This window comes from Salmo salar, chromosome 29 (assembly GCF_965601325.2).
Source record: "Salmo salar chromosome 29, fSalSal1, whole genome shotgun sequence".
Taxonomy (NCBI): Eukaryota; Metazoa; Chordata; class Actinopteri; order Salmoniformes; family Salmonidae; genus Salmo; species Salmo salar.
The window spans coordinates 24,396,885-24,468,973 of NC_138319.1; the positions used below are offsets into that span (position 1 = coordinate 24,396,885).

At 41.6% G+C, this 72,089-nt stretch overlaps 3 protein-coding genes across 3 annotated transcripts in view; all 3 read left to right on the forward strand.

Annotated features, from left to right (window-relative positions):
• The first annotated feature begins 25,981 nt into the window (after nucleotides 1-25,981).
• Nucleotides 25,982-33,308, forward strand: LOC145865775 (E3 ubiquitin/ISG15 ligase TRIM25-like). Its single transcript, XM_082970751.1, has 6 exons — nucleotides 25,982-26,633; nucleotides 27,309-27,404; nucleotides 27,624-27,857; nucleotides 27,962-28,121; nucleotides 28,222-28,383; nucleotides 30,315-33,308. Exons 1-6 carry the CDS (start codon nucleotides 26,058-26,060, stop codon nucleotides 30,848-30,850), a joined length of 1,764 nt encoding a protein of 587 aa, XP_082826877.1. The 5' UTR covers nucleotides 25,982-26,057; the 3' UTR covers nucleotides 30,851-33,308.
• Nucleotides 33,309-43,008: 9,700 nt separating this feature from the next.
• LOC106590355 (E3 ubiquitin/ISG15 ligase TRIM25) lies at nucleotides 43,009-46,222 on the forward strand. Its single transcript, XM_014181294.3, has 6 exons — nucleotides 43,009-43,628; nucleotides 44,045-44,140; nucleotides 44,376-44,609; nucleotides 44,731-44,890; nucleotides 45,288-45,449; nucleotides 45,570-46,222. The coding sequence occupies exons 1-6, from the start codon at nucleotides 43,050-43,052 to the stop codon at nucleotides 46,088-46,090; spliced, it is 1,752 nt and encodes a 583-aa protein (XP_014036769.3). The 5' UTR covers nucleotides 43,009-43,049; the 3' UTR covers nucleotides 46,091-46,222.
• A 17,708-nt stretch (nucleotides 46,223-63,930) lies between these two features.
• LOC106590354 (tripartite motif-containing protein 16) overlaps nucleotides 63,931-72,089 on the forward strand; it is a 14,230-nt gene continuing 6,071 nt past the window's right edge. Inside the window, exons 1-6 of the mRNA XM_045710562.2 lie at nucleotides 63,931-64,546; nucleotides 65,170-65,265; nucleotides 65,708-65,941; nucleotides 66,043-66,190; nucleotides 66,331-66,492; nucleotides 66,594-67,100. Coding sequence (XP_045566518.2) covers nucleotides 63,983-64,546; nucleotides 65,170-65,265; nucleotides 65,708-65,941; nucleotides 66,043-66,190; nucleotides 66,331-66,492; nucleotides 66,594-67,100 — 1,711 coding nt within the window. The 5' untranslated portion in view covers nucleotides 63,931-63,982. The remainder of the gene's footprint in view (nucleotides 64,547-65,169; nucleotides 65,266-65,707; nucleotides 65,942-66,042; nucleotides 66,191-66,330; nucleotides 66,493-66,593; nucleotides 67,101-72,089) is intronic.

Consider the following 72,089-nt stretch of genomic DNA (forward strand, 5'->3'; position numbering starts at 1 on the left):
GGTCTTAACCAGCTACAGCTTCCCACCCTACATCACTGCAATAAGACAGGTCTTAACCAGCTACAGCTTCCCACCCTACATCACTGCAATAAGACAGGTCTTAACCAGCTACAGCTTCCCACCCTGCATCAGTGCAATAAGACAGGTCTTAACCAACTACAGCTTCCCACCCTGCATCAGTGCAATAAGACAGGTCTAAACCAGCTACAGCTTCCCACCCTGCATCACTGCAATAAGACAGGTCTAAACCAGCTACAGCTTCCCACCCTACATCACTGCAATAAGACAGGTCTTAACCAGCTACAGCTTCCCACCCTGCATCAGTGCAATAACACAGGTCTTAACCAGCAACAGCTTCCCACCCTGCATCACTGCAATAAGACAGGTCTTAACCAGCTACAGCTTCCCACCCTGCATCAGTGCAATAAGACAGGTCTTAACCAGCAACAGCTTCCCACCCTGCATCACTGCAATAAGACAGGTCTTAACCAGCTACAACTTTCCACCCTACATCACTGCAATAAGACAGGTCTTAGCCAGCTACAGCTTCTCATCCTACATCAGTGCAAGAAGACAGGTCTTAGCCAGCTACATTGTATCATCAACAGGGCTGCTTGTATCAACACATAAAGAAAGAGGTTCTTCTGCAAAAAGCTGGAACCACTGATGGTCAGGATCCATTACAGCACCCTAGTGACTGTTTTCAAGGCGACACAGCACAAACTGCCTGAATACATGTCAGACCTGTTCAGGTGGGAGTCTCCACCCATCCTCCGGGGGGCGCACCAGAGCAGCAGTCAAAGCCTATGACCAAGGGGACCAGCACCTGCTGGCACAACCCTCAGTTAAAAATGTTTCAAGGCAGTCTGCAGTTCTTTGGACCATTGCTCTGGAACAAGCTGGACTTTCCACACGACAGCTAGCTAGCATGTCCGCCTTCAGAAGAGCCATGCACATTGCTGCAATGCGAGCGTGGTTTTGTACGTATGCCAATGTATATGCTGTATATGTTTTCATTGATTATATGGAACCCAAGACTCCCTGGAAAACAGTGGCGAATGTTACTGAGTGGACTATCCCAGATAACTAAATGAAACACCTATTGTTTCTTATATCTGAAGGGTTATTTAAGCAACACGACACAAGACGGTATGGTATATGGCCAATATACCACGGCTAAGGACTGTTCTTATGCACAACACAATGCGACGTGCCTGGATACAGCCCTTAGCCGTGGTATATTGGCCATATATCACAAACCCCAGAGGTGCCATATTGCTATTATAAACTGGTTACCAAAGTAATTAGAGCAGTAAAAATAAATGTTGTGTCAGACCCGTGGTATACGGTCTGATATACCACGGCTGTCAACCAATCAGTATTCAGGGCTCGAACCACCCAGTTTATAATGAGTCATTTTACCATTTAGTGTAATGCCCATTTCTTATGGCAGTGGGGTGGAGAGGTATGTGGAAAAAAGATAAAACAAACACAATTTAAGTTGGGTTAAAGGCCCAGTGCACTCAAAAATGTGAATTTCATGTGTTTTATATATATTTCCACACTATGAGGTTGGAATAATAGTGTGAAATTGTGAAAATTATGACAATGCCCTCTTAGTGTAGCAGGCTGGGTGAAAAGGCCTGAAATGTCAATCAAAACTGGATTGTACAATATTGGCCCATTATTCTTTTATCTTCAAGTTGGTTGTTGATCATTGCTAGACAGCCATTTTCAAGTCTGCCATAGGTTTTCAAGCTGATTTAAGTCCTAACTGTAACTAGGCCACTCAGGAACATTCAATGACGTCTTGGTAAGCAACTCCAGTGCATATTTGGCATTGTGTTTTAGGTTGTTATCCTGCTGAAAGCTGAATTTGTCTCACAGTGTCTGTTGGAAAGCAGACTGAACCAGGTTTTCCTCTAAGATTTTGCCTGTGCTTAGCTCTATTCCGTTTATTTTAATCAACAACAAAAATAACTACCTAGTCCTTGCCAATGACAAGCATACCCATAACATGCTTGAAAATATGAAGAGTAGGTGCCTCTTAACATTTTTTTAAAACGATGACAGGAATAGCTTGGCAAAATCAGGCGGGAATGAGTTACAGATAGAGCCTCTATAGGTAATTCACAATTGAGAATTAGTTGTTCTTGAATATGGGTGACGTAGCTGTTGGTGTTTCCTGTTGAGTAGTTATGGAATTCATATGTGGCTGTAAAATAGTTTTTGAATAAAGAGGGTAATAAGTGATTTAAAGTTCTGTAAACAAATTGAGAAACTTGAAAAAAATATATTTGATAAATATTCAGGAGAAAAGTGGTGCTGAATGGTCTCTAAAACCGCCAGATGATATTATTCTTACAGAGCGTTTTTGCAGGCGATAGAGTGATAGCAGTATGGTATGGTGTGTGCTGGCCCATGTAATGTTACAGTAACTGATGAATGGGAAGATCATTGTGTAATAGAGACTGAGAGCAGTGCTTCTGTTTAGGAGATCTAATTTTGCCAAGTATTTTTGGCGATCTTAGGGGTTATTGTCTTTATGTGTGGTTTCCATGACAATTAAACATCAATCAGAACACCAAGAAAGCAGATTGTACAGGCAGGATAAACAGGTATATAATGAATATGGATCCCTATATAATTTGTATTGCATTTTATTCTCTTTGGACCAAATAATATATATATATTTTTTTATTCAGTGACAATTTGTTAATTTTAAACCACTTTTAGTTCATCATTAAAAACATTAATAAGGTAATTTCAATCCTTGTGAGAGTAAAACACACTTGTTTCATCAGCAAATAATAAATTCTGTGAGAGCACATGGGCAAATCATGTATATAAATCAGAAATAATGGTGGTCCAAGAATTTATCCCTGCGGCACACCACACTTAATCTCCAGAGGGGGGGAATCTATTCCTTTGAATGTCACATATTTCTTTCTATCCTTTAGAAAGCTGGATAACCAAAACAGAGATTATTTAGTCATGCCCATAGTTTAAAGTTTTTGTAATAAGATATTATGATCAACAATATCAAATGCTTTTGAGAGATCCCCAAAAATATCTAATGTATGATATTTACGATCATTTGCCTTGTGTATTTCGTCAATTAAGTAAGTAACAGCCATGGAGGTAGAGTGATATTTTCTGAAGCCATACTGATGTTTGTATAACAGATTTTCCTTGTTAAGATATATGATTAATGGCCTTCCCTGTGGCTCAGTTGGTAGAGCATTGTGTTTGCAATGCCAGCATGGTGTGTACAATGCCAGGGTTGTGAGTTTGATTCCCAGTCCAATAAATCTTTTTTTTTAATTTATGAAATGTATGCATTCACTATCGTAAGTCGCTCTGGATAAGAGCGTCTGCTAAATGTATATGCAAGCTTCTCTACATTTTTTGAGAAGAGATCATCACGAAGTGTTCATCAATTGTACATAAAACTGGCAAATATATGAATTATTGTTGATAATGAACTAAGCAATGTTTCCCTTCCAAATTAATGACATAATTATGTTCTGGGTTTATTTTGTGAACGAGCTTTTATGATTATATTATATGTGAAATTGGTCTGTCATTGTTAAAGTTTGCTGGATCATCAGCTTTATGAATTGGAACAATTTGGGCCATTTTCAGTTCATAGGGCACAATGCCCTTAGAAAACTATAGATTGAAAATGTGGGCATGAGGTGTGATAATGAAATCAACCACTTCTTTTGCCAGTTTAGCATCCAGTCTGTTGTGACCAGAGGCAGTGTTTTTCAGAGATAATAAGATGTCAGGTACCTCATTACAGGACACAGGAGTACATTAAAACTTGCTATATTAGGACAGATTCATAAATTGGAGTGGACTTTCATCAGCCACAGGAATTTTGTCTGCTAAAGTAGACCCAATTTCTGTGAAAAACGGATTACATTTGTGCACTACTTTTGTTGGATCAGAAGTAAGTGATCCATTGACTAGGAATTCATTGGGGAGGGATTTGGGTTCCATTCTTTTATTGATGATTTTATTAATAGTGCCCCATAGTGCTCTCATATTGTTCTTATGCTTTGAAAATTCACTTTAATAGTACACTTTTTTGGTTGTTTTAATAATTTGATTTAGAGTTGTTTCTATATGTTTTGTATCTCACATGGTTGTATGGAATATGGTTTGAAATAATAACTTGTTCTTCAAAGAAAGGGATTTAGTAGTTCTATTGGTCAGCCAGGGTTTTCTTATTTTAGGTTATACTTAAGTCATTTTTCTTTCAGGGAAAGCAAGGTTGTAAGATCTGGATATTTCATTAAAAAAACAGGGTATAGGCGTGCTGAGGATTATCAGCCTCTAAAATCTAATTCCAAGAAACTTGCTGTATTAGACTCTTAACATGACTGATTGTAGACTGGTTGATTATCCTATAACTTTTTTGATTGACGCCATTAACCTGTCTCCTCACTGACGTCGATGACATTAGGAATAAGAGAAGATTATCAAAAATATCCATGCAAAGGATACCAGAAAATAATTTCTTATCAAAAACAGTTGTAAATATGCAAATATAAATTGTAAATATATTATCAGTCAAGGTTGCTGAGTTTTCTGTCATTCTAGTTGGTTTAAAAATTACAGGAAAAAAACAATGTGAATACATGGTATCAAAAAAATACTTTAGTAAAATGATGATGGGCAGAGTTTATGGTTCTAATATTGAAGTCTCCAATAATATAACAGTTATTTCCCTCCCTGGTTACTATAGCATGAGTGTCTGGCAAGCTGAGGTTGAATTATTTTCTTATAGTTAGGAGGTCTGTAAATACACCCAATGATTGTGTTATCACTGGTTTCCACAAACAGATTCTCCAGACAGTAAAAAACTATATTCAATATAATTTCTTTGAGAGTATTCTATGTTCTCATTAATATACAAAGAGACTCCTCCACCAGTTCGCCTTCTTTACACCTGTAGACATTATTATAGTTTTCAATATGGTAAAGCTCTACATTATCTTTATGCAACCATGTCTATGTAGCTACAAAAATAGAACAACTGTAATTGAAGCTAGATAATCCAAAAATAAGGTTATCAAAATTGTTTGGAAAACTACAAGCATTTATATGCAAAAAAGATAAGATATGTCTAAATGTATTTTTCTGGTTGACGGAATACAAACTCTCTTAGCTATGTCGCGATCACAGTAATCTACAATTTGTCAATGATGATCTAATGTAGTGTGGTAATCCTTGTTGTGGCAATCCTTAAAATTATCACTTAAGTACAAATTACATTTGTTTGCTTGTAAGACCTTTGTTCTGCTTGTAGCCGCAAGGTATGGCACCACTGTGAACGTCCAAAAAGGAAAAGTTGTAAATGCAACAAGTACGGATAGTGTATCATATAATAGCACTCACAGCTTTCCAAGAAAATTAAATCTGAGACATTTATGGTCTGTTTCATATATCTTAGAGGCTATTTATACAGACAATGGTTATAAAACCTGTTTAAGCTGTATTTATAATTACATGACAATACTTTTGGTTGACTATACTTCCTGTACACAATTTCTGATACATCACATACCTTACCTTTATTTTCCAGCTTAAGTAAAAGCAAGAAATGCATCAGGAAATGCGATCCAGAGGACTGATCTCGCTATCCAAGGCCGACACGAGTAAGGTCTTTAATCAGGTCAACACTCACAAAGTCACGGGCCGGACGGTATTCAGGGGAGGGGGGGTGAGCATTCTCAGAGCATACGCAGATCAACTGGCAGGCATAATCGCAGTCATTTTCGACCTCTCCTTGTCCCAGTCTGTAATCCCCATGTGTCTTAAAATGACTACAATCATTCCTGTTCTCAAAAACACTAAGGCTTTATGCTACAATGACTAAAGCCCTGTAGCACTCACATCTGTAATCATGAAGTGATTTGAAAGGCTGGTTATGGCACACACCAACTCCATCATCCCAGACACCGTAGACCCACCTCAATTTGCATACTTCCCCAACAAATCCATAGATAACGCAATCTCAATTGCACTCCACACTGCCCTATAGGAATACCTATGTGAGAATGCTGTTCATTGACTACAGCTCAGCGTTCAACACCATTATCCCCTCCAAGTTTGTCCATCCAGGACCTCTATATCAGGCACACAAGGAAGGCTGGTAAAATCATGAAAGACTCCAGCCACCCAAGCCGTAGACTATTCTCACTGCTTCCGCATGGCAAGCGGTACCTGTGCATCAAGTCTGACACCAACAGGTTCCTGAACAGCTTCTATCCCCAAGCCATAAGACTGCTAAATAGCTAACAGAATGGCTACACGGACTATCTGAGTTGACCCTGTATTTCATTTTTATTTTTGCACTGTCTCTATGTACACTCACATGACTCTACACCTCATGCACACTAACTCTCCAACACACAAATAATATACACACACATTTACACAGGCTCTACACACACGCACACGCACGCACATACAATCATAATTTACACTGCTGCTATTCTGTTTATCATACATGCTGATGCTTATACATACAGCCTTATACTTACACTGTACATAAAGTATACATACAGTATACAATATACAAAAGTAGATGGACACCCCTTCAAATTAGTGGATTCGGCTATTTCAGCCACACACCTTTTGCTGACAGGTGTATAAAATTAAGCACACAGCCGTGCAATCTCCATAGACAAACATTGGCAGTAGAATGGCCTTACTGAAGAGCTCAGTGACTTTCAACGTGGCACCGTCATAGGGGGCCACCTTTCCAACAAGTCAGTTCGTCAAATTTCTTCCTTGCTAGATCTGCCTCGGGCAACTGTAAGTGCTATTATTGTGAAGTGGAAACATCTAGGAGCAACAACAGCTCAGCCGAGAAACAGTAGTCCACACAAGCTCACAGAACATGACCGCAGAGTGCTGAAGCGCATAGTGAGTAAAAATAATCTGTCCTCGGTTGAAACTCTCACTACTGAGTTCCTAACTGCCTCTGAAGTAACGTCAGCACACGAGTTGTTCGTCTGGAGTGTCATTAAATGGGTTTCCATGGTTGAGCAGCCGCACACAAACCTAAGATCACCATACGCTATGCCAAGCTTCGGCTGGAGTGGTGTAAAGCTCAGCGAATCTGGGTTTGGCGGATGCCTGGAGAACGCTACCTGCCCCAATGCATAGTGCCAACTGTAAAGTTTGGTGGAGGCGGAATAATGGTCTAGGGCTGTTTTCATGGTTCAGGCTAGGCCCATTAGTTCCAGTGAAGAGAAATCTTAACGCAATAGCATACAATTACATTCTAGATGATTCTGTGCTTCCAACTTTGTGGCAAAAGTTTGGGGAAGGCCCTTTCCTGTTTCAGCATGACAATGCCCCCGTGCACAAAGCGAGGTCCATACAGAAATGATTTGTCGAGATCAGTGTGGAAGAACTTGACTGGCATGCCCAGAGCCATGACCTCAACCCCATCGAACACCTTTGGGATGAATTGGAAAGCCAACTGTGAGCGAGGCCTAATCGCCCAACATCAGTGCCCGACCTCACTAATGCTCTTGTGGCTAAATAGAAGCAAGTCCTCGCAGTAATGTTCCAACATCTAGTCAATCGCTTTCCCAGAAGAGTGGAGGCTGTTATAGCAGCAAAGGGGGGACCAACTCCATTAATTCCCATGATTTTGGAATGAATTGTTCGATGAGCAGGTGTCCACATACTTTTGGTCATGTAGTTTATCTACCTCTATCACTCCAGTAACCCTGCACATTGTAAATGTTGCTTTTTTCCATCATTGTAAGCCTGCCACACACACACACTATACGATACATTTATTAAACATAAGAATGAGTGTGAGTTTTTGTCACAACCCGGCTCGTGGAAAGTGACAAAGAGCTCTTATAGGAGCAGGGCACAAATAATAATAATAATCAATACTTTTGCTCTTTATTTAGCCATCTTACATATAAAACCTTATTTGTTCATCAAAAATGGTGAATAACTCACCACAGGTTAATGAGAAGGGTGTGCTTGAAATGATGCACATAACTCTGCAATGTTGGGTTGAATTGGAGAGAGTCAGTCTTTAAATCATTTTCCACACACAGTCTGTGCCTGTATTTAGTTTTCATGCTAGTGAGGGCCGAGAATCCACTCTCACATACTGTAGGTAAGTTGTTGCAAAGGGAATCAGTGTCTTAACAGCGCAATTTACCAAGGCAAGAAACTCTGAGCGCAGCCCTATCCAGAATTCTGGCAGTGGCTTCTGATTAAATTCAATTTCGATGAGGCTCTCTTGTTCAGATATCGGTAACTGGACTGGAGGCAGGGCATCAAAGGGATCATGAATCCAATTGTTTGTGTCGTCCGTTTCGGGAAAGCACCTGTGTAATTGCGTACCCAGATCACTCAGGTGCTTCGCTATATCACATTATATCACATTGTCCATAAGCTTGAGTTCATTTCCACACAAAAAAACCACACAATTATGAAAAGACCTGTGTCTTGTCCTTGTTAATGCGGACAGAAAAGAGCTCCAACTTCTTAATCATAGCCTCAATTTTGTCCCGCACATTGAATATAGTTGCGGAGAGTCCCTGTAATCCTAGATTCAGATCATTCAGGCGAGAAAAAGCATCACTCAGATTGGCCAGTCGTGTGAGAAACTCGTCATCATGCAAGCGGTCAGACAAGTGAAAATTATGGTCAGTAAAGAAAACTTTAAGCTCGTCTCTCAATAAAAATTGTTTTTGCCAATACTTTTCCCCTTGATAACCAGCGCACTTCTGCATGTTGTAAAATGTTACATGGTCGTTGCCCATATCATTGTCTAATACAGAAAATACACGAGAGTTCAGGGGCCTTGCTTTAACAAAGTTGACAATTTTCACTGTAGTGTCCAAAACGTCTTTCAAGCTGTCAGGAATTCCCTTGGCAGCAAGAGCCTCTCGGTGACAGACATATTGCAGGAGCTGTGCCGGGCACTCCACGTCTGTTGACTCATCCAGCTGTAACGCATTAAATACACTGGCTTGTATGCAAAGCAGTAATTGTTTCAAAACATCTCCTGCCATGTCACTGATGCGTCGTGAAACAGTATTGTTTTATGGCCTTTTCCCCCAGCATTTTCCCAGCCATGTCTGTGACTTCAGGAAGAATTAAGTCCTCCATAAAAGTATGGGACTTGCCTGTCCTAGCCACTCGGTAGTTCACTGTATAAGATGCTTCTAGCCCCTTCTTATTAACGGTATCTGTTGCTTTTATACATGTCTTACTACTCGAAAGTCATCATTATTCTCGCTCCAAAAACTCCCGTGGCTTATTTTTCAAATTGCATGTTTCAGTTCTAAATGTCTGCGCAAGAGTGAAGGTTTACCGCGAGAGAGTAACGGTTAATGCGATTGGATGTAAGTTATTTGACTAGGCTACCTGTATTTGACATTGTGTTGTTATTTCACTGAACACTAGATGGTTTCATTTTATTTTTGGCAGTGAAACGAGGCTACTCAGGCGAGAAAAAACCTCACCCAAATGTATAGCCCCGTTGGAAAATATAAATGTACTGTTTGAAAATGTGAAAAAATATATTTGGCATGCCCCCAACAGCATTGCATGTACCCCTGGGGGTACGCGTACCCCAGTTTGGGAATACCTGCTGTAGAGGACCCTTGTGTAAACTGAAATTACATTTAATTAAAAAATATATATAATTTATATTTATTTGCATCAAAGAAAATAAGTGATAGACAACAATACAGATAAAAAATTAATTCTAAAAAAGTGTGCAGGTGTGGTTAGAAGCACAAGGGCTTAAACAAAAACAACATACAATACATAAGTACAAAAATAAAAAAGTTTGTTGAAACTGAGTAATTATAAATGAATTAATCATGAATAACTGTATTTGTTTTGTTTAAATGTGTGTGTGTGCATGTGAGTGTGTGAGAGTTAGGCTATATGGAGAACATCACTGAGTAGTTTAGTTCATCAGGCTGACCCGCAGTCTTCACTTGGAGTTATTGAGGGATGATGATGTATTGGCAATGTGAAGATAAGAATTCCAGAGTATGGTACCTCTGTATCTGATAGAGAATTGACTATGTGAGGTGCGGCAGTGGGGAGGGTGAAGGTTATTGCAGTGGATTTCAGAATTAACCTGTAAGAATCCATTGAAGGGTTTAGGTAAACTGTCTGGGAGATAGTAATTGTAGATGAAAATGCATAATTGGAGTAAATTTATTTCGTATGATGTGTAATTTGTGTAGGTAGGAGGCATATGTACTGGCCCAGACAATATTACAGTAAATGAGATATGGGTTAATTAAGCTATAGTATAGAGTTAGGAAGCAAGCCTGATGAACCAAACCATTAATCTTTCTGATGATACCAACAGATTTAATCACCTTGCTGGAGACAAGTTGAATACTGAATGATCTTTCCAGGATAACTTTTCATCAATTAGAACTCAGAGAAATTTAGTGGATGTCACATCCTGACCCTTGTAAGAGGTAATTTTCCATAGTAGAGTGGTCAGGGCGTGACAGGGGGGTGTTTTGGGTGTGTTTTTGGGGGTTTCTGTTTCATTGTGGGGTTTCTAGATTTCTATTTCTATGTTTTCCTTTTCTATGCGTTGGCCAGGTATGGTTTCCAATCAGAGGCAGCTGTCTATCATTGTCTCTGATTGGAAGCCATACTTAGGTAGCTTGTTTTCCATGTGTGGGTGTGGGTTGTTAATTTTTGAGTAGTGTTTGCCTGCTCTGCATTACGGCTTTTGTTGTTTTTGTTATTTAAAGTGGCTGGTGTATTGCATTTAGTTTCACGATTAATAAAAAGATGTGGAACTACGAACATGCTGCGTTTTGGTCCGATCCTTCAGAAAGCCGTGACAGTGGATGTGACTTGTTCTATTTCATTCCCACCAATTTAGATTATGACTCTTTTTTATACAATATTTCTTATTCTTACTAGTGAATACAATAAATTTAGATTATTTTTTTTACATTTAAAGATAATTTGTTTATCTGGAACCATTCAGAAAATTAGGCCATGCCTGAGTATGCTTCATTAATTAGTGAATCTAAATTATTGTGTGATATATCAAATTGGTGTCATCAGAAAAGAGAATGGGAAGTGTGGTAGAAGACACAGCAGCAAGGTCATTGATATAGATTAGGAATAAGGAAGGTCCAATTATCGAACCCTGTGGGATGCCACAGGATATCTTGGCCCTGGTAGATGCATATCCATTTGCATAAGCAAATTGTTCTCTATCATAAACATAACAACAGCATATAACATATGTCTAATCATGCAAACCGTAAGATATGTAATTTAGAAAGTAATATTTCATGATCAACTGTGTCAAACACTTTGGATAAGTCTAAAAAGATGCCAAGAGCGTATTCATTGTTAAGAGCTGTAAAGATTTCATCCACAAGTTTCAAAAGAGACTTATCTGTGGAATAATTTTTACGAAAACCATATTGGTTCTCATATAGAACATAGTGTTGATTTAAATATTTCAACATTCTCGTAAACACCAATTTTTCTAGTATTTTTGAAAAACATGTTAGTACAGATATTGAGCGATAAATTGTAAAAGAAAAGGAGGATAATTTTTTGCATAAGCGGGTAGCCCAGCCAACAGTGAGTTGCAGTAGTCCAGATGGGAGAGGACAAGTGCCTTGATTAGGACCTTCCTGTGTGAGGTAAAGTCGTACTCTATGGATATTGTAGAGCATGAACCTGCAGGAGCGGGTCACAGCTTTGATGTTTGCGAAAAACGACAGGGTGTTGTCCAGGGTCACACCAATGTTCTTTGCACTCTGGGAGGGCGACACTGTGGAGTTGTCAACCGTGAAAGAGAGGTCTTTGAATGGGCAGGGCTTCCCCGGGAGGAAGAGAAGCTCCGTCTTGCCAAGGTTAAGCTTGAGGTGATGGGCCGACATCCAAGTTGAGATATCTGCCAGGAATGCGGATTGGGACCTGGGTGTCAAAAGGGGAAGGCGAAAAATAGTTGAGTGTCATCCGCATAGCAATGATAGGAGAGATCATGTGAGGATATGACGGAGCCTAGTGACTTGGTGTATAGAGAGAAGAGGAGAGGGCTTAGAACCGATCCCTGGGGGACACCAGTAGTGAGAGTACGTGGTGCCGACACAGATCCTCTCCACGTCACCTGGTAGGAGTGGCCTGCCAGGTAGGATGCAATCCAAGAGTGTGCATAGCCTGAGATGCCCAGCCCTGAGAGGGTGGAGAGGAGGATCAGATGGTTCACAGTGTCTAGGCGGATGAGAACAGAGGAGAGTCAGCTTTGGCAGTACTGAGTGCCTCTGTGACACAGAGAAGAACAGTCTCGGTTGAGTGACCTGTCTTGAAGCCTGACTGGTTAGTGTCAAGAATATCATTCTGAGAGATTATTGAGATGGGATTGTTGTAGATGTCTTTTTCAACAGTTGATTGATGATTTTCCAAGTTGACTTTAAATTATTTAATGGTTCTTGGAATTTGTTAGTCAAATATATTTTGGGGGATATCCGAAGAAGGTGACTAAATTTGTTCTTATACTTTTAGTAATTTTCAGAATTCATGGGAGAAGCATTTTTTTTAACAGGATTTCTTGAGACTGATTGTAAACCAAGGTTTCCAGAACCCTTCTGCTGCTCTCTTAAGTAGCATAACTAAGGGGAAACAATTCAAAGATGTGATAAAAGTCTGGTAAGCAGACTCCACATAAGCCTGATTATGAACATTTTCCCATGAAATATCATCAACCAACATCTTAAAGCGCTCACAATTACTTTTAATTTCCAGCTGCCAGAAAAAGTGGAAAATTGGAAAGTGGTCAGAAATGTCAGTATAAAGTACAGTGAGGGAAAGAAATATTTGTTCAATACTTATTTCCCTCATTAAAATGCAAATCAATTTATAACATTTTTGACGTGTTTTTCTGGATTTTTTTGTTGTTATTCTGTCTCTCACTGTTCAAATAAACCTACCATTAAAATTATAGACTGATAATTTCTTTGTCAGTGGGCAAACGTACAAAATCAGCAGGGGATCAAATACTTTTTTCACTCACTGTATGCCTGTATTAGCCACAATATTCAAAGAATTTGTAAAAAATAATATCAATAAGGGTGTCAGATGAACTGGTCATCTGGTTGTGAGCGTATAGATGAGGGGATACAGATAGCTGGAGTATAAAGTATTCAAAAAGACAGATCAGTGAGTGGTTCTCACTTTTAAATAAGTTTATGTTGTAATCACCCAATAGAAAACACATTTTATCTTCTATTAATCAAATGTAAGGTTGATGCAAGGATATCAATGAAACTACCAATGTCAGAATCGGGTGGCTGATAGATGCATCCAACTTTCACTTTTTTATCACCAAAAAATGAACAGGAGGGAATTTCTATGAAAAGAGATGGAACATCAATGTTATCATATGTAAGTGCAAGGTCCTCGCTTACAAAGAACAGAAAATGTTTCTGAACATAAATGGATACTCCTCCCACTGTTGATGTTCTACAGTGCTGAACAGCATTATAAGGAGACATGTCATGAAGCATGGTTGTCTCTTCTGTCAACTATGTTTCTGAATGGTCAACAACTATCACATTTCAGGTATGACCCAGATGCAGACAGTGTCAAAGAAACAAAAGTTTATTTCTAAAACAGGGGCAGGCAAACGACAGGTCAAAGGCAGGCATGGATCAATAATCCAGAGAGGGTGCAAAGGGTCTAGAACGGCAGGCAGTCTCAGGGCAGGCAGGGGTCAATAATCCGGAGAGGTGGGGTAATGTACAAAAATGACAGGCAGGCTCAGGGAGGCAGAACGGTCAAAACCGGGAAGGACTAAAAAACAGGAACAAGAAACAGGCAAGAGCAGGTGAACAAAACGCTGGTAGGTTTCACAAACAAAACAAACTGGCAACAGACAAACAGAGAACACAGGTATAAATACACAGGGGATAATGGGAAAGATGGGCAACACCTGGAGGGGGGTGGAGACAAACACAAAGACAGGTGAAACAGATCAGAGTGTGACAACAACGGACAGTTCATGACTGAAAGAAGACGGATAATGAACAAGGTGGTCAAGATTTTTAGGAAGACTGTAAACGTTCAAATGGAAGGTAGTAAATAAGATTGTCTTCGTATTACATCAACTGCAATACAGGTTGTTATATTGCTTAAGTTTATAGTAATCACAAGTGATAGACTTATTTCTGTTAAATTTCAGGAAACTTGAATCTGGATCAACACGATCATTTTATTTATTGTTCGCTTCACTAATATCTAAATGGGTTAAAGACCATGTTTTCAGAGTTGATATGATGCCCAACTAAGAGAGATACACAGTCAGAATCAACCAGAGAGTGGAATGGAAACATAGAAGTGCATGCCTCACATGTCCAATACAACCATACAGTTGTGTTAGTTTTATCAATAAGGGTGGACATCCTATGGAATGCACATTGACCCAGTCCACATAACACCACTGAAGACTTCAGAGGGTTATGGCATTTAGAGCAATGTGTGTTTTTGGTCATGAGGTTAGGTGAAACACATGAACTAACTAGAGTAAATGTGTGTGTGTGTGTGTGTGTGTGTGTGTGTGGGGGGGGGGGGGGGGGGGGGGGGGGGGGGGGGGGGGGGGCAAGGAAGTAATTTGCCCCTGTAACTGATTCCACAAAAGTATTGATTTCTATGTTTGTTTTCCAATGGTTGAATTATGGTATGAAGATCTGTGAAATATCATCAACAACAATTAAAAACACCTGCTTGTTGCTCAGATACAACCAATAGAACTACAGAAGGTCTCAACTGCCATATGTCTTGGTCAAATATGCAATGGTTGTATAACACTCAATAACAAACAACGACAGTTCTGTACAACCTCTTATGCTTTTAAACAAAAAGTTGGATTGTTGGGCTGAAAAAATTATCTGGCAATGAGTATGGTTGGTTCTGATTTTTTTTTTAAGTGATTAAATGATTTTGTTGGAGCACATATATGCTTAATGGCGTTGGCAAATTAGTACAATTAATCAGGAGTGCAAATTAGTTATTGATTTAGCGCTTCAAAAGGAAAACATTCCATTCCGGCATTCTAGCGAGGTAGCTATGAATCATGATGAAATGACCACCTTGTTTACTTTACTTTCTTATACTAGTTCAGAATCAATTGAGACATTATATAATCATTTACTCACCCTTACAAAAAAAGGCTGCCGTTTTGAAACTGCAGTAAAAGTGCAGTAACTGCAGTCGACTGTGGTATTTTGGACCCAATAATTGCAGAATAACTGCAGTGTACTGCAGTCGAACTGCAGTTATACTGCACTGTATCTGTAGTAACACTGCAAAATTCTTGCAGCAAAAAAAACTGTTATTTTGGACTAAGTATTTTCCATATACTGCAGTTATACTGCACTCTGACAGAATTGTTTTATTCGTAAAGGCCTCCCCGAGACAAAGTCAATCTTCGGGTATGAATGTTTGCTTCAATGATGACAAATGTGCCTTACTTTATTGAATACTGATACTGCATTTCAGTCACACAACTCATATAATAACGTCCATATAAAAATATCATGGCAAAATGCACAGGTTCATCATGTGAGATTTGAATTTCCTTTCAGGGTTTTATTGTTCCTAATATTAGCACATTGTAGGAGGTTATGAAATCTGAAATCTGTTTTACATTACATTTAGGATGTTACGTAAGTGACATCATCATCATGGGACTGGCACGCATAACTGTGAGAAAGGCATTATCACTGACGAGTCATGGCAGCGTGGATTGGATTCAACAACTGGGCTTTGATGATTGCAACATCTCAGTGCTGGAGAAAAATGATATGCTCCATCAAAGTGCTGAGGGGTAAAGCAGAAAACTAGAAATGCTTCAGTGCCATCTAGTGGTGGATCTGGGGGGAACAGGTGGAATTCACAGCGAAAACTGCACTGTATTTCAAGGCCCAACCAACAAACAGTTACAAAGAAAGGTCAGGGACCATGGATCCTAATAATTGTATGAAATGTTAATGTATATAGAGTTTGTAGATCATTAAACTGTACTTCATTTGGATGGGAGTGATCGTCATTGGACTTATTAAGAGAAACATCATTGGACTTATTGGACTTTAACATCATTGGACTTGCAATAAACAATGCAGATAGTTTGTGTCCTCACTCATCTGGGTATCATTGTCAATTCTGTAAATATTTGAATAAATTCTAATCAAGTCTTGGGCGTCTAGTTTCTTCTCCCTAAAATCACATTCTGTTGCCTTCATCGCTCACCTAGATCATTGTGACAGACATCTGTATGAATGAGCCTCAGAATTAATTAAATTGCTCACTCAACAATTTCCAGGAAAAAAAGGCATTTTCAGGGAGTCCGTTTTCATCTAGCCACCAAGCTCATCATCTCTGTTACGCCATGATAACCATATCATTATGCCTAGACACTCTTGTACTTCAAAATGATTGTCTTTGCCCACATATGCAAAAAAACAGGTCATCTTCTGTTAGATCCATGAAGAGCAAATAAGGAAAGAATAAAAGTGAATCTAATTTTACAGACTATACAATTATCTTTCACACTTTATATCACACACACACACACACACACACACACACACACACACACACACACACACACACACACACACACACACACACACACACACACACACACACACACACACACACACACACACACACACACACACACACACACACACACACACAAAACACACCTTGCCCTCATGCACATTCATGAGCACACTCCATACACACACATCCTTAAATCCAGTTCTGTCCTTGACAGGGTCACATACAGCTCAGCTTGCACTCTCTCTTCCCTCTTTCTCACTCCACAGTTTAATGTTATATGTGTCTACTATAAACAGGCTGGTTTAATTGTATGTATGTCTACAATACATAGGCTGGTTTAATGTTATATAAGTCAACTAGTCAACTATAAACAGGCTGGTTTAATGTTATATATGTCAACTATAAACAGGCTGGTTTAATGTTGTATATGTCTACTATAAACAGGCTGGTTTAATGTTATGTATGTCTACAATACACAGACAGGTTTAATGTTACATATGTCTACTATATACCGGCAGGTTTAATGTTATATATGCCTGCTATATACAGGCTGGTTTGACATTATATATGCCTACTATATACAGGCTGATTTAATGTTATATATGCCTACTATATACAGGCTGATTTAATGTTATATATGTCTACTATATACAGGCTGGTGTAATGTTACATATGTCTACTATATACAGGCAGGTTTAATGTTATATATGCCTACTATATACAGGCTGGTTTGACATTATATATGTCTACTATATACAGGCTGGTTTAATGTTACATATGTCTACTATATACAGGCAGGTTTAATGTTATATATGCCTACTATATACAGGCTGGTTTGACGTTATATATGCCTAATGTATACAGGCTGGTTTAATGTTATATATGTCTACTATTTACAGGCTGGTTTAATGTTATATATGTCTACTATATTCAGGCAGGTTTAATGTTACATATACCTACTATAAACCAGTCCCTCGTGCAGCAAAGCACCCCCACAACATGATGCTGCCACCCCCGTGCTTCACGGTTGGGATGGTGTTCTTCGGCTTGCAAGGCTCCCCCTTTTTCCTCCAAACATAACGATGGTCATTATGGCCAAACAGTTCTATTTTTGTTTCATCAGACCAGAGGACATTTCTCCAAAAAGTATGATCTTTCTCCCCATGTGCAGTTGCAAACCGTAGTCTGGCTTTTTTATGGCGGTTTTGGAGTAGTGGCTCCTTCCTGCTGAGAGGCCTTTCAGGTTATGTCAATATAGGACTCGTTTTACTGTGGATATATATACTTATGTACCTGTTTCCTTCAGCATCTTCACAAGGTCCTTTGCTGTTGTTCTGGGATTGATTTGCACTTTTCGCACCAAAGTACGTTCATCTCTAGGAGACAGAACGCGTCTCCTTCCTGAGCGGTATGATGGCTGCGTGGTACCATGGTGTTTATAGTTGCGTACTATTTTTTGTACAGCTGAACGTGGTACCTTCGGCATTTGGAAATTGCTCCCAGGGATGAACCAGACTTGTGGAGGTCTACACTTTTTTTTCTGAGGTCTTGGCTGAAGGAAAGAGGCACTGAGTTTGAAGGTAGGCCTTGAAATACATGCACAGGTACACCTCCAGTTGACTCAAATTATGTCAATTAGCCCATCAGAAGCTTCTAAAGCCATGACATCATTTTCTGGATTTTTCCAAGCTGTTTAAAGGCACAGTTAACTTAGTGTATGTAAACTTCTGACCCACTGGAATTATGATACAGTGAATTATAAGTGAAATAATCTGTCTGTAAACAATTGTTGGAAAAATGACTTGTGTCACGCACAAAGTAGATGTCCTAACCGACTTGCCAAAACTATAGTTTGTTAACAAGACATTTGTGGAGTGGTTGAAAAACGAGTTTTAATGACTCCAACCTAAATGTATGTAAACTTCCGACTTCAACTGTATGTCTACTATATACAGGCTGGTTTGATGTTATATATGTCTAATATATACAGGCTGGTTAAATGTTATATATGCCTTCAATATACAGGCTGGTTAAATGTTATATATGCCTTCAATATACAGGCTGGTTTAATGTTATATATGCCTTCAATATACAGGCTGGTTTAATGTTATATATGCCTACTATATACAGGCTGGTTTAATGTTATATGTGCCCTATATTCGGGCCAACACTGGAATCTCTATCGAGCCCGCTGCTAACGGACTAAGTCATGCCTCCACGGCAAATGCCTGTGAATCTTAAGTGTGGCCCCGGACAGCGCCACTGAGCATGATGAATGGCCCTGTGCTGCACTGCGTTCCGCTGCTGTCACAGTTTGCCAGTTGGATGGCTCGCCTGATGGACGTAATTGGAATGGACAAAGTCTGGATGGTCGCTGTTTGTAACACTACAGCACTGCACAGGCGCTCACATTTACAAAAACGAATACGTTTCATCTGTCACGAACGTTGAATACAAATTTTTATTTGAACTAACTCTGCCAATTGTCCGTGGGGTTGGTCCTTCAGTGGGTCAACATTTGAGACAAAATATCCCCATTAAAGTATTATTAAACCGACTTCAAAATGCGGATCTCTGTCTGTGGCAATCAAGACGTGTTTGTTCCTGACCTAAGACATGTTCACAAGACGGAAGGACATGCACGCTGATGCATGCATACTTACTGACGTGTTGCAGGTGTTTACATGGTTTTGCGCATGTGCCAGGTAATAGAAATGTTAATGTAGTACCAGCATTCTAAAAAGTTGGGTATTTAATACTTTCCTTTTTCAAAATTGGACCCACTCTAGGACTAACCACACAGACAACCACTAGGGTATGTCCAAATGTAACTTTAATTAACATTCTGGCTTGTAAGGAAACGTTCCACGTTTTTCCACTGCTTAGTTTTATGCTGTATAGCAGAAGCAGGTTTAACAGGCTGATTCATCAGCCGAAACAACTGTTATAACATATTCTACTCACACACTCTTCTCTTCAGGGGTTCTGGATGCAGGATAAACACAGAATTGATTAGACCATGCACTACTGCCCACTGTCAATGCTGAAGAGCATCACCCACGTATTAAGAGGATCTTCCCATGTCTTCAAGGAGGAAGATAACGAAGCCGGACACTGTCCTTATGCGAGCATCAGTACAAAACTTACTCCGATGAGATTGTTTGCTCTGCTGTGCTTCTGTCATGATCAGGCTGTGACCACATACAGTGCTGTGTCTCGTTTGAAATATTTACAACTCCTTTCACATTCAAAGTCATCAATACAGAATAGTTCGTTCCTATCCTTGTTGGCCACTGTGCTCATACATATACTGAGTTTCTTCCAAGCTGGGAAAACACTTCCTGTTGTTATTCACCACCCCTTCAGCCATTACACCTGTTTTCTAGAGAGAACTGGCAGTTAAGTGCATGTAATCGGTCTGGGTGTAGCTGGTGCAGAGGAGTCAGGCGCAGGACAGCAGAGATGAATAATACACATAATTTTACTCAACATTTACAAATTACAAGACAATAAACCTAGCCCACAATACGGACCGTAAATACAACAAACAATCACTCACAAACAAACATGGGGGAACAGAGGGTTAAATAATGAACAAGTAATTGGGGGAGCGAAACCAGGTGTGTAAGACAAGGACAAAACAAATGGAAAATGAAAAGTGGATCGGCGATGGCTAGAAGGCCGGTGACGTCGACCGCCGAACGCCGCCCGAACAAGGAGAGGGACCGACTTCGGCGGAAGTCGTGACAGTGCATTAGTGCAGATAAATGCAATCCCCTGTGGAGAGGAACTACTGGTTCATGGCCATCAGTTTGTAAGAGAGGAGCTAGACTGTTTGCAGACATATCAATCAAATTCAATCAGTAAAATGTATTTATAAAGCGCTTTTTTAGATCAGCAGATGTCACAAAGTGTTATACAGAAGCCCAGCCTAAAACCCCAAACAGCAAGCAATGCAGATGTAGAAGCATGGTGGCTAGGAAAAACTCCCTAGAAAGGCAGGAACCTAGGAAGAAACCTAGAGAGGAACCAGGCTCTGAGGGGTGGCCAGTCCTCTTCTGGCTGTGCCGGTGGAGATTATAAGAGTACATGGCCATTAACCTGTTATGGCTAGGGGGCAGTATTTTCACAGCTGGATAAAAAACGTACCCGATTTAATCAGGTTACTACTCCTGCCCAGTAACTAGAATATGCATATAATTATTGGCTTTGGATAGAAAACACCCTAAAGTTTCTAAAACTGTTTGAATGGTGTCTGTGAGTATAACAGAACTCATATGGCAGGCAGAAACCTGAGAAGATTTCATGCAGGAAGTGGCCTGTCTGACAAGGTGTCGTTCTTCTTGTCTCTGTTTATTGAAGAGTGAGGATCTTAGCTGTCCCGTGACACTTCCTACGGCTTCCATAGGTTCTCAGAAGGCGGCAAAACGCTGAATCGTGGCTTTGCAGGCTCTGGCTGAAACAAAGTAGCGCGTTTGGGCAGTGGCTGGTTACAGTACTGTGAGACTCAGGCTCGTGCCCGCATCGACCGAAAGCTTTGTTTTCTTTCCTCTGTTTAGCTAAATGGACATTCCCGGTCGGAATATTATCGCTTTTTTACGAGAAAAATGGCATAAAAATGGATTTTAAACAGCGGTTGACATGCTTCGAAGTACGGTAATGGAATATTTAGATTTTTTTTGTCACGAATTGCGCCATGCGCGCGACCCTTCTTTACCATTCAGATAGTGTCTGGGACGCACGAACAAAACGCCGCTATTCGGATATAACGATGGATTATTTTGGACCAAACCAACATTTGTTATTGAAGTAGCAGTCCTGGGAGTGCATTCTGACGAAGACAAAAAAAGGTAATCAAACTTTTATAATAGTAAATCTGATATTGGTGCGTGCTAAACTTGCCGGGTGTCTAAATAGCTAGCCCGTGATGCCTGGGCTATGTACTTAGAATATTGCAAAATGTGCTTTCACCAAAAAGCTATTTTAAAATCGGACATATCGAGTGCATAGAGGAGTTCTGTATCTATAATTCTTAAAATAATTGTTATGCTTTTTGTGAACCTTTATCGTGAGTAATTTAGTAAATTGTTAGCAAATTCCCCGGAAGTTTGCGGGGGGTATGCTAGTTCTGAACGTCACATGCTAATGTAAAAAGCTGTTTTTTGATATAAATATGAACTTGATTGAACAAAACATGCATGTATTGTATAACATAATGTCCTAGGTGTGTCATCTGATGAAGATCATCAAAGGTTAGTGCTGCATTTAGCTGTCTTCTGGGTTTTTGTGACATTATATGCTAGCTTGAAAAATGGGTGTCTGATTATTTCTGGCTTGGTACTCTGCTGACATAATCTAATGTTTTGCTTTCGCTGTAAAGCCTTTTTGAAATCGGACAGTGTGGTTAGATAAAGGAGAGTCTTGTCTTTAAAATGCTGTGAAATAGTCATATGTTTGAAAAATTGACGTTTTTGCATTTTTGAGGAATTTGTAATTCGCGCCACGCCTATCATTGGATATTGGAGCAGGTGTTCCGCTAGCGGAACGTCTAGATGTAAGAGGTTAAGGCCAGATTGTTCTTCAAGATGTTCAAATGTTCATAGATGACCAGCAGGGTCAAATAGTAATCACATTTGTTGTTGAGGATGCAACAGGTCACTGTGGACATATCTGCCCATCATCAGTTAGGCGGTTGTATTGGCAAGTAAATAGGCTACTTTTCACAACTTTCCCACACAATATTTGCATGTTATCCTCTTACAACTAGATGTTCCGCTAGCGGAACACCTACTCCAATATCCAATGATGGGCGTGGCGCGAAATACAAATTCCTCTAAAATCCGAAAACTTCCATTTTTCAAACATATGACTATTTTACAGCATTTTAAAGACAAGACTCTCGTTAATCTAACCACACTATCCAATTTCAAAAAGGCTTTACAGCGAAAGCAAAACATTAGATTATGTCAGCAGAGTACCCAGCCAGAAATAATCAGACTACCCATTTTTCAAGCTAGCATATAATGTCACAAAAAACAAAACCACAGCTAAATGCAGCACTAACCTTTGATGATCTTCATCAGATGACAACCCTAGGACATTATGTTAAACAATACATGCATGTTTTGTTCAATCAAGTTCATATTTATATCAAAAACCAGCTTTTTTACATTAGCATGTGACGTTCAGAACTAGCATACCCCCCGCAAACCTCCGGTGAATTTACTAAATTACTCACGATAAACGTTCACAAAAAACATAACAATTATTTTAAGAATTATAGATACAGAACTCCTCTATGCACTCGATATGTCCGATTTTAAAATAGCTTTTCGGTGAAAGCACATTTTACAATATTCTCAGTAGATAGCCCGGCATCACAGGGCTAGCTATTTAGACACCCACCAAGTTTAGCACTCACCAATATCAGATTTACTATTAGAAAACTTTGATTACCTTTCCTGTTCTTCGTCAGAATGCACTCCCAGGACTTCTACTTCAATAACAAATGTTGGTTTGGTCCAAAATAATCCATCGTTATATCCAAATAGCGGCGTTTTGTTCGTGCGTTCTAGACACTATCCGAATGGTAAATAAGGGTCGCGTGCATGGCGCATTTCGTGACAAAAGATTTCTAAATATTTCATTACCGTACTTCGAAGCATGTCAACCGCTGTTTAAAATACATTTTTATGCCATTTTTCTCGTAAAAAAGCGATAATATTCCGACCGGGAATCTGTGTTTCGGCAAATAGAGGGAAAAACACAAAGACGGGGGCGGCCAGTGCACGAGCCTAAGCCCTTTGTCCTCTGATAGACCACTTAGCAAAAGCGCTCGTGTGTTTCAGCCAGGGCTTTGAATTACGTCATTCAGGTTTTTCCCGGGCTCTGAGCGCCCATGGAAGACGTAGGAAGTGTCACGTTAGAGCAGAGATCCTTTGTAATGGATAGAGATGGCAAAGAAGTTCAAGAAATGGTCAGACAGGGTACTTCCTGTACAGAATCTTCTCACGTTTTGGCCTGCCAAATGAGTTCTGTTATACTCACAGACACCATTCAAACAGTTTTAGAAACTTTGGAGTGTTTTCTATCCAAAGCTAATAATTATATGCATATTCTAGTTTCTGGGCAGGACTAATAATCAGATTAAATCGGGTACGTTTTTTATCCAGCCGTGAAAATACTGCCCCCTAGCCATAACAGGTTATAATGTCGCCACAGTGTTGTGTTGGCAACAACCATAATTCAACAAATAATTACCTGTGTACTACAATATATAGAGGTTAGGGTTTTTCCCATTTCTCCAGTGTTAGCAAGCCTCCCTTTCTCCTAGCCTGGGTACCAGAGTGTTTGTGCTATCATTGCACTCCTTGCCACTTCGTGTCATGTGACATAGAGTACAAGGAGTGAAATGTTAGTACAGACAGGTCGGGATTTCAGCCTACCTTTCTCCACCGTCGATCTTCTAACTAAGCCGTTTGACAGGATGAGCTGAGCAAGGCACTGTACAGAATCAGTGATCTACAAATCATATTCCATCCCAAATAACTTTTCATTATGTTCTCGCAGCACCTTGCACACACCTATCCCCTGGAACACACTATAGTCTATGACCATGGAGGATTGCCATTGCTGCTGTCGTGTCTTTGGCATCATTAAAACGGAAGACATGTTTATCAAATAACTCTCTGTAATTATTATTACGCGATTAAACTGATTAATCGTGTAACTGTAATTAACTAGGAGGTCGGGGCACCAAGGAAAATATTCAGATTACAAAGTTATAATTTTCCTAATATAACTTTCAGATATCATAATATCTGATCTATGAATCTTCTGATTCAATGACGTATTCTTTACCTCGTCAGTCTCATTCCAAACGTCGTAAATTGTTGGTTATCTGCACAAACCCAGTCTTCACTATGAGTCATCCATACATCAATTGTCTTAAAATCATTTATTTACTAATCTAAGTAATTCACAGAAATGCATAACAAACAGATATGGTTACAAGCCGCCGGCACGGCGGCTTGTTACACAAAGAAAGGGGGTTGGGCTTGAATGAAAGAGCGGGAAGACTGAGTAACAGAGAAAGCAGCTATGCCATCGTAAATACATTATCGTATGCATTCTAAATTACCGCCCATTTGGAAAAGAAAATGCAATAAATATTTACTCGGAGCTGCGCTTCGGTAGGTTGGTCGTAGATGCTGGCCGTGTTGGCCAACAGAGATCTTCCTGTCCTCGGAAGAATGTCACTGGTGGTAAAATGGAAACGTTGTAGTATCTTCGTTGTGTGTTAGATTGGATACGTCGGCCGTCCTTTCCTAGCCCACGTCTACAGCGGCCGCTGCTAACTCAACGGCTAGGAAGTATCACTTCTGTAGTGAATAGGAGTTCAAAGTTCATACCATTCGCAACCAAAGCTCACGCCGAGGTTGGCTTAGTTGTGCACTTGACATGTTAGTCCCTTTAACGCAGAGGCTTCAGACCTCACGTACCCGGAACAGACTGATTACATTTCGTCACTGACTTATATAGTGGCGAGGGGAGAAGGGTGTGTTTCATCGTTTATAACCCCTGTCTCTTCACAGGGGCGGGCCACTGATTGGTCAGGGCTCTTTCCTTATGAAAACCCAATTCTCTCATTTGGAAGCTAAAATTACATTTAATCTCCTAACAAACCGTTTCAACATCAAACATTTAAATTGCACAACAATTCCATGTGAATCTGATAACTAGAATGTGTAGACTTTCCCAGGTACAGTTTATGTCGTCCTGTCATCAGTCATAATGTCTTAGATGACAACCGAACTGACATCCATACTCATTAAATACCTGGTATATTTCCAACTGGTTCTATTACCGAAATATGGTTCCATTCCCCCCACTTGTTTGATGTTCCCAGACTCTCTATATTTAACAAATGCTATTCAAAAGTCCTTCAGTAGAGTCAGAGAGAGAGGGGAAGGGAGAAAGGTATTTATGGGGGGTCATAAACCTTACCCACAGGCCAACGTCATGACACTGCAGTACCAAGTGAGATGGCAGCCCAGGACTCCAGTTCACATATTCTAAAATCTTCCCTTGACTTTCCATCCTGCCGCCTTGTGACTTTGTCCTCCTGAATTGTCCCTTTATGAGCCGTATTATCTTCCTCAATAAATCTTTAAGTAACTATGTACTTTGAGGTGTTGCGTCAAGAGAATTGGGAAGTGTAGAGTATTGCTTGGCACACATACGTACCATGAATGGAACTTCCACAGGCACCTCAGTCCAATTACAACCCTCGTCCTGGTCTCTGTCCAATGCCACATCACCTACAGGTGCAAAGTATGAACACATCAGGAAATGTTCCCACTTATAAGCACAAACATGTCTTGAGAAATGATCATCTTTAATACTCTGCTGCTCAGTCTGTTAGTGTGTGCACCACAATGGCAGCAGCCATGGATTCAATCAGTTGTTCAATATGTCTGGATCTACTGAATAATCCGGTGACTATTCCCTGTGGACACAGCTACTGTATGGGCTGTATTAAGGACTGCTGGGATCAGGATGATCTGAAGGATGTCTATAGCTGTCCCCAGTGCAGACAGACCTTCACCCCAAGGCCTGTTCTGAAGAAAAGCACCATGCTAGCAGAATTGGTGGAGAATCTGAAGAAGACAGGACTCCAAGCTGCTACACCTGCTCACCATTATGCTGGATCTGGAGATGTTGCGTGTGATGTCTGCACTGGGAGAAAACTCAAAGCTGTTAAGTCCTGTCTGGTGTGTCTGGCCTCTTACTGTGAGTCTCACCTCCAGCCTCACTATGAATCTCCTACCTTTAAGAAGCACAAGCTGGTCAAAGCCTCTACACAACTAGAGGAGAATATCTGCTCTCATCATGACAAACTGGTGGAGATTTACTGCCATACTGATCAGCAGTTTATCTGTTATCTGTGTACAATGGATAAACATAAAGCCCATGATACAGTCTCAGCTGAATCAGAAAGGACTGAGAGACAGGTAAGGACAACAACTCTGTAATAATTGTTCATTCACAGTATCAATGTGAGAATACTATTAATTACAGAATATTATTCACTGCACATATATTTCTGTATGACATTGAAAAGGAAGTTAGCCCACACCCAATAACCTAAGGCTGACAGGTAGCCTAGCAGTTAAGAGCGTTGGATCAGTAACTGAAAGGTCTCTGGCTTGAATCCCTGAACCGGCAAGGTGGGTGGGTGGGTGGGGGGGACCCAGGACCGAGTTAAGTAAATCCTGGATTAAGGCAGCCACTGTCACCTCTCTGATTCAGAGGGGTTGGGTTAAATGTGGAAAACACATATCGGTTGAATGCATTCAGTTATGTGTATCCCCTTTCCCTTCCCACATATGCACACATGAATGAAACAGAGGTGATTCGATTACAACACAACCTTGACTGAGACATGAGGAGTTGCATTGGCTCCCTGAGCTAATGCCTAGGCTTTGAGTGCTTTTGCAGGCTTATGTGCGTTTTGGCACACAGGAGACCTGGGATAGCAAATGATCGGTCATGCGCATACAGACACGCATGTGACTTTTCTTCCATAGGTCATGGACTTTGACCTATCATGAAGTTTGATCTGTTCTCAGTAAGACAGAGTCACTTGTACACATGAACAATGGACTGACATTTGTTTTTCCCACCAGAGTCAGCTGGGAGAGAAACAGAAGGAAATCAAACAGAGAATCCAGAAGAGACAGAAAGAGATACAGGATGTGAGACAGGCTGTGAAGTCACTCAGGGTGGGTGTTGTTGACCATTTGGATGTATTTACTTAGAAGATAGTCACCTTTAAAGTAAACTACAGTAAAACTGAAGCCAGTGAGTAGCCCAGTGCTGGGCCATGTTCCAATCCCACTGAGCCCCACAGTGGGGAACAGGTTGTCTGGAGTTCTTCTGAGAGCTGAGTGAATGAACTGGTTGAAATGGAACCCCTCCTCTCTTTGTTTGTTTCCTAACAGCGCTCTGCACAAGCAGCAGTGGGGGACAGTGAGAGGATCTTTACCGAGATGATCCACTTAATTGAGAGAAAGTGCTCTGAGGTGAAAGAGCTGATCAGAGCCCAGGAGAAGGCTGAAGTGAGTCGAGCAAAAGGACTGCTGAAGCAACTGGACCAGGAGATGGCTGAGCTGAGGAGGAGAGAGGCTGAGTTGGAGCAGCTCTCAAACACAGAAGACAACATCCAATTCCTCCAGGTGACATCACGATCTCTCTGTCCCCAGCATCAGGTGTTACTGCTGAAAGTGAAATGTTTGTATTTCTCAACAATCATCTGTTCTGTTTTTTTATGTCTCTGTAGAGTTTCCAGGCTCTCTGTGTCCCTCCTCGATCTGAACACTTACTCAGCATCACTGTCAACCACCACGTCTTCTTTGAGGATGTAAGGAAATCAGTCGCTGAGCTAAAAAGCCAATTAGGACAAATCTGCTCTGGGGAAATTGCCAAGATCTCTGTAAAAGGTAGGTAACCTAGGCAACTACTGAGCCCTTTGACTTTCTGTAATGTTTTTGTCATGATCACTATTGAAACAGTGACATTTAATTCCCTATGTTTCCATAGTGACAAAAGTCCACATTGTTCCACCTTCTGAGCCCCGTTGTCTTCCATCATTTGACACAACTCAGTCTACACTGTCAGTTGGAGGACTAGTATCACATTGGAATGACACCACCTGTCAGAAGACAAGGCCTGAACCCAAGACCAGGGAAGAGTTCTTAGAATGTGAGTAAAGAATATACCCCAGCTAGCGTATAACGTTCTGAGAACCATACGTTTCTTAGAGCTTTGTGAGAGCATGGTTATTTTGCATACGATCTTTCCACAGTATTCTGAGAATGGTGCAGGATACCCAACTAGCACATAATGTTCTGAGAACCATGTTTCTTAGGTGGGAATTTCAGTACTTCAGCATACGGATTTCTACGTGTTTCCTCATTCATTAAAAAAAAGTGGTACCGGTTGCCTTCAGACAAGTGCCGTGACACTTGTGGGGGTCGTAGAGCAAGTTAGTTTGTAGCCCAAATGGTTCGGACACTACCAAACAAAAGTTGGCACATCGACATCGACACTTTACATAAAAACCACAAGAAAACATTAAGAAAGTTCAAATAACATTCTACGAGTGTTATTTCAAAACATATACATTCCGTTATCAGCATCAACAAAACTCTATCTTGTTAAGTGTGTTCAGGTGTGTCGGCCACATCCACTAATTGGCCACACCTGATCTTAATGAGTGCTTGCCAGCTAGCACATTTTGTTCCTTGGAAGTTATGGGAATGTAAGTTTTTGGTTTCCCATTGGTTCTGGGAATGAAGCCATACATTTCCTAACCGGTAAAACTGAGTGTTTTTTAAACGTTCTGAGAATGGAATTAAAAACATTTTTTAATTACTAGGTTGCAGGAAGTTCTGAGAATGTTTTACTATGGTTCGCTGAAAGTTTTCCTGGGAGGTTTTATTAACTTTCTGAGAACTGAAATTATTGATATTTGAAGGTAATTAAATAACATTCTGAGAACATGTTTCAATAAGACTTTTAATAACACTGCTAGCTCAGTTTGGGTTAACTGTTTAGAACTCCAAGCACAGATAGGACACATTGGATAGTCATTTGCTTAGGCATTAATCATGCATTTATTTTTCTATTGTGGCACGGAGTCAGTGAGCCTCAAACCTATGATCTTCTGTTCTCTATTCATGGAATTAGTCCACTACACCACCAGGACAGTTGTGTTTCATTTTTTTAACTTATACAAACCTGTTCATTTTTGTCTATTCAAACAGACCTTATTTCAACATAAAAAAGCACTCATTAATATCAGGTGTGGTCAATTAGTGGGCGTGGCCAGCATACTTAAACACACTTAAGAAGATAGAGGATAGAGAGAGTTTTGTTCACGCTGAGAACTGTTTTCTCCTTCCCACCTTCTGACACCCAGATGGCGGCACACATCTTTGCGTGCCTAGCAGATATCTTAGCTTGAATGTTGGCCCACCACCTTAAGCTCAACCTCGACAAGATGGAGCTGCTCTTTATCCCAGGGAAGGCCTGCCCACTCAAAGACCTCTCCATAATATTTGACAACTCCACAGTGTCCCCCTCCCAGAGTGCAAAGAACATTGGTGTGACCCTGGACAACACCCTGTTTTTCTCTGCAAACATCAAAGCAGTGACTCGCTCCTGCAGGTTCATGCTCTACAACATCAGTAGAGTAGGACCCTACCTCACACAGGAAACAATCCAGGTCCTAATCCGGCACTTGTCATGTCCCATCTACACTACTGCAACTCTCTGTTGGCTGGGCTCCCCGCTTGTGCTATCAAACCCCTGCAACTTATCCAGAAGGCTGCAGCCCGCCTGGTTTTCAACCTTCCCAAGTTCTCCCATGTCACGCCACTCCTCCGCACACTCCACTGGCTTCCAGTTGAAGCTCGCATCCACAACAAGACCATGGTACTTGCCTACGAAGCAGCAAGAGGAACTGCCCCTCCCTACCTTCCGGCTATGATAAAACTAAAAACTTACGTTCACACAGCTTCCAAGGAACCAAATGTGCTAGCTGGGACTGTACATTGCACTTTAATATACTACACACACGCACACCTGCATGCACACATACATTTCACCTGTTGTTTTTTCTTCATCCTCAGATTACTGTCAGCTCACATTGGATCCCAACACGGCATTTAACTGTCTGTGTCTGTCTGAGGGGAACAGAAAGGTGACACGGCGTTATAAGGCCCAGCTTTATCCTGCCCATTCAGACAGATTTACCACCTACCCCCAGGTGTTGTGTGGAGAGGGTCTGTCTGGAGCCTGCTACTGGGAGGTGGAGTGGAGCGGGGACTGGGTTGATATAGCTGTCTCATATAAAGGGATCAGCAGGAGAGGACCTGATGAGGGTTTGTTTAGAAGCAGTAAACAGGCCTGGTGTTTGGAGTGTGATGCTTCTGGTTGCTCTTTCTATCACAATGATAAACAGATTGTCATACCTGTCTCCTGTTCCACCAGAGTAGGAGTGTATCTGGACCACAGTGCAGGAACTCTGTCTTTCTACAGCATCTCTGACACAATGACCCTCCTCTGTAGAGTCCAAACCACTTTCACTCAGCCCCTCTATCCTGGGTTCACTGTCTCTAGAACTGTGAATATACTGAAACAAACCAAGATTATTAGAGCAAACTAAAACTGAAACTAAAACAAAAACTAATCTTGAAAAAACAATTTAGTAAACTGAAATAAAATAACTAAGAAATTGTAAAAAATATATATATATATATATATATATATATATATATATATATATATATATATATATATATTATTTACATTATTTACATTGACGGTCTACCTGGGAACAGTGGGTTAACTGCCTTGTTCATGGGCAGAACGACTGATTTTTACCTTGTCAGCTCGGGGATTCGAGCTGACTAACCCGTTTTAAAAACTAAAACTATACTGAAACTATTATCTTTGACTCCAAAATAAAATAAAACCATCATTAACTATGTTCAGTTGGAGTTTTTTTCTCAAAACTTTGGGCAAATATCTAATTTTTATTTATTTCACAAGGTAGGTAAGTTGAGAACAAGTTCTCATTTACAATTGCGACCTGGCCAAGATAAAGCAAAGCAATTCGACACATACAACAACACAGAATTACACATGGAGTAAAACAAACATACAGTCAATAATACACTAGAAAAATAAGTCTATATACAATGTGAGCAAATGAGGTGAGATAAGGGAGGTAAAGGCAAAAAAGTCAATGGTGGCAAAGTAAATACAATATAGCAAGTAAAACACTGGAATGGTAGATTTGCAGTGGAAGAAAGTGCAAAGTAGAAATAGAAATAATGGGGTGCAAAGGAGCAGAATAAATGAATAAATAAATACAGTAGGGGAAGAGGTAGTTGTTTGGGCTAAATTATAGATGGGCTATGTACAGGTGCAGTGATCTGTGAGCTGCTCTGACAGCTGGTGCTTAAAGCTAGTGAGGGAGATAAGTGTTTCCAGTTTCAGAGATTTTTGTAGTTCTTTCCAGTCATTGGCAGCAGAGAACTGGAAGGGGAGACGGCCAAAGGAGGAATTGGCTTTGGGGGTGACCAGAGAGATATACCTTCTGGAGCGCGTGCTACAGGTCGGTGCTGCTATGGTGACCAGTGAGTGGTGATAAGGGGGGACTTTACCTAGCAGGGTCTTGTAGATGACCTGGAGCCAGTGGGTTTGGCGACGAGTATGAAGCGAGGGCCAGCCAACGAAAGCGTACAGGTCGCAGTGGTGGGTAGTATATGGGGCTTTGGTGACAAAACTAATAGGGTTTTCAATGGGGTTTTCAAGCTTTTAAGGTGTTTTCAAGCTACTGAATCAGGAGAGGCCGACGTTTAAAATAGACCTAGCTTGTGCATCACAATCACTAGGGACGGACTTTGATTTGGAGGCCACAGGCAGATGCCAGTCTGAGCCCACCCTTCCCCTTGAACGAAGCAGAATAAAAAGGCTAACTGAAAACCTTTGAAATACCCTTCATTAGTAAAGGTCTTTGCATCACCACCTACAGGGGTGGGCAATCATTTTGGCTCGAGGGGCACATCTGGATTATACAATTCAACAGACTTTTTTGGGACCGGTTTGTGTGTCAAAAGCAATTTGCGGCCCAGAAACTGGGCAGTTGTTTGAAAATAGGTATCATTATAGTTTCTACATACAGTGGTTCCTCCTTTAAAAGTTACGTCATACTGAAGCACACCTTGTGTGCTGCCTCAGCATTCTGTGGCCCGTCATTTAATTCTCAGCCATTTCTTCTGTTACTGCAAGTTATTGCTAGTTTGACCACCAGAGAGCATCTTTGAGAAGCATTTGATAGTACTTCCGTATTGGCATTACCAGAGAATTTAAAACCCTTTTTGTAATAACATAGTATATGGGATTGATTTTAAGAAATGTGTCTTAATTAATTTGATTAATATTATGGTGTTTCTATTCAGAGAAAAAATATGCACAATCGTTTGTCTCTACATTAACTAACATATTCCTCTCAATTGCACATTTTTTGCTTGACTCGTTATGACGTTATAACTACTTACATTTGCCTCCCGTAATGTTTTGTCAGCCATCTTTGCTGAAGAAAGTCACCAGGGAGGGGTGGCTCGTGTCAAATTCATCATTGGAACCACTCGATATGATTGGTCATATAAAAACCTTGGGACCCAAATGCATACTGAGTGCTCTAACTCTCCCTTGTGGTGGTCTGGAGCAATGAAGCCGTGACGCTGGGTACCTCTAAGTCCCGCGGTGTAAGCTCACAACTTTTCAAGGAGGAACCACTATACTTTTTGTCTGGTTTTAGTTACTCTGCCTTCAGAAAGTATTCACACCCCTTAACTTTTTCCACATTTTGTTGTGTTACAGCCTGAATTTAAAATCACTTAAGGATAGGACCCTTTTTTTCAATTTTCACCTAAAATGACATACCCAAATCTAACTGCCTGTAGCTCAGGTTCTGAAGCAAGGATATGCATATTCTTGACACCATTTGAAAGGAAAATCTTTGTGGAAGTTTGTGGGAATGTCAAATTAATGTAGGAGAATATAACACATTAGATCTGATAAAAGATAATACAAACAAAAAAAAACATGTGTTTTCTATTTATTTTTTGTTCCATCATCTTTGACATGCAAGAGAAAGGCCATACACTTAGATAGGATTTTAGGTGTAATTTAGATGTTGTCCCATAGATGACAGCAGTCTGTGTGCAAAGTTTCAGACTGATCATGTGAAGAATTGCATCACTACACAACATTTTGTATCAAGTTTGCCAGACGTTTGCCCAAATGTGCCAAATTGGTAAATGTATACATTTTCAAGTACATAACTATAGAGAACATACAAAAATGCTATGGTAATAAAACATTTACGTTTGCACATTCCAAGGCCAGGCATGGGTTAGAGACAGAAGTAAGTACATTATTTACCTTCAGAGGTGAATGTATCAAACCAGTTGGTGTGATAAAAGTTTTTTGTTGTTGTGCACTATCCTCTAACAACAGCATGGTATTTTTGTTGTTGTAATAGCTACTGTAAATTGTACACCGCAGTTAGATTAACAGGAATTTAAGCTTTCTGCCCATATAAGACATGTCTATGTCCCGGGAATTGGCTGTTGTTTACAACGTCATTATAGTCACATTATCGCATATTGAGCAACAACCGTCCCGGTTTAGGGACACCGATCCCATTAATCCATTTTAACAAGTCACATAATAAGTTGCATGGACTCACTCTGTGTGCAATAAGTATTTAACATGATTTTTGAATGACTATCTGATCTCGGTACCACACACATAAGGTCTCTCAGTCGAGCAATGAATTTCAAACACAGATTCAACCACAAAGACCAAGGAGGTTTTCCAATGCCTCGCAAAGAAGGACACCTATTGGTAGATGGGTAAAAAAAGCAGACATTGAATATCCCTTTGAGCATGGTGAAGTTATTAATTACACTTTGGATGGTGTATAAATACACCCAGTCACTACAAAGATACAGGCGTCCTTTCTAACTCAGTTGCCAGAAAGGAAACCGCTCAGGGATTTCACCATGAGGCCAATGGTGACTTTAAAACAGTTGCAGAGTTTAATGGCTATGATAGGAGAAAACTGAGGATGAATCAACGACATAGTAGTTACTTCACAATACAAACCTAAATGACTAAGTGAAAAGAAGGAAGCCTGTACAGAATATAAAATGTTCCAAAACATGCATGTTGTTTGCAATAAGGCACAAAAGTAAAACTGCAAACATTTTGGCAAAGCAAATAACTTTCACTGACTACCACTCTTCATATTTTCAAGCATTTTGGTGGCTTGTGTTATGGGTGTGCTTGTCATCGGCAAGGACTAAGGAGTTGTTTGGGATAAAAATAAATGTAATAGAGCTAAGCACAGGCACAATCCTAGAGGATTTGCAACAGACATTGTGAGACAAATTCACCTTTCAGCAGGACAATAACCTAAAACACAAGGTCAAATATACGCTGGAGTTGCTTACCAAGATGACATTGAATGTTCCTGACTGGCCAAGTTACAGCTTTGACTTAAATCAATTTGAAAATCTATGGCAAGACTTGAAAATGGCTGTCTATCAATGATTAACAACTTACTTGACAGAGCTTGAAGAATTGTTTAACCTCTTGTCGTTCGCCTAGGATGGGGCGCTACAGCGATTTTTGAAAAACATTCGTGCCCATTTTAAACGGCCTCCTACTCAAACTCAGAAGCTAGGATATGCATATAATTACTACTTGTGGATAGAAAACACCCTAAAGATTCTAAAACTGTTTGAATGGTGTCTGTGAGTATAACAGAACTCATATGGCAGTCAAAAACCCGAGACCGATCGTAACAGGAAGTGGAATTCTGAATTGCGGACTCAACTTCATCAGTTTGCCTGTAAATCACACAGTGAGCAATGGTTCATTGAGCACTTCCTATTGCTTCCACTAGATGTCCCCAGTCTTTACAAAGTGATTTGAGCCTTCTACTGTGAAAACTGAATGAATGAGACGCAGTGGAACGTGGTCACACGGAGAGGGCCATCACCATTATGACGCCGGCGCCCCTGGCTACCCTCCCCTTTTGAAACGTTTTGAAACACAATGCAATCGTCCCCCTTGAATCTTATTGGAGCTCTGGTTGAAAAAGGCCCTAAAGATTTATGTTATACAACGTTTGACATGTTTGAACGAACCTAAATGGAAAAAAAATAATTTTTTCGAAAGTGGAGTCCCGCGCACGACGGAACTTTTGGTGCAGCCTTCAGAACGCGCTAACAAGAACAAGCTATTGGAACATAAAGGATTAACTTTTTCGAACTAAAATACATTCGTTGTGGACCTGGGATTCCTAGAAGTGCTTTCTGATGAAGATAATCATAGGTAAGGGATTATTGACAATAGTATACAAGACTAGATTTGATATGCGATTGTTCCAAGATGGCGCTGACCTGTAACGGTAGCCTATTTTCTGAGTATCGCATCCCCTTTTATCGCAAAGTGTGATTATCCAGTAAAGTTATTTTTAAATCTGGCATTACAGGTGCTTTCAAGAGATATTCATCTATGAATCTTAGAATGACAATATTATATTTTAAAAATGTATTCGCCGATGTACGCGCCGATGTAAAATGCTGTTTTTATATATAAATATGAACTTTATCGAACAAAAGAAAGCATGTATTGTGTAACATGATGTCCTAGGGGTATCATCTGATGAAGATTGTCAAAGGTTAGTGCTGCATTTAGCTGTTTTTTGGTTATTTGTGATGCATGTGGTTGGTCGGAAAATGGCTTTGTGGCTACTTTTACGATATACTCCTCTAACATAATCTAATGTTTTGCTTTTGCTGTAAAGCCTTTTTGAAATCGGACAACGTGGTTCGATTCAGGAGAGGTGTATCTATAAAACGATATAACATAGTCCTATATTTGAATTAAAAAAATATATTAAATTTCGTTATGCTAATGGCGATAGGATTTTTCGCTGGATGTCCGTCCCGTATGAGCCCGACCAGGGGTTAAAGAATAATGTGCAAATATTGTACAATCCCAGTTTTTTTTTTATACATTTGCAAACATTTCTAAAAACAGATTTTCACTTTGTCATTATGGTATATTGTGTGTAGATGGATGGGAAACAAATACATTTAACTTCTTATGGATGGTGGCAGTATTGAGTAGCTTGGATGACTGACGTGCCCAGAGTAAACGGCCTGCTACTCACTCCCAGAAACTAAGATATGCATATTATTAGTAGATTTGTATAGAAAACACTCTGAAGTTTCTAAAACTGTTTGAATGATGTCTGTGAGTATAACAGAACTCATATGGCAGGCAAAAACCTGAGAAAGAATCCAAACAGGAAGTGGTCTGTAGGACTTCAATTAATTGCCTATTCAAACTACAGTGTCTGTGGGGTCATGTTGCACTTCCTAAGGCTTCCACTAGATGTCAACAGTCTTTAGAACCTTGTTTGAGGCTTCTACTGTGAAGTGGGGATGAATAAGAGCTACTGGAGTCAGAACACTGCCAGCAGGGCATGAGCCTCAGGCATGAGCACTCACATGAGAGAGAGGTACCTCCGTTCCATTGCATTTCTGAAGACAAAGGATTTCTCCGGTTTAAACTTTATTGCGGATTTACGATAAAAACATCCTAAAGATTGATTATATACATCGTTTGACATGTTTCTATGAACTGTAATGGACATTTTGGAGTTTTCGTCTGACATGCGCGTCCTGAATTTGGATTTGTGAACTGAAGGCGCGAACAAAAAGGAGGTATTTGGACATAAAGGATGGACTTTATCGAACAAAACAAACATTTATTGTGGACCTGGGATTCCTGGGAGTGCATTCTGATGAAGATCATCAAAGGTAAGTGTATATTTATAATGCTATTTCTGACGATTGTTGACTCCAACATGGCGGATATATTGTTTGGCATGTTTTTGTGTCTGAGCGCCGTACTCAGATTATTGCTTTTTCGGTAAAGCTTTTTTGAAATCTGACACAGCGGTTGCATTAAGGAGAAGTTTATCTAAAGTTCCATGTATAACACTTGTATTTTCATGAACATTTATGATGAGTATTTCTGTAAATTGATGTGGCTCTCTGATGAGGCAAATGATTACTGAACATAACGCGCCAATGTAAACTGAGATTGTTGGATATAAATATGAACTTTATCGAACAAAACATACATGTATTGTGTAAAATGAAGTCATATGAGTGTCATCTGATGAAGATCATCAAAGGTTAGTGATTCATTTTCTCTCTATTTCTGCTTTTTGTGACTCCTCTCTTTGACTGGAAAATGGCTGTGTTTTTGTGTGTGATGGCACTGACCTAACATAATCATATGGTTTGCTTTCGCCGTAAAGCCTTTTTGAAATCAGACACTGTTGCTGGATTAACAAGAAGTAAAGCTTTAAAATGGTGTATAATACTTGTATGTTTGAGGAATTTTAATTATGAGATTTTTGTTGTTTTGAATTTGCCGCCCTGCACTTTCACTGGCTGTCGTCATATCGATCCCGCTAACGGGATTCAAGCCATAACAGGTTTTAATCAATGTTGAATTCAGGCTGTAATGCAACAAAATGTGGAATTAGTCAAGGGGTATGAATGCTTTCTGAAGACACTGTAGTTAGGGATGCACTGATGTGGAAATTCTGGGCAAATTACCTATATCGGATATTTTCTTTTGCAATATCAAGCCAATATGTATATTTCGTTATTGCCTTTTTAAACATTCTAGAACAGATATACTTTGCAACCAAGTGTTTACATGTATGTTCATAAACCTAATAATAAAATATGTCAAATGTATTTAATATGGGAAAGGAGTATACATTTTTATTTGCATCAAAAAGTGAGTAAAATGCATCCGGAAGGTATTGTTCAGGAAATGATATGGGAAGATTGGTAATAAATGTGTAGAAAAACAGTTCTGCACTCTTTTCAGTTGTGGTTTTGTCACAGTCCTTTCTAACGAGTCTTGTGCAGCTTGCGTCGTAGAGGGAAATGGAATACACATACGTGTTCGGGAGAGTTTTAGCTTTCGGAAATGGGGTCATAGGGGTCATAATAGCTAAAAGACCCAACCAAAAGCTAAAGCCAGATTCGGAGAAAGAAAAATAAAACCTCTCCGTTTGACACAACCAGAGACAGCTACAACCGTTAAATTGCGTACATCGCCGGAGGGCCTCGAGCAGAAGAGGAAGGCAAGATAACAGAGATCTCACCAGTGACTATCACTAACTGTCACTAGCTAACAGGGAAAAAAATGGCAAGGTAGCTAACTTGATTCCTCTTACATTTACAGGCAGTACTAACGTTAAAACGCATTGGATTGGTTAAACATGGGCGAGAGAGAGTTTCCTTCCACAGTATGTTTTGCACCAGTCCTGCCCTCCAGCCCAGCCCGAGTGGCCCTCCTGCCCTCCGGCCCAGCCCGAGTGGCCCTCCTGCCCTCCGGTCCAGCCCGAGTGGTCCTCCTGCCCTCCGGCCCAGCCCGAGGGGCCCTCCGGCCCTCCGGCCCTCCGGCCCAGCCCGAGGGGCCCTCCGGCCCTCCGGCCCTCCGGCCCAGCCCGAGTGGCCCGAGTGGCCCTCCTGCCCTCCGGCCCAGCCCGAGTGGTCCTCCTGCCCTCCGGCCCAGCCCGAGTGGCCCTCCTGCCCTCCGGCCCAGCCCGAGTGGCCCTCCTGCCCTCCGGCCCAGCCCGAGTGGCCCTCCTGCCCTCCAGCCCAGCCCGAGTGGCCCTCCTGCCCTCCGGCCCAGCCCGAGTGGCCCTCCTGCCCTCCGGTCCAGCCCGAGTGGTCCTCCTGCCCTCCGGCCCAGCCCGAGGGGCCCTCCGGCCCTCCGGCCCAGCCCGAGTGGCTCTCCTGCCCTCCTTCCCAGCCCGAGTGGCCCTCCTGCCCTCCGGCCCAGCCCGAGTGGCCCTCCTGCCCTCCGGCCCAGCCCGAGTGACCTGCATGTCTTCCGACCCATCCCGAGTGGCCCGTCTGCCTGGCGCAGCTATCGGCGCCACCAAATTGAGAGGACCAATGAAAGTCCTTAACCTCTCACATCTAGACGTTCCGCTAGCGGAACACCTGCTCCAATATCCAATGATAGGCGTGGCGCGAATTACAAATTCCTCAAAAATACAAAAACTTCAATTTTTCAAACATATGACTATTTCACAGCATTTTAAAGACAAGACTCTCCTTTATCTAACCACACTGTCCGATTTCAAAAAGGCTTTACAGCGAAAGCAAAACATTAGATTATGTCAGCAGAGTACCAAGCCAGAAATAATCAGACACCCATTTTTCAAGCTAGCATATAATGTCACAAAAAACTAAACCACAGCTAAATGCAGCACTAACCTTTGATGATCTTCATCAGATGACAACCCTAGGACATTATGTTATACAATGCATGCATGTTTTGTTCAATCAAGTTCATATTTATATCAAAAACCAGCTTTTTACATTAGCATGTGACGTTCAGAACTAGCATACCCCCCGCAAACATCCGGTGAATTTACTAAATTACTCACGATAAACGTTCACAAAAAACATAACAATTATTTTAAGAATTATAGATACAGAACTCCTCTATGCACTCGATATGTCCGATTTTAAAATAGCTTTTCGGTGAAAGCACATTTTGCAATATTCTCAGTAGATAGCCCAGCCATCACGGCTAGCCATTTAGACACCGACCAAGTTTAGCCCTGATCAAACTCCGATTTACTATTACAAAAGTTTCATTACCTTGGTTGTCTTCGTCAGAATGCACTCCCAGGACTGCTACTTCAATAACAAATGTTGGTTTGGTCCAAAATAATCCATCGTTATATCCGAATAGCGGCGTTTTGTTCGTGCGTTCCAGACACTATCCGAAATGGTAAAGAAGGGTCGCGCGCATGGCGCAATTCGTGACAAAAAAATGCTAAATATTCCATTACCGTACCTCGAAGCATGTCAACCGCTGTTTAAAATCAATTTTTATGCCATTTTTCTCGTAGAAAAGCGATAATATTCCGACCGGGAATCTCCTTTTCGGCAAACAGAGGAAAAAATCACAAAGACGGGGGCAGCCAGGTCACGCGCCTAAGCCCACAGTCCCTTGATCGGCCACTTGAGAAAGGCGATAATGTGTTTCAGCCTGGGGCTGGGATGACGACATTCAGGTTTTTCCCGGGCTCTGAGCGCCTATGGACGACGTAGGAAGTGTCACGTTAGAGCAGAGATCCTTAGTAAAAGATAGAGATGGCAAAGAAGTTCCAGAAATGGTCAGACAGGCCACTTCCTGTAAAGGAATCTCTCAGGTTTTGACCTGCCATTTGAGTTCTGTTATACTCACAGACACCATTCAAACAGTTTTAGAAACTTTAGGGTGTTTTCTATCCATATATAATAAGTATATGCATATTCTAGTTACTGGGTAGGATTAGTAACCAGATTAAATCGGGTACGTTTTTTATCCAGCCGTGAAAATACTGCCCCCTAGCAATAAGAGGTTAAAGAACAATTGTTGTCCCAAGAGTTGTGTACGGGAGAAGAGAATGTGTTGGACTATGTTAGTCGCTTTCGTGAGCGCCTACACCAAGCCTGTGCACTCGCTAAGGAAGCTCTGTCTTCCTCACAGACGAGTATGAAAGGACGCTATGATAAACAGGCTGTTTCTCGTCCACTACAGACAGGTGACCAAGTACTGGTGTTATTGCCTGTTCCAGGATCTTCACTCTCAGCTCGATTCTCTGGTCCTTATTTGATTGAAAAGAAATTAAGTGAAACTGATTATGTGCTTCAAACTCCTGATAGGAAACGCCAATCTCGTGTGTGCCACATTAACATGTTGAAAGCATCAGTTTTTTTCTCCCCAGATCAATCTCTCTCTCTCTCTCTCTCTCTCTCTCTCTCTCTCTCTCTCTCTCTCTCTCCTACATGTCACATTTGTCCGGTTATCCTGTGAGTATTGTTTTGTTGTTTGTTTGGTGGGAAAAGGGGGTACCAAGACAAGTCGCCCATGGGCATACATTACCCGTAGGAATACTTTTTCTAGGTACCCTAGTTAGAACTGGGCGGACCACCCACTGTATTTTTGGTTAGTTAGCTAGCTGTTCTTGAAGTAGGCTAGTCTAGTTTAGGGGTGTTTTGGATTATTGTTTCTTTGCTTGGGTCCAGCTCAGCCCCTTTTCTCACACCCCATTACCGTGTGTTTAGCAATAAACCTTTAGAGTTTGACGGTAGATTTCAGTTGTCTGTGGTTTTTGTTCTCACTGTTACTTGTCACTATTCTAATTTGCATGATTTATGTTAGGGGTCTCGTATCCATCCCCCCTAGACTGCCGGGCCAAAAGGGATTCGTAACAGTAGAAAATAGCAAAAATAAAGAAAATCCCTTGAATGAGTACATGTATCCAAGCTGTTGACTGGTACTGTATGTGTAGTACGTTATTTTACTGTAGTCATAGTTTTACCTAGAAGTGTGCATCACTGAAGAACTGGTAGTTCATTGCTGTTTGAGAATGACTCAACATTCGGGCTGATCTATGACCTTACAGCACCTCCCCTGGTCAGAGGGGGATGAAGCGACCTCACAGAGCTACACACAACAGCACTTTATGGACATACAACAGACATAGATTGGTGGTTCTGTAATGGACAGAAGACAGAGTTAATGAATACACTGTGCACAATACAATCTCTGCCACTGCTTGAGGAAGACAGAGAAGTACGGTATGTGACATGCAGAGTCAGGAGGATGGACAGATGCCCGGAACCCTAACAACTGGACCCTAGCAACCAACCAGTGGTCAGAGCCCCAGGTCACAGAGAGGGCAGAGATCAGCAGGCAGACACCCCGACTCTTGCCGGGGAGGGCTCCTACTACAGAGGTTTGAGAGGGCTGTGAAATGGTGTTAACAGACACCGACAGGGAATTCATAACAATTGCCGTGGGTTTGTAATAGAGGAGCAACCAATCAGTTTTGTGGTTATGTGCCCAAGTTAATAAGCTACTTTCACAGCTTTCCCACACAATATTTTTCGCCACATTGTTATGTTGGCAACAACCACAATTAAACTAAACGATTGCTTCTGTGCTACAATATGTGGAGAATAGGGTTTATATGTCTCCAGTGTTTGCAAGCCTCACTCCTTTCTCCTAGCCTGGGAACCAGAGGGTTTGTGCTATCATTCCACTCCTTGCCACTTCTTCTCAGGTGACACAGAGTACAAGGAGTGGAACGTTAGCACAGACAGGCCTGGATTTCAGGCTACATTTCTCCACCCTCTTATCTTCTAACTAACCCGTTTGACAGGATCGGCTGAGCAAGGCACTATACAGAATCACTGATCTACAACTTATATTCCATCACAAATAACTACTCATTATGTTCTCGCAGCACCTTGCTCACACCTATCCCCTGGAACACACTGTAAGTCTATGACCATTGAGGATTGCCACTGTTGCCAAGTGAAATGGGAGCCCAGGACTCCAGTTCACATACTCCAGGTCACCCCCTGATCTACCATCATACTGCCTACAGACTGTTTTCCTGAATTGTCACTTAAATCTTCCTCAATAAATCTGATTATAGCTATGTACTTGGAGGTGTAGTGGTCTGTATCGAGTGAATTGTCAGTTGGGGAGAATAGAGTGTTGCATGACACACATACTATAAATAGAACTTCCTTAACCACCTCTGTCCAATCACAACCCTCTTCCTGGTGTCTGTCCAACACAACACTGTGTACAATCAGGAATGTTCCCACTCAAAAGCACAAACAATTCTAGAGCAACGAAAGTAGTGTCATTCGGCTAGTGTGTGCACCACAATGGCAGCAGCCATGGACTCAATCAGTTGTTCAATATGTCTGGATATACTGAAGGATCCGGTGACTATTCCCTGTGGACACAGCTACTGTATGGGCTGCATTAAGGACTGCTGGGATCAGGATTATGTGATGGGTTTTCTGATCAGCTGTCCCCAGTGCAGACAGACCTTCATCCCAAGGCCTGTTCTGAAGAAAAGCACCATGCTAGCAGAATTGGTGGAGACTCTGAAGAAGACAGGACTCCAAGCTGCTACACCTGCCCACCATTATGCTGGATCTGGAGATGTTGCGTGTGATGTCTGCACTGGGAGAAAACTCAAAGCTGTCAAGTCCTGTGTGGTGTGTCTGGCCTCTTACTGTGAGACTCACCTCCAGCCTCACTATGAATCTCCTACCTTTAAGAAGCACAAGCTGGTCAAAGCCTCCACACAACTAGAGGAGAAGATCTGCTCTCATCATGACAAACTGGTGGAGATTTACTGCCGTACCGATCAGCAGTTTATCTGTTATCTGTGTACAATGGATGAACATAAAGTCCATGATACAGTCTCAGCTGAATCAGAAAGGACTGAGAGACAGGTATTGACAATCTATAATTTCGCTCATTCAGAGTATCACTGTGAAAATACCATTCATTGCTGAACATTAGACACTACTGTACAACATAGCTTTGAAAAGGAAGTCAGCCAACACCCAATAATTGAGCTGTGCTAATATACACACTCATGTGATGTTACCTTTACTGAGACCTGAATAGTTGCATTGGCTCTTTCAGCTAATGCCTAGGCTTTGGCTTAGCAGGCTAATGATATTTTCTGGCATGCAGGAGATCTGAGATCGAACACGATCGGTCACACTCATACAGACTCACACAGACACGCGCATCCTTTTTCCATATTGCATAGACTTTGACCTATCATAAAGTTTGATCTGTTCTCATTAAGAAAGAATCACTTGTACAAATGAACCATGGAATTACATGTGTTTTCCTGCAGAGCCAGGTGAGGGAAAAACAACAGAAATCCAAACAGAGAATCCAGGATAAAGAGAATGAGATGCAAGAGGTGAGACAGGCTGTGTATTCACTCAAGGTGAGTGTTGTTAACTATTTACATATATTTACTTAGCAGTTGGCCCTCTAGAGAGACTTATTCCTCCTAAACTAAACTACAGAAAAACTGGAGCCAGTGAGGAGCCCAGTGCTGGGATATGTTCCAATCCTATTGAGCCCCACTGTAGGGAACATGTTTCTGGGGTTCTGATGAGAGCTGAGTGAATGGGCTGGTTAAAATGCAACCCCTCCTCTCTTTTGTTTTGTCCTAACAGTGCTCTGCAGAGGCAGCGGTGAAGAACAGTGAGAGGATCTTTACTGAACTGATCCGCTCCATTGAGAGAAGACGCTCTGAGGTGAACGAGTTGATCAGAGCCCAGGAGAAGGCTGAAGTGAGTCGAGCTGAAGGACTGCTGAAGCAACTGGACCAGGAAATGGCTGAGTTGAGGAGGAGAGAAGCTGAGCTGGAGAAGCTTTCAAACACAGAAGACAACATCCAATTCCTCCAGGTGACATCACGGTCTCTCTGTCCCCAGCATCAGGTGTTACTGATGAACTTTTTTTTTTTAAACTTTCACAGCAATAATCTTTTTCCTGTTTTCTAATCTTTTTTGTTTCATATATCTGTAGAGTTTCCAGTCTCTCTATGTCCCTCTTGGATCTAAGGCCTTACCCAACATCACTTTCAATCAACACGTCTCCTTTGAGTATATAAGGAAATCAGTCTCTGGGCTGAAAAGTCAAGTTGAAAAGATCTGCTCTGGGGAAATTGCCAAGATCTCTGTAAAAAGTAGGTAACATACAGTATTAGGACAGTATATATGATGCAAGTTAGGGCTTGATTAAATCCATAGAGCAGATAATCTGCGTTGTAGCGCGCATGATATTTAAAGGTAATTTCCGATTGAGCCGACACATGCAGCGTTTACTGTGAATGCAGTCTCCACGAACGCGGTACCATTGCCTTTAAATGCCATTTGCGCAACAACGCAGATATTCCACGCTACGGAATTAATCGAGACCCTAATCTGCCATTTAGTAAATGCAGTACATTAGGTGAACTTTATGGTTGAATGTTTGTTCTCAATGGAGAACCTTTTTCAGTTACTTATCCCATTGACTTGCTGTAATGTTTATGTCATGATCAGTGTACACAAGTGATACTTGATTTCCTGTTGTTTCCATAGAGACAAAAGTCCACGTTGTTCCACCTTCTGAGCCCCGTTGTCTTCCATCATTTGACACAACTCAGTCTAGACAGTCAGTTGGAGGACTAGCATCACATTGGAATGACACCACCTGTCAGAAGACAAGGCCTGAACCCAAGACCAGAGAGGAGTTCTTAGAATGTGAGGAAAGAACATACTGTACATACGCATGTACAAAAACACACACACATGCATGCGCATACGCATGCGGACACAAACATGCACACATACATTTCACCTGCTGTTTTGTCTTCTACTCAGATTCCTGCCAGCTCACATTGGATCCCAACACAGCCCATAAAGAGCTGCGTCTGTCTGAGGGGAACAGAAAGGTGACATGGAGTGATAACGACCAGCTTTATCCTGACCATCCAGACAGATTTACCACCTACCCCCAGGTGTTGTGTAGAGAGGGGCTGTCTGGAGCCTGCTACTGGGAGGTAGAATGGACCGGGGTGGAGGTTTATATAGCTGTCTCATATAAAGGGATCAGCAGGAGAGGACATAATGAGTGGTTAAGAAGCAGTAATCAGGCCTGGTGTTTGGAGTGTGGTGCCTCTAGCTGCTACTTCTATCACAATGATAAACAGACTGACATACCAGTCCCCCGCTCTACCAGAGTAGTAGGAATGTACCTGGACCACAAGGCAGGAACTCTGTCCTTCTACAGTGTCTCTGACACAATGACTCTTCTCCACAGAGTCCAGACCAATTTCACTCAACCCCTTTATCCTGGGTTCTATGTCACTACGTCTCTCAAGATACTGACACCGACACAGTGATGAGTTACAGTGAGTTACAGTGATACAGTTAGAATACAGACAAGCAAAAGGGTCAGAATAGTGACCGGAAAGATCCATATTATAAGATGTTAAGAAGTATTACCAAGTTTAAATAAATGTGCACATAAATTATCCTGATTCTATTGCCTTAGTGCATTTTTCTAAAATGGGTTTTGTATAAAACTCCCACTTCCACAGTCAGCAGGAGCCCTCTACCAGGGAGAAACACAGGCAGGTACGGTATGTAATATAAATACCTTGTCTTTTTACAGTGGAGTGTATTCATGGACGGCAAGGGTAGCCAGGCTTCCCCATATATTTCAAAAAAATTCTCATTCTTCTCTCTGTGTGTTAATAATTTTCCATCAATTCGCAAGGGGCTGAATCTCACTGGATAAATCATTTGAGCGAGGGAAACAGTGCCTCTCTGTCTCAGTATGTGTAGCCCAAAATGGTATAACATGTTGCCGCCGTAGCATTTGGCCTTCCTTGATAAAAATATTATAAAATAATTAGCCAATCAGCGTTGAGATGTGCTGAACTCTGGGTTGTCCTGGTGCAGTAAAACACCCCTCAAGGGAGGGTAGTTTGGATTTGGCTTCACACCATTTAAATCACCTCCTAAGCTAAATGTAATTTTCATAAAAATGTGTCTGTTTCTGGTCTGCTTGTGTTGACGTCCTGCAGTAGCTAGCTTGCTAAATTGTCCCTTTCCTAAGCCGTGGATGGAGATGGGGATTTGGAATTGTGGTTTTGGCTTAATTCTTTATACAAGTCAATGATTAGGATCTAACCATAAATGAAAAGGTTGTGCCACTGGCCTTTTTAGCTAGGTAGCCTCTGACAACAAAAACAAAAAGTGTACTGTATGACAGAGTCATAGACCGTTTTGCCAACATCAAAGATAAGAGGATGGTATTGGCGTTCAACTAGTCTTCAAGAAGGGTGAACACGCAGACATACACACAAATCAGTACCATGGACAGCCACATGATATTTAGCAACATTGATTGGACTAAATTGTTTTTGATATCAGTAAGTATGTTTTCAGTGTATTAAACTAAGCATAAATAGCCTTATTGATTTGATGATGTTTAAAACATTTTATTGAAATGTTGCTGGAATAGCGACGGCAGTGCTCCTGTTGTGTTTGTGCTAACTTGTGGTAACTCTGTGATTCTAAATCAGTATGTTGTTTAGTAAACTGTAAAAAACATTAACTTGCTTGATCATGCTGCAGGTGATATAACTGTTTGTTACAGCTTTGTGGGCTTCACAGGACAGATGTTGCTCTCCGGTTTTGTGATGAAACAAACGTACGTGTGGTTGAATTTATTCCGCAACTGTGTGACTGTTGTCTTTTTGTTGTCACTGCCTTATTGTATATCATGGTGGCGTGTGAACAAATGGGTTATAGAGCAAACAACGCTATTATCACAACATAGATTGTAATATGGCTTTTTTACTGGCTTGGCATATTTTCCTTAGTGATTTTACCACACACACTACTACTGTCTTTATATCACAAACAGTTTTACTACACTACTATTACTATCACAAACAGTATTACTACATTACTATCACAAACACACTACATTACTATTACTATCACAAACAGTATTACTAAATTACTATTACAAACAGTATTACTACGTTACTATTAATATCACAAACAGTATTACTACATTACTATTAATATCACAAACAGTATTAATATATTACTATTAATATCACAAACAGTATTTCTACATTCAATAATCTTATTTTTTGAGCATTAATACCAGTTACTTTCATATTTGGATCCACTTCTCTGGGACCGTTACAAGCATCAAATGATCATAGACAGATGGGATTCTTATAGATGGAAGACACTACTTAATGTTGACAACCTGTATACTCCTATACTAGAGCGGTCCCTATGTTATGCACGTTGCTATAAAATGACAAGATTGTTACAGTGTAAATGTTACATCATAATCATAAATACTCTCTTTGTAGTTTCTCATTTGCACAGACTAATGTGTTTGATACAATTCAAACATATGATCAGTGTTAGGCATGAATAAAACCCAGTCTTTGAGACTAAGTTGAAATAGTAATAGAATTAAAATTATTATTCTGTTTTCACATTTTGTAAAAACAAACTTTACCATAAATTAGTGCTTAATATTTCAGTAAAACTGATATTTTCTCAATATGTATTTAAACAAGCAGCCATGAATCTGTGCTGTATAGTTCAGTTCAGATTTGTGTTGATCGTTTAGTCCACCAGGTGGCAAACTATGCATAGTTTACGGGACTATAGTAAGGTAGGCAGAGCACTGGTGTTTGGAGTAGTACAGAGTTAGGATTTAAACCTAATCCCAATCGCATCTCTCATAATTTTAAAGGTAATGAGATAAATGCACATAGGATTATCAATGAAGGACATGCATACACCAAGCAGAGTATAGTGCTGCTATTAATTGAGGACAGTAAGATACAGTAGTTACCGTTCTGCCTGATTTAAAAAAGAGAAGTGGTTAAAACTATGATCACATGAAAGAAATACTAAGCGCTGGATAGGTTTTAATAAAACGTGATCTTGAACGTATTGCTATTGACACTTGATAATAAAGAATGTATTTTCAAATGGATATTTAAAAGTTACAATTGTCCAGTCATCAATGTTGTGAAATGGCTGAAAAGCTGAAATGGTTGTGACTAGTATATGGCAGAAATTGCAGACAACCATTTATTTGATTAGGATCCCCATTAGCCGACGCCAATGACGACAACCAGTCTTACTGGGGTCCGACACTTACATACAAGAGACCACAATTTACATACATTTAAAACATTAACGTGTGTGTGTGTGTGTGTGTGTGTGTGTGTGTGTGTGTGTGCACGCACGTGTGTGTAGAACTTTGTAGAAGCACCTTTGTTGGTAATTGCTTTGAGCCATCTTGGATATGTGTGTATCAGCTCAGCGTTCAACACCATAGTGCCCTCAAAACTCATCAATAAGCTAAGGACGCTGGGACTAAACACCTCCCTCTGCAACTGGATCCTGGACTTCCTGACGGGCCGCCCCAGGTGGTAAGGGTAGGTAACAACACATCCGCCACGCTGATCCTCAACACAGGGGCCCCTCAGGGGTACGTGCTCAGTCCCCTCCTGGCTGTCCAACACCATCATTAAGTTTGCCGACGACACAACAGTGGTAGGCCTGATCACCGACAACGACGAGACAGCCTATGTGGTGGAGGAACAACAACCTCTCCATCAACGTGATCAAGACAAAGGAGATGATTGTGAACTACATGAAAAAGAGGACCGAGCACGCCCCTATTCTCATCGACGGGGCTGCAGTGGAGCAGGTTGAGAGCTTCAAGTTCCTTGGTGTCCACATCACCAACAAACTAACATGGTCCAAGCACACCAAGACAGCCGTGAAGAGGGCACGACAAAACATTTTCCCCTTCAGGAGACTGAAAAGATTTGGCATGTGTCCTCAGATCCTCAAAAGGTTCTACAGCTGCACCATCGAGAGCATCCTGACTGGTTGCGTCACTGCCTGGTATGGCAACTGCTCAGCCTCTGACCACAAGACCCTACAGAGGCTAGTGCGAATGGCCCTTTACATCACTGGGGCCAAGCTTCCTGCCATCCAGGCCCTAAAAATTGTCAAAGACTCCAGCCACCCTAGTCATAGACTGTTCTCTCTGCTACTGCATGGCAAGCGGTAGCAGAAGGATCCGTCCCTTTTTTTCAAATTTTTCCAAAAATGACAAACCCAAATCTAACTTCCTGTAGCTCAGGCCCTGAAGCAAGGATATGCATATTCTTGGTACCATTTGAAAGGAAACACTTTGAAGTTTGTGGAAATGTGAAAGGAATGTAGGAGAATATAACACAATAGATCTGGTAAAAGATAATACAAAGAAAAAACGAACCGTTCTTGTGTATTTTTTTGTACCATCATCTTTGAAATGCAAGAGCCATACTGTATTATTCCAGTTCAAGTGCAATTTAGATTTTGGCCACTAGATGGCAACAGTGTATGTGCTAAATTTCAGACTGCTCCAATGAACCATTGCATTTCTGTTCAAAATGTATCAATACTGCCCAAATGTGCCTAATTTGTTTATTAATAACTTTCCATGTTCAAAATTGTGCACTCTCCTCAAACAATAGCATGGTATTCTTTCACTGTAATAGATACTGTAAATTGGACAGTGCAGTCAGATTAACAAGAATTTAAGCTTTCTGACAATATCAGATATGTCTATGTCCTGAGAATTTTTTTTGTTACTTACAACCTCATGCTAATCGGATTAGCCTATGTTAGCTCAACCATCCCGTGGAAGGGGCACCGATCCCAAAGAAGTTCTTTAATAACTCTACCTACATGTACATATTACCTCAACTCACCGGTGCCCCCATACATTGACTCTGTACCAGTACCCCCCTGTATATGGTCTCGCTATTGTTATTTTACTGCTACTCTTTAATTACTTGTTACTTTTATTTCTTATTCTTATCCATATTTTTTTAACTGTATTGTTGGTAAGCGCTCATAAGTAAGCATTTCACTGTAAGGTCTACACCTGTTGTATTCGGCGCATGTGATAAATAGAATTTGATTTGATTTGATCAGCTTTGCATCTGGATTTGTGGATTTTCTCCCATTCATCCTTGCAGATTTTCTCAAGCTCTGTTAAATTAGATGGGGAGCAGCAGTGAACAGCAATCTTCAAGTCTTCCCACAGATGTTCAACGGAATTCAAGTCTGGGCTTTGGCTTGTTCTAAAGTCATTCCAGTATTGCTTTGGCTGTATGCTTGGGGTCATTGTCCTGCTGGAATGTAGATCTTCCGCCTAGTCTAAGGTTGTTTGCACTCTGAAGCAGGTTTTTATCAAGGACTTGCCTGTACTTGGCTCCATTTATTGTTCCCTCTATCCTTACCAGTCTCCCAGTCCCTGCCGCTGAAAAGCATCCCCATTGCATAATGCTGCCACCACCATGCTTCACGGTACGGATGGTGTTAGATGGGTAATGAGCTGTGCCTTCTTTTCTCCAGACATAGCGCTTTGCATTCAGGTCAAAGAGTAAAATGTTTTTTTCATCAGACCACAGAATCTTTTGCCTTATGATCTCAGAGTCTTTCATGTGTCTTTTTACAAACTCCAGACGTGCTGTCATGTGCCTTTTTCTTAGGAGTGGCTTCCATCTGGCCACTCCACATAAAGCCCAGTGTTACGTGTCACGTTTTTCTTGCTCCCGATTTTTCCATGTTAGTGTGCTTGTGTCCTAGGCATTACAGGTGTACCGAGTTGCGGCTGACGATGGTGGGCGTGGCTGTAGCTGATTGGGAAGAGGATAACTGTTTGCCGTGTGAACCCAGAGGGGGAGAGAGAGGAGACACTTGTTTTGTTTGGCTAGTTGATGATTTGTTGTTGTCATTTCTTTGTTTTTGTTTCAGCCTGTCCTCCTGATGTACTCCACCCTACCTAGGTCCTGGAGAAGGGAAAAGGTAGATCTGCCCATGGGTGTACATTCCCACGTAGATAACCCATTGTTTATACACTAGGTTAGCCGGGCGGGTGTCACCCTTGTATTTTCTTGGAACCAGGTAGGACAGTGGGTTAGGGCTTAGAGTGTGTTAGGAAGGATTAGGTGTGTAGAAGAGGGACCTTTTGTTTATTTTCATTACTTGGACCCCGATCCCAAACATTCCCTTCTCTTACCTTCCCTGGTTGTTTTTTGTTATTTTCTTACTGATTCTTTATGGGTGTTATATTGTTTATTTAATTACTTTACTAAACATCCCCTGAGGGCTAACATTGAGTTCTAGTTGTGGTCTGGTTATTTTCGCTCATTACACCCCACATTTCTTCCCCTTTCATCTGGTTTACCTGGTGTGTTTAGGCCCAGGCATTTACGTCTCCTCCTCAGACGAGCTACACCCAAGGGGAGAAGGTAATACCCAGATTGGTGAAGTGATGTAGAAACTGTTGTCCTTCTGGCAGGTTCTCCCATCTCAGCCAAGGAACTATGTAGTTCCGTCACAGTGGTCATTGTGTTCTTGGTAGCTTCCCTGACCAAGGACCTTCTTGCCCAGTGGCTCAGTTTGGTTGGATAGCTAGCTCTAAGAAGTCTGGGTAGATCCATATTTTTTTTCTTCCATTTCCCAATGATGGAGAGACCACTGTGCACTTGCAAACTTTCAACATTCTAGAAATAGTTTTTTACCCTGATATATGCCTCATCACAATTCTATCTCGAAGTTCTATGGACAGTTCCTTGGAATTCATGTTATAGTTTCTGCTCTGACATGAACTATCAACTGTGGGACCTTATATAGACAGATGTGTTTCTTTCTAAATCATGTCCAAACAATTTAATTGGCCACAGGTGGACTCTAATCAAGTTGTACTGACATCCCAAGGATGATCAAAGGAAATTGGATGCCTCGAGCTCAATTTGGAGTGTCATAGCAAAGGGGTGTGAATACTTATGTAAAGGAGATATTTATGTATTTCATTTTCAATAAATGTGCAAAAATGTCTAAACATGTTTTCACTTTGTCACCATGGGGTGTTGTGTGTAGATGGGTGAGATTTGTTTTATTTTTTATCAATTTTGAATTCAGGTTGTAACACAAAAAAAGTGGAATAAGTCAATGTCAGTACATACACATGGGGGTTTTGCTTTTTAAACTAGGTTTGCTGTTCACTTGCACTGTATGGAATGGAGTTCCATGCATTTATGGCTCTGAAATTTTATTTATTTAGCTAGGCAAGTCAGTTAAGAACAAATTCTTATTTACAATGACAGCCACAGGGGCCTTGCTCAGGGGTAGAATGACAGATTTTTACCTTGTCAGCTCAGGGATTCGATGTAGCAACCTTTCAGTTACTGGCCCAACACTCAAACCACTAGGCTACCTGCCGCTCCAAAATAATACTGTGTTTCCTTGAACTTGTTCTGGACCTGGGGACTGTGAAAAGACCTCTGGTAGCACGTCTTGTGGGGAAGGTGTGTGTGACAGAACTGTGGGGTAAGTTGACTATGCAAACAATTTGGAATTTACAACACGTTTCTTATAAAAAGAAGTGATGCAGTCTGTCTTAAATTCTTAGCCAGCAGAGACTGGCATGTATAGTATTGATATTAGCTCTCTGATCACAATGAAGAGCAAAACATGCCACTCTGTTCTGTGCCAGCTGCAGCTTAACTATTTACTTTGCGGCACTTGACCGGACAATAATCAAGAGAAGATCAAACTAGAGCCTGCAGGACTTGCTTTGTGGGGTGTGGAGTCAAAAAAACGTTTTAACACCAAGTAATTCAGTCTCGACAGTTACAATCATTACCAGATTCAGCTGAGGTATTGAACTTAGGGAATTATTTGTACCCAATACAATGCTTTAAATTATGGGTTAAAACTTTATGGTATTCTTCTGTATTTACAAAATCTCAATTGCATGGCTTGGTCTTTTGGTCTCCTAAATGAAGAATACACATTGAAACATTCAAACCAACACTTCAGAAATGCACTCTGGTGAAAAAAGACTAAAATGAAAAATTATAATTTTAATTGAAAGGTACATGCATTCTATTTTGCGACTATTATGACGTGTTCGGAAGAGTTTTAATTTTCAGGAATGGGATCATTGTCACATTCTTCTTCGTCAGAAGATAGAGAAATCATTGTTGGACCAAAACGCAGCGGGGTTATGTGCACTCTTCTTTTATTGAATTGGCAAAGGAGGGAAACCAAAATAAACACGTACACAAAACACAATGATGAATAACAGTCTGGTAAGGCACAAGGCTATACACAGAACAATCTCCCACAAAACACATACCTATATATAGGACTCTCAATCAAAGGCAACTACAAACACCTGCCTCCAATTGAGAGTCCAACACCCAATTACCTAACATAGAAATACTAAACTAGAGAGAACATAGAACATAACCCAAAACCCAGAAATAATAAATCAAACACCCTTCTAAGCAAACCACCACCCCGAACCACATAAAACAAATACCCTCTGCCACATCCTGACCAAACTACAATACAAATAACCCCTATTATTTGTCAGGACGTGACAGTACCCCCCCCCCCCCCCCAAAGGTGCAGACCCCAGATGCACCTCACATAAATAAACAAATACCCCCCAACACAAAAAAAAATCCCCCTAAACTAAAGGGAAGCAAGGGAGGGAAGGGAGGGTGGCTGCCGTCACCGACAGCACTCGTGCAACGCCCCCGGATACTCTGGACTGGACACTGTTGCCGGATACTCTGGACTGGACACTGTTGCCGGATACTCTGGACTGGTCACTGTTGCCGGATACTCTGGACTGGACACTGTTGCTGGATACTCTGGACTGGACACTGTTGCCAGATACTCTGGACTGGACACTGTTGCCGGATACTCTGGACTGAGTACTGTCGTCGGAAGCTCGGGACTGGACTGATGCACTGGAAGCCTGATGCGTGGTGCTGGTACTGGATGTGCCAGTTTGGGGACACGCACTTCAGGGCTAGTGCGGGGAGCAGGAACGGGCTGAGTTGGACCGGGCTGACGCACTGGAAGCCTGATGCTGGAGGTATCGGGTCGTGGAGGCGCACTGGCGGTCTCGATCGCATCTCCTGCACAACCCGTCCTGGCTGGATGGAACTAGTAGCCCTGTACGAGCGTTGTGCTCGTACAGGGCGAACTGGGCTATGCAGGGGCCTGATGGTTGCCGTGCGTAGAGCGGGCGTAGGGTAGCCTGGACCTAGGAGGCGCACCGGTGACCAGATGCGCTGCGCAGGCATCCTCCTACCAGGCTGGATGCCCACTCTAGCATGGCATTTGCGAGGGGCTGGGATCACTCGCACCGGACTGTGTGTGCGTATGGGCGAGATCGTGCGCACTTTCGCATACCTCGGCTCTCTCCACTCCAAACGCTTCCCATAAAAAGCACAGGGAGCTGGCTTAGGTCTACTGCCTGGCCCAGCCAAACAACCCGTGTGCCCCCCACAAAAAAATTATTGGGGGTGCCTCTCCGGCTTAAACGCCAGTTCTGTGCCCCTGTAGCGTTCCCGGTCTTTGCTCCACTTTCTCCATGGGCCCTCTCCGGCCATAATCTCCTCCCACGTCCACTTTTCCCGATAGTCCATATTATTATCCCGTTGCTCCTTACCCCACTGCTTGGTCCTTGGTTGGTGGGAGATTCTGTCACATTCTTCTTCATCAGAAGATAAAGAGAAATCATTGTCGGACCAAAACGCAGCGGGGTTATGTGCACTCATTTTCTTTTATTGAATTGCCAAAGAAGGGAAACCAAAATAAACATATACACAAAACACAATGACGACTAACAGTCTGGTAAGGCACAAGGCTATACACAGAACAATCTCCCACAAAACACAAACAAAACACATACCTATATATAGGACTCTCAATCAAAGGCAACTACAAACACCTGCCTCCAATTGAGAGTTCAACACCCAATTACCTAACATAGAAATACTAAACTAGAGAGAACATAGAAATACAAAAAAACATAGAACATAACCCAAAACCCAGAAATAATAAATCAAACACCCTTCTAAGCAAACCACCACCCCGAACCACATAAAACAAATACCCTCTGCCACATCCTGACCAAACTACAATACAAATAACCCCTATTACTGGTCAGGACGTGACAATCATAGAGGTCATATTAGCTAATAGACCCAACTGTTCAAAAGCTTCAAAAGCTAGAGCCAGATTCGGAGGAAGAAAACAGGGGGCGTCTGTGTATGTGAGGTGTGCACATCTACCACTTTGTGTAGCCATTAGCAATGTTGCTAATGAAAAGTCTCTGGTAGATGGGAACGCTTCCCCAAAAACCTTCTCAATTACAGTAAATGTCAGCTACAAAGTAGCTTATGTTAGCTGGCAGAATGATATCATGATTATTTGCATCAATCCAGTGGGTATTTGTTTTTTAAACTCTACCATCACATATGCGCTACAAAAACAGCTAAACAACAGCCTCTTGCTGGTGAACACTGGAAATAAAGGATTACTACAACCAAAAATGTAAACTCAAAAGTGGTCTCCTGATGTGGATTAGAAAATCTAATTTAGATTGACCTCTTTGGCCTGAATGCCAAGCGTCACATCTGGAGGAAACCTGGCACCATCCCTAAGGTGAAGCATGGTGTTGCAGCATGACGCTGTGGGGATGTTTTTTCAGCAGCAGGGACTGGGAGACAAGTCAAGATCGAGGGAAAGATGAACGGAGCACAGAGAGATCCTTGATGAAAACCTGCTCCAGAGCGCTCAGGACCTCAGACTGGGGCGACGGTTCACCTTCCAACAGGACAACGACCCCAAGCACACAGCCAAGACAATGCAGGAGTGGCTTCGGGACAAGTCTCTGAATGTCCTCAAGTGGCCCAGCCAGAGCCCAGACTTGAACCCGATCAACATCTCTGGAGAGACCTGGAAATAGCTGTGCAGCAACGACCCCCATCCAACCTGACTGAGCTTGCAGAATGATATCTGACAGAGCTAAAAACCTGTTTTTGCATTGTCATTATGGGTTATTGTGTGTAGATTGATGAGGATTTTTTTTTTTAATCAATTTTAGAATAAGGCTGTAACGTAACAAAGTGTGGGAAAAGTCAAGGGGTCTGAATACTTTCCGAATGCACTGTATATGGTGTAGTAAGTTATTTCCACTGACAGGTCATCGCCCTCCCCTGGATTTTAATTTAGTTATAGTTTTACCTAGAAGTGTGTATCACTGAGGAAGTGGTAGTTCACTGCTGTTCACTGTGACTTTATAGCACCTCCCCTGGCCCCTAGCAACCAACCAGTGGTCAGAGCCCCAGGTCACAGAGAGGGCAAAGATCAGCAGGCAGATACCCCGACTCTTGCTGGGGAGGGCTCCTACTACAAAGGTTTGAGAGGGCTGTGAAATGGTGTTAACCATCACCGACAGGAAATTCATAACAATTGCTGTAGGTTTGTAATAGAGAAGCAACCCATCAGTTTAGTGGTTATGTGCCTATGTCAACAAGCTACTTTTCACAATGTTGGGAACAACCATAATTCAACTAAACAATTGCTTCTGTGCTACAGTATGTGGAGATGTTTTCGCATGTCTCCAGTGTTTGCAAGCCTCCCTCATTTCTCCTAGCCTGGGTACTAGTTTGTTTGTGTTATCATTCCACTCCTTGCCACTTCTTGTCAGGTGACACATAGTACAAGGAGTGAAACGTTAGCACAGGCAGGTCTGGATTTCAGGCTACCTTTCTCCACCGTCTATCTTCTTCTTACTAACCCGTTTGACAGGATCAGCTGAGCAAGGCACTGTACAGAATCACTGATCAATAAATCATGTTGCATCCCAAATAACAACACATTACCCACTGGTTGAATCAACTTTATTTCCACGTCATTTCAATGAAATTACGTTGAACCAAAGTGGAATAGGTGTTGAATTGACGTATGAGCCCAGTGGGCATGTTCTCGCAGCACCTCGCACACGCCAATCACCCTGCCAAGGGAAATGAGAGCACATTTCACATATTCCAGTACTCCCACTGTTCAATCATCGTTCCACCTTGTGACTTTGTCCTCATGAATCGTCATTTTAATCTTCCTAAATAAATATTTTAATAACTATGCATTTGGAGGTGTGGTCTGTGTCTAGTGAACTGTCTATTGGGTCAGGTTTAGTGTTAGGCTTGGTATAAATCAATCAATCAAATGTCTTTACAGAGCCCTTTTTACAACAGTAGTGGTCACAAAGTGCTTTACAGAAACCTGATCATAAAACCCCAGAGAGCAAGCAATGCAGATGTAGGGAAACAGGGGCTAGGAAAAACTCCCTGGAAAGGCAGGAACCTAGGAAGAAACCTAGAGAAGAACCAGGTTCTGAGGGGTAGCCAGTCCTCTTCTGGCTGTGCCTGGTAGAGATTATAAGAGTACACGGCCATTTGTTTTTTTATTTTATTAGGGATTCCCATTAGTTCCTGCCAAGGCAGAAGCTACTCTTCCTGAGGTCCAAACACATTAAGACACTTACATCACACATAAAATAAAACATAAAATAGTGCATCATATAACACTGTCACACCACCACAACACAAAAAGTATGATTTGTATTTGTATTTATTATGGATCCCCATTCATCTACTCTTCCTGGGGTCTGGCAAAATACAATTTAAAAAAATTACAATACATTCATAACAGATTTCACAACACACTAAGTGTGTGCCTCAGGCCCCTACTCCACTACCACATACAGTACCAGTCAAAAGTTTGGACACACCTACTCATTCAAGGTTTTTTTTTTATTTGTACTATTTTCTAGATTGTAGAATAATAGTGAAGACATCAAAACTATGAAATAGCACATATGGAAACATGTAGTAAACAAAAAGTGTTAAACAAATCAAAATATATTTTATATTCTTCAAAGTAGCCACCCTTTGACTTGATGTCAGCTTTGCACACTCTTGGTATGCTCTCAACCAGCTTCACCTGGAATGCTTTTCCAACAGTCTTGAAGGAGTTTCCACATATGCTGAGCACTTGTTGGCTGCTTTTCCTTTACTCTGTGGTCCAACTCATCCCACACCATCTCAATTGGGTTGAGGTCGAGTGATTGTGAGGCCAGATCAACTGATGCAGCACTCTATCAATCTCCTTCTTGGTCAAATAGCCCTTACACAGCCTGAAGGTGTGTTGGGTCATTGTCCTGTTGAAAAACAAAGGATAGTCCCACTAAGCGCAAACCAAATGGGCGTGGTGTATCGCTGCAGAATGCTGTGGTAGCCATGCTGGTTAATTGTGCCTTGAATTCTAAATAAATCACAGACAGTGTCACCAGCAAAGCACCCCCACACCATCACACCTCCTCCTCCATGCTTCATGGTGGGAACCACACATGCGAAGATCATCCGTTCACCTACTCTGCATCTCACAAAGACACGGCTGTGTAACGCCCTGGCCATAGAGAGGGGTTTTTGTTCTTTATTTTGGTTAGGCCAGGGTGTTACATTGGGTGGGTGTTCTATGTTATTTTTTCTATGTTTTTGTATTTCTTTGTTTTGGACAGTGTGTGGCTCCCAATCAGGCACAGCTGAAGCTCGTTGTTGCTGATTGGGAGTCACACATAAGGAGCATGTTTTTCCTTTGGGTTTTGTGGGTAATTGTTTCTGTTAGTGTTTGCACCTGACAGGACTGTTTTGGCTGTCAGTTTTCTTGTTTTTTGTATAGTGTTCACGTTGTTCTATTAAAATTCTAATGATGAACACATCCTCTGCTGCACCTTGGTCTTCTTCCGACGACAGCCGTTACAGTCTGTTGGAACCAAAAATCTCAAATTTGTATTCATCAGACAAAGGACAGGTTCCACCAGTCTAATGTCCATTGCTCAGGTTTCTTGGCCCAGACAAGTCTCTTCTTATTATTGGTGTCCTTTAGTAGTGCTTTCTTTGCAGCAATTCGACCATAAAGGCCTTATTCATGCAGTCTCCTCTGAACAGTTGATGTTGAGATGTGTCTGTTACTTGGACTCTGAAGCATGTATTTGTGCTGCAATTTCTGAGGCTGGTAACTTTAATGAACTTATCATCTGCAGCAGAGGTAACTTTAGGTCTTCCTTTCCTGTGGCAGTCCTCATGAGAATCAGTTTCATCATAGCGCTTGATGGTTTTTGCGACTGCACTTGAAGAAACTTTCCAAGTTCTTAAAATGTTCCGGATTGACAGACCTTCATGTCTTAAAGTAACTGAACTGACATGTTGTCCATCCAGTCATAGATGTAGGATCAGAGAATGAACATAGTGTGTTGTATTAGGATTGTGCCACAGAGCATTATGGGGGTTCTATGTGTTGAGAAGCTTGGTGACATTGTTGGATAGAGATTACGAGTGAAGAGTGATAGTTTAGTATTTTTGGGACATTATTCAATCCAATTTTTTCAAATTACAGGAGATGGAGGAAGTATATTATACATTGTTTTCTTGGGTTTAGAACTTTATTTTTGTGTCCAGTTAGTGCAATTTATTTCAATTTGTCTTGCTAACTTCAGTTGCTAGCTAGCTATCCGACGCGAGTGAGCATTTTTCATCCGCCAGAATGGTAGAATGGCCAACATGGCTGAAAATGTTGTGGACTTTTTGTTGAAAAAAAAACGTTATTCTCTGGGGTACACGGAAAAGGTGCAAATTAAAAGCGAGTGTCGACCTCTGCCTGAGATCAGTTTCATGAAGAAGGATGAAAGGTGAGGGCATTCAATATCAACTGGTATCAAATGTATAGCTGGTTAAAACTTCTCTGGGCTACGTGGGCCACCCGCGGTACACACTATCAACAGCCAGTGAAATATCAGGGCGGCAAATTCAAAACAACAGAATCTCATAATTCAAATTTCTCAAACATACAACTATTTTACACCATTTTAAAGATACACTTCTCCTTAATCCAACCACATTGTCCGATTTCAAAAAGGCTTTACGGCAAAAGCATAAACTTAGATTATGTTAGGACAGAGCCTAAACAAGAAAAACCACACAGCCATTATCCAAGCAGGAGAGGCGTCACAAAAAACAGAAATACAGCTAAAATTAAGCACTAACCTTTGACGATCTTCATCAGATGATACTCCTAGGACTCAATGTTACACAATATATGTATGTTTTGTTTGATAAAGTTCATATTTATTTCCAAAAACCCCATTTTACATTGGCACGTGATGTTCAGAAAATATTTTGCCTCCAAAACTGCCGGTGAATGAGCACAACAATTTACAAAAATACTCATCATAAACATTGATAAAATATTAAACTGTTATTCAAAGAATTATAGATAAACATCTCCTTAATGCAACCGCTGTGACAGATTTTAAAAAAGCTTCACGGGGAAAGCACACTTTGCAATAATCTGAGTACAGTGCTCAGAAAACCAAACCAGCAATACAGATACCCGCCATTTGAGTCATCTAAAATCATAAATAGCATTATAAATATTCACTTACCTTTGATGATCTTCATCAGAATGCACTCTCAGGAATCCCAGGGCCACAATAAAGGTTGTTTTGTTCGATAAAGTCCATAATTTATGTCCAAATACCTCTTTGTTGTTTGCGCGTTCAGTAAGCTACTGCAAATGTAGGAAGCGCGCCGAAAATTTCATGACAAAAAGTCAAAAAAAGTTATATTTACATTCGTAGAAACATGTCAAACGTTGTATAGCATCAATCTTTAGGGCCTTTTTAACATAAAACTTCAATAATATTCCAACCGGACGATTCCAATGTCTTGAAAAATGTTATGGAAAACAGCTACCTCCTCACGTGAACGCGCGCCACTGAACTCATGTCCACTCCTGAGTCAACAACTTCCAACTTTCTTTTAAAAACATGTGACTTGATTAGGAAAAACTGGTCCCATCATAGCCCATATAAAAGCTTTTTACAACTGATTAATCACTGTCATACCTTATAGGGTCCAGAATTTTTCCTAGTTAGGTTAACATATAAGGAAAAACTCCAGGCCCCAGGAGGTAAAAATTGCCCCACCACTCTGGGACCTATGGTGCCACCAGTCTGCTTGCAGTTGTCAGTTATCTTCAGGTATGTGGATGATCAGGGCTTCATTCAGGAACGTTTCTTGAGCTACTTTGATGTGTCAAGTGGGCGAGATGCGCAGTCTGTGTTTGACTTTATGAATTTTGAGATGTCTGAGTTTAACTTCATAGAGAAACTCATTGTCCAAACCTACGATGGCGCAGCTGTAATGGAATGTATCTGCTATTTGTATTAACAGCTAAGTCCTCTCATGTTCCCTGATTAAGAGGTGATGACTACTCCACTCCACTACCATTGTCAACTTTCTCCTGACATGAACTGAAGCCATGACTTCTCATGTGCCAGCTCATCCACTGACACATTGAATGTTTCCCTTCCAAGCACTGTGAGTACCCCTATCAATTTTCTCTCATTACTGTATGTAGAGTCAATCACATACACAATCATATTATTATACATCAAAGATTTTACTCCTTGCTTGGACTAACTCATTCTTAGCTCTTTTGTCTAACTGTGAAGTGTTATTGTTTTTTGTCTTCCCAGTAAAATCATGTCCTGCACTGGTCAAGCCTCTGAACACCTCAACTCATGCCTCATACCCTTGTTCAATCACTGCTGTGATCCCTTTCCAACACTGTGTAAGTAGCCCTCTCATTCCCATTCCCCATAATAGTTTACTATAAATGTCTTTATTAAATGCTTTAGGTTAAAATAATTAGTCTTTGATGATTTTTGAAAGACACTTTGTGGTCTCTGTGTGTCCCGCGCCAATACTGTGCGTCTCCCATCCTCCTCAATTTTTCAAGTCACCAGCCTCCACTGGTGTATCTGTACCTGTGTGTGTGTGTGTCCCTTCACAGTCCTGCTGTTCCATAAGGTGTAATTGTATCTGTTTTTTTTAAATCTGATTCTACTGCTTAAATCAGTGGAATAGAGTTCCATGTAGTCATGGCTCTATGTAGTGCTGTGCGCCTCCCAAAGTCTGTTTTGGACTTGGGGATTGTGAAGAGACCTCTGGTAGCATGTCTTGTGGGGTATACATGGGTGTCCAATTTCAACAGACAGCTCGGTGCATTCAGTTTATCAACACTTCTTACAAAAAAAAGTAGTGATGAAGTCAATCTCTCCACTTTGAGCCATGAGAGATTGGCATGCATATCATTAATGTTAGCTCTCCATGTACATTTAACCTCACGGGATCTGTGTCCCTCCTTTGGGACTGTTGAGCTAACATGCGCTAATGTGATTAGCATGACGTTGTAAGTAACAAGAACATTTCCCAGGACATAGACATGTCTTATTGTAAAGGTCGTCGTAAGGAGTGGACCAAAATGCAGCGGGTAAAGTGCTCATCTTCTTATTTATTAAAGGAAAAACACTTAAACAAAACAAACGACGACGACGATAAGGTGCACAGACTATACTGGAAACAACCACCCACAAAACACAAGTGAAACAAACCCCAACCAAATATGGCCTCCAATTAGAGGCAACGACAACCAGCTGTCTCTAATTGAAGGTCCTACCAAAACCCCAACATAGAAATAGAAAAACTAGATAAACACATAGAAATAGAAAATGTAGAACATAAACCAAAAAACCCGAACCACACAAAACAAACACCCCCTGCCACACCCTGACAAACTACAATAACAAATAACCCCTTTTACTGGTCAGGACGTGACACTTATATGGGCAGAAAGCTTAAATTCTTGTTAATCTAACGGCACTGTCCAATTTACTATAGCTATTACAGTGAAAACAATACCATGCTATTGTTTGAGGAGAGTGCACAACAACAAAGCACTTATCACGGCAATTGGTTTGATACACTCACCTCTGAAGGTAAATAATGTAGTTTTATTTAGTAATCTTGCTCTGAATTGTCATCCTAAGGGTCCCAGAGATAAAATGTAGCATAGTTTTGTTTGACTAAATCAATTTATATATTCAAATGTAGGAACTGGGCTCTAAAGTTTGAACCCCTGCTGTTTCTGGGATATGGGAGAATTAGAGGGACCATATCTAAGTTCACACAGGTAAACAGATAAGACAGCAGAATTACACAAGATATAACAGACTGACCCTAGCCCCCCGGCATTCAGACTATTGGAGCATAGATACTGGAGACGACACTGTGGCAGGATATAACCCCACCCACTTTGGCAAAGCACAGCCCCAACACCATCAACTCTCTTCCTGGTCTCTGTCCAACGCCACACCCTGCACAGGTACAGAGTACATACAGACAATCAGGAAATATTCCCACACAAACATAACATTTCTCAATCGGCTCAGTCTGTTAGTGTCAGCAGCCATGGACTCAATCAGTTGTTCAATATGTCTGGATCTACTGAAGAATCCGGTGACTATTCCCTGTGGACACAGCTACTGTATGGGCTGTATTAAGGACTGCTGGGATCAGGATGATCTGAAGGGTGTCTATAACTGCCCTCAGTGCAGACAGACCTTCACCCCAAGGCCTGTTCTGAACAGAAACACTATGTTTTCTGAATTGGTGGAGACTCTGAAGAAGACAGGACTCCAAGTTGCTACCCCTGCTCACCATTATGCTGGACCTGGAGATGTTGCGTGTGATGTCTGTACTGGGAGAAAACTCAAAGCTGTCAAGTCATGTCTGGTGTGTCTGGCCTCTTACTGTGAGACTCACCTCCAGCCTCACTATGAATCTCCTACCTTTAAGAAGCACAAGCTGGTCAAAGCCTCTACACAACTAGAGGAGAATATCTGCTCTCATCATGACAAACTGGTGGAGATTTACTGCCATACCGATCAGCAGTTTATCTGTTATCTGTGTACAATGTATGAACACAAAGGCCATGATACAGTCTCAGCTGAATCAGAAAGGACTGAGAGACAGGTAAGGACTACAACTCTGTAATAGTTGCTCATTTAGAGCATCACAATGAGAATACTAGTAATGACTGAATATTAGTCACAACTGTATATATATATGTACCGTATGTGTATAAGACCTGGCTTTGAAATTGAAAACAGCAAACACCCCAAAGATTTAAGCTGGTGAATATGCACACATACATGTAACTGGTGGTGTGATGACCACATTCACATTATGTGTAACCTTGACTGAGGCATGAGGAGTTGCACTGGCTCCCTGAGCTAATGCCTAGGCTTTGAGTTAATGCTCTTTTTTGGCACGCAGGAGACCCAGGAAAACGCATGATCGGTCATGCACATACAGGCATGCATGTGACTTTTCATAAGGCATGGACTTTGACCAATCATAAAGTTTCAGCTGTTCTCAGTAAGACAGAGGCTATGTTTACACAAGAAGCCCAATTCTGATATTTGTTCTCCATTAATTGGTATTTTAACCGATTAGATCAGCTCTGAACAATATCTGATATGATTGGCCAAAAGACCAATTTGTGAAGAAAGGGTCAAAATTGGGCTGCCTGTGTAAACACAGCCAGAGTCACTTGTGCACATTAACATTGGAATGACATAGATGTTTTTCCCCAGAGGAAGGTGAGAGAGAAAAATAAGGAATCCAAACAGAGAATCCAGAAGAGACAGAAAGAGATGCATGAGGTGAGACAGGCTGTGAAGTCACTCAAGGTGAGTGTTGACCATTTAGATGTATTTACTTAGTAGATAGCCCTCTCTAAAGTAAATGACTCCTGTGGTAAAACAGCGGTAAAAGTGAAGCCAGTAAGGAGCCTAGTGCTAAAGCCATGTTCCAATCCTACTGAACCACAATGTGGGGGACAGGTTGTCTGAGGTTCTAGTGAGAGCTGAGTTAAAATGGGCCTGTGGCGCAGTGGTCTAAAGCACTGCATCACAGTGCTAAAGGCGTCATTACAGACTCTGGTTCAATTCCAGGCTGAGACACAACTGGCTGTGATTGGGAGTCCCGTAGCGCACAATTGGCCCAGTGTCGTTAGGGTTTGGCCGGGGTAGGCCTTCATTGTAATTAAGAATTTGTTCTTAACTGACTTGCCTATTTAGATAAAGGATATTTAAAATATGAAACCCCTCCTTTCTTTCTGTTTCCTAACAGCGCTCTGCACAAGCAGCAGTTGGGGAAAGTGAGAGGATATTTACTGAGCTCATCCGCTCCGTTGACAGAAGGCGCTCTGAGGTGGAAGAGCTGATCAGATCCCAGGAGAAGGCTGAAGTGAGTCGGGCTGAAGGACTGCTGAAGCAACTGGACCAGGAGATGGCTGAGCTGAGGAGAAGAGAAGCTGAGCTGGAGAAGCTTTCAAACACAGAAGACAACATCCAATTCCACCAGGTGATATCAGTGACACTCTGTCCCCGGCATCAGGTGTTACTGCTGAAAATTAAGTGTTTGTATTTCTCAACAATCATCTTTTTTCTGATTTGTCTCTGTAGTATTTCCAGTCTCTCTATGTCCCTATATTACCCAGCATCACTGTCAACCACCACATCTCCTTTGAGGATGTAAAGAAATCAGTCTCTGGGCTGAAAAGTAAAGTTGAAAAAATATGTTCTGCGGAAATTGCCAAAATCTCTGTAAAAAGTAGGTAACATATCTGGTCGTTGATATTACTAAACCAATTACCTAAACCTCTTTCAACTACTGAGCCCCTTGAATTACTGTAATGTTTTTGTCATTATCAGTATTGAAACTGTGATATTTGATTTCCTGTGTCTCCATAGTGACAAAAGTCCACATTGTTCGACCTTCTGAGCCCCGTTGTCTTCCATCATTTGACACAACTCAGTCTAGACAGTCAGTTGGAGGACTAGCATCACATTGGAATGACTCCACCTGTCAGAAGACGAGGCCTGAACCCAAGACCAGAGAGGAGTTCTTAGAATGTGAGGAAAGCACATACTGTACAATGCACTTTAATATACTACACACACAAACACCTGGATGCACACATACATTTCACCTGTTGTTTTTTCTTCATCCTCAGATTCCTGTCAGCTCACATTGGATCCCAACACAGCACATAAAATGCTGTGTCTGTCTGAGGGGAACAGAAAGGTTACACAGAGTAACAACAACCAGCTTTATCCTGACCATCCAGACAGATTTACCAATGGCTGCCAGGTGTTGTGTAGAGAGGGTCTGTCTGGAGCCTGCTACTGGGAGGTAGAATGGACCGGGGTGGAGGTTTATATAGCTGTCTCATATAAAGGGATCAACAGGAGAGCCTGGGATTGGTTTGGAAGCAGTAATCAGGCCTGGTGTTTGGAATGTGGTGCCTTTGACTGCTCTTTCTGGTACAATGGTAAACGGACTGCCATATGTGTCCCCATTTCCACCAGAGTAGGAGTGCACCTGGACCACAGGGCAGGAACTCTGTCCTTCTACAGTGTCTCTGACACAATGACGCTCCTCCACAGAGTCCAGACCCCATTCACTGAACCCCTCTATCCTGGGTTCGGTTTCAATTATGGATCTGTGAATATACTGACATAGACACAGTGATTCACTTTCATGAGAATACAGACATGTTTTATCCTCTTAAGACTACAGTGCCCGATTTCGGGCACGAGATTTACTGGTAATTATTGATAATATGTTTAGTTATTTTATTTATTCTCACGCCGTTTTATAAGTCAGAACAAAACAAACTAGACATTTAAAGGACACTCAGAAGCAGATGCATCAAAGCTGGGACCGAGAGACCGAAAAACAGCTTCTATCTCCAGGACATCAGACTGTTAAACAGTCATCACTAGCTGGCCTTAAGTCAACTGACTTAAAGAGAGAGAAAGACAATAGTTGAACAGTTTTTTTCTTCAAAAATGAAGGAGAAGCAACAGATGGCTATATATATATTTTTTTTTTTCACTTTCACTTATTTAGCTAGCTAATGCAGCTAGCTAGTTTAGCCTATTCATAAACCTGGCTCAAAGAGAAGGATGCTATGTTAGTTAGCTGGCTATGACTATCCAACACAACACTGGAGCTCTTCCAAGTCAAGGTAAGCATTTGGTTTTACTAATGTATTGCCACCGAGGCCCGCTGTTGTAAATGCTTAACTGCTTACTGACTGCACACTGTAATGTTACTGCATGATTGTAGCGGGTTTACTCACCGACAACAATGAGACAGACAATAGGGAGGAGGTCAGAGACCTGGCAGTGTAGTGCCAGGACAACAGCCTCTCCCTCAACGTGAGCAAGACAAAGGAGCTGATCGTGGACTACAGGAAAAGGAGGACGAACAAGCCCCAATTCACATCGATGGGCTGTAGTGGAACGGGTCGAGAGCTTCAGGTTTCTTGGTATCCACATCACCAACAAGCTAACATGGTCCAAACACAACAAGACAGTTGTGAAGAGGCCACGACAACACCTTTTCCCCCTCAGGAGACTGAAAATATTTGGCATTGGTCTCCAGATCCTCAAATAGATCTACAGTTGCACCATCGAGAGCATCCTGACTGGTTGCATCACCGCCTGGTATGGCAACTGCTCGGCATCCGACCATAAGGCACTACAGAGGGTAGTGCGTACGGCCCAGTACTTCACTGGGGCCAAGCTTCCTGCCATCCAGGACCTATATACTAAGCGGTGTCAGAGCAAGGCCCAAAAAATTGTCAAAGACTCCAGTCACCCAAGTCATAGACTGTTCTCTCTACTACCGCAAAGCAAGTGTTCTAGTCTAGTTCCAAAAGGCTCCTTAACAGCTTCTATCCCCAAGCCATGAGACTTCTGAACAGTTAATCAAATGGCCACCCGGACTATAAATAAAAAAATGTACCTGACAAACATTTTAATTGGAGAAATGTTCCTTCCAACAGTCACCTGTTCAGTCATTTCACCCTTTGTTTTTACACTGCTGCTACTCGCTGTTTATCTATAGCATGGTCACTTTACCCCTACCTACATGTACAAATTACCTTGAATAAACTGTACCCCCGCACATTGACTCGGTACCGGTAACCCCTGTACATAGCCTTGTTATTGTTATTTTATTGTATTATTTTTATTTTATTTTTGACTTTAGTTTATTTGGTAAATATTTACTTAACTCTTTCTTGAACTGCATTGTTGGTTAAGGGCTTGTAAGTAAACATTTCACAATAAGGTTGTATTCGGCGCATGTGACAAATACGATTTGATTTGATATTGCTTGTTCTGATATTTCTGAATTTCTATTATTTCTTTTTTGGGTGTATTGTTATTGTATTGATAGATATTACTGCACTGTTGGAGCAAGAAACCTAAGCATTTCGCTGCACCTGCGATAATATCTGCAAATCTGTGTAAGTGACCAATATTCTTTGATTTGATTTTGTCGAATAAACGTGTCTCTGACTGTCCAGTGGTCGGCGGCGTCATTACAATCCATTTTGTTGCCTCTTTTCCACATCACGTCAAAGGGCCCGTCCTAAGAAAAGCTCCTATTGAGCAAGACTTTCTAAATATAGTGAACAAAAACATAAAAGCAACATGTAATATTTTAGTCCCATGTTTCATTAGCTGAAGTAAAAGATACCAGAAATGTACCATACGCACAAAAATATTATTTGTCTCAAATGTTGTGCACAGATTTGTTTACATCCCTGTAAGGATTTCTCTTGACAGGTGTGGCATATCAAGAAGCTGATTAAACAGCATAATCATTACACAGGTGCACCTTGTGCTGGGGACAATAAAAGGCCACGCTAAAATGTGCAGTTTTGTCACACAACACAATGCCACAATGTTTCAAGTTTTGAGGTAGTGTGCAATTGGCATGCTGAATGAAAGAATGTCCACCAGAGCTGTTGTCAAATAATTTAAGGTTAATTTCTCTACCATAAGCCATCTACAATGTCGTTGTAAAAAATGTGGCAGTGCGTCCAACCAGCTTCACAATTGCACACCACGTGTAACCACACCAGCCCAGGACCTACAAATCTGTCGTCTTCACCTGCGGTATTGTCTAAGACAAGCCACCTGGATGGGATGAAACTGTGGGTTTGCACAACCAAAGAATTTCTGCACAAACTGTCTGAAACTGTGAAGCTCATCTGCGTGCTTGTCGTCCTCACCAGGATCTTGACCTGACTGCAGTTCGGCATTTCGTAGCCAACTAAAGTGGGCAAATGCTCACCTTCGATGGCCACTGGCACTCTGGAAAAGTGTGCTCTTCACAGATGAATCCCGGTTTCAACTGTACTGGGCTGACGGCAGACAGCATGTATGGCGTCGTGTGGGCGAGCGGTTTTCTGTTGTGAACAGAGTGCCACATGGTGCCACATAAACACTCCAAACAGCCTACCCGAATGCTTGGATGCGTCCACATGGTCCTAAAGCACACCGTTGCCTCGTTTTGTATCACATTCTAATGATAATGAATGTGGAGGGGACATGTCCCCCAATCCCCAGTGAAAGTTGTGCCCCTGTGTTATGGTATGGGCAGGCATAAGCTACGGACAACGAACACAGATGCATTTTATTGATGGCAATTTGAATGCACAGAGATACCGTGATGAGATCTGAGGCCCATTGTCGTGCCATTCATCTGCTGCCATCACCTCATTTTTCAGCATTGTAGTGCACGGCCCAATGTTGCAGAGATCTGAACACAATTCCTGGAATCTGAAAATGCCCCAGTTCTTCCATTGCCTGCATACTCACCAGACATGTCACCCATTGAACGTGTTTGGGATGCTTTGGATCGATGTGTACGACAACGTCTTCCAGTTCCCGCCAATATCCAGCCATTGAATTGGAGTGGGACAGCATTCCACAGGCCACAATTAACAGCCTGATCAACTCTATGTGAAGGAGATGTGTCACGCTGCATGAGGCAAATGGTGGTCACACCAGATACTGACTGGTTTTTTGATCCACGCCCCTACATTTATTTAAGGTATCTGTGACCAACAGATGCATGTGTTTATTCCCAGTCATGTGAAATCCAGAGATTAGAGCCTAATGCATTTATTTAAATTTACTGATTTCCTTATATGAACTGTAACTCAATATAATCTTAAAAATTGTTGCATGTTTATATTTTTGTTTAGTGTAAAAATGATTTTGGAAGCTATAGAAATGCATTTAATAATGATGATAGTGATGTACTGGGCCGTACGCACTACCCTCTGTTGCGCCTTGAGGTCGGATGCCAAGCAGTTGCCATACCAAGCGGTGATGCAGCCAGTCAAATGCTCTCGATGGTGCACCTGTAGAACTTCTTGAGGATACCACAGAGGTAAGAGGCGTTGGCATTCCCTCTTCACAACTGTGACGGTGTGTTTGGACCATGATAGGTCCTTAGTGATGTGAACACTGAGGAACTTGAAGCTCTCGACCCGCTCCACTACAGCCTCGTCGATGTGAATGGGGGCATGCTTAGCCCTTCATTTCCTATAGTCAACGATCAGCTACTTTGTCTTACTGACGTTGAGGGAGAAGTTGTTATCCTGGCACCACACTGCCAGATCTCTGACCTCCTCCCTATAAGCTGTCTTATTGTCGTAGGTGATCAGCCCTTCATGCACCATGTCGTCGGCAAACTTAAAGATGGTGTTCGGAGTCGTGTTTGGCCACACACTCGTGGGTGAACAGGGAGTACAAGGGGGGACTAAGCACGCACCCCTGTTTGGGCCCCGTGTTGAGGGTCAGCATGGCGGATGTGTTGCTGCCTACCCTCACCACCTGGGGGTGGCCAGTCAGGAAGTCCAGGATCCAGTTGCAGAGGAAAGTGTTCAGCCCCAGGGACCTTAGCTTAGTGATGCGCTTTGGCGTGCAGTAAAGATTTCGTCATCTGTGGATCTGTTGGGTCGGTATGCGGATTGGTGTGGGTCCTGGGTGTCTGGGATGATGGTGTTGATGTGAGCCATGACCAGCCTTTCAAAGCATTTCATGGCTACAGATGTGAGTTCTATGGGGTGATAGTCATTTAGACAGTTTACCTTGGTGTTCTTGGGCACACGGACTATGGTGGTCTGCTTGAAACATGTAGGTATTACAGACTGGGTCAGGGATAGGTTGAAAATGTCATCGAAGACACTTGCCAGCTGGTCAGCACATGCTCTGAGTACCTGGTAATCTGTCTGGTCCTGCGGCCATGTGAATGTTAATCTGTTTAAAGGTTTTACTCATTGGCTATGGAGAGAGTGATGGCAGAGTCGTCAGGAAAAGCTAGTGCTCTCACACATGGTTCAGTGTTGCTTGCCTCGAAGCGAACATAGAAGGCATTTAGTTCCTCTGGTAGGCTCGTGTCACTGGGAAGCTCGTGGCTGGGTTTCCCTTTGTAGTCCTTGCGAGTTTGCAAGCCCTGCCACATCCGATGAGCGTCAGAGCTGGTGTATTAGGATTCGATCTCAGTCCTGTATTGATTCTTTGCCTGTTTGATGGTTCGTCAGAGGGCATAGCGGGTTCCTTATAAGTATTTCCTATAGTACCAAGTATAAATAAATGTGTACTTGAATGATATAGGGATGGACACGGTTATTTGAATATTC

Coding starts and splice junctions, on each gene's coding strand:
- LOC145865775 (XM_082970751.1), top strand. CDS start 26,058: ATGGCAGCAGCCATGGATTCAATCAGTTGTTCAATATGTCTGGATCTA. Junction 27,405..27,623: donor AGGCTGTGAAGTCACTCAGG/GTGGGTGTTGTT, acceptor GTTTCCTAACAG/CGCTCTGCACAAGCAGCAGT. Junction 28,384..30,314: donor CAGGGAAGAGTTCTTAGAAT/GTGAGTAAAGAA, acceptor CTTCATCCTCAG/ATTACTGTCAGCTCACATTG.
- LOC106590355 (XM_014181294.3), top strand. CDS start 43,050: ATGGCAGCAGCCATGGACTCAATCAGTTGTTCAATATGTCTGGATATA. Junction 43,629..44,044: donor CAGAAAGGACTGAGAGACAG/GTATTGACAATC, acceptor GTTTTCCTGCAG/AGCCAGGTGAGGGAAAAACA. Junction 44,891..45,287: donor TGCCAAGATCTCTGTAAAAA/GTAGGTAACATA, acceptor TTGTTTCCATAG/AGACAAAAGTCCACGTTGTT.